This window comes from Poecilia reticulata, linkage group LG6 (genome assembly GCF_000633615.1).
Source record: "Poecilia reticulata strain Guanapo linkage group LG6, Guppy_female_1.0+MT, whole genome shotgun sequence".
In the NCBI taxonomy this organism is placed as follows: Eukaryota; Metazoa; Chordata; class Actinopteri; order Cyprinodontiformes; family Poeciliidae; genus Poecilia; species Poecilia reticulata.
In genome coordinates this window covers 14,601,038-14,672,366 of record NC_024336.1, presented here as the reverse complement: position 1 = coordinate 14,672,366, position 71,329 = coordinate 14,601,038, and the positions used below count along the sequence as shown (strand labels likewise).

Here is a 71,329-nt window from a genome sequence, read left to right as displayed (position 1 = left end):
CCTCATCTCTGACAAACAATACTTTAGATGCTTTACACAAAATATTCAACGTGACATTACACTTACTGGCAACAAAATGCAAGCTCCAAGTTCATCATCCAAGAAGAATGGTCGGATTTAGATGGGATTCAGTTTATAAGCAATGGGCACATCTGGAGAGAAATGAGTGGCAGCATCACAAGAGGAGCGACGAGTTGCAGGCAGTCCCTGGAGGAGCCAAAAGTCTGACAAAAAAGTGAATGAAGAAATAGAGGATGCCACGGACGAGACGCCGGCATCTGTAAGATTGAATTCTCCAGCTGGACAGCAGGTTCTTTACAGTACCATACCAGACAAGATGTTTGTCAGTCCGCTCAAGAAGCCTCTKCTTCAAACATTGACCAGTTCTGACAACGCCGTTCCTGTGTCAATGCTACTCTGGACAAACCCGTACCTYTGYGGCCAGTGCAGATTGAAATGATCTTTAATCAATAATAATTATTTAAACCAATACATAACATGACCATATGAAGTTATTTTTCAAGCCTGTTTCAATGTTTTCTCTTGATTTCAAAAAAATTGCTTGTTTTGATTTGCCTGTATCTCACTCTGGCATTAGTGCGCTCTGCATGTGGCACACATGTCCATCCCGTGTCTTGCAAACTCAAACTAAAACTCCTAACAAACTCTGCAAAGTGCTGGTGCTTTTCAGCTCATGTAAAAAGCCTTCTCTGTGTTTTCTAACCTTCACTGACTGCTTAGACTGACAGTCACATGCTGTGGGACACTGCTTGAACACATCACTTGACTTCTGATGCCTTTGGCTTATGTTCTCTCCTGCCTGTCATTTGAAGATGTTATCATGTCCAGATCCAAGTTGCAAATAAATCACTAAATGAGGGTTCAGTCGTTTTTTTTTCAGTGAGGACATTTCAGCTCACAATGAGGCAGCTTAAGTGTGCAAATGCATGTTTTTAAAATCTCCTTTCTATCTGTGTTTTAACATTTTGTCAGAGATGTTCATTAATGCAAAAGTATATCAACTCTGACTGTCACTCCTAAACATTGCTACGCTTTATGTACCATTTTTATTTATCCCTTTTTTTTTTTTTTTTTTTACAAATAAATGATTTCAAGTAATATCTGGATCAAATTAAACGTGTTATACTGCTCACACTGTTCATCCTCGTTGTTTGCATTCTTTATTGTGATGAACTTTGAGATTCTATTAAATACAACAAACTTACAAATTCTAATTACAGGTAAAAAACAAACCAAAGATTTTATTTTGTATACTTTTTTGTAAGCATGCAAAAAAAAAAAATGATTAGCTGATTTTATACATGCAAGAAAGAGTTTAGATGATAAACTGATCACCTCCACACATGGTGATGTTTCTGAAGTATATTTCCAAAGATAACTAATTTGACACAGAATAATGTATTGCCCAGCTAATGAAGGGTGAGTCTTTTCTGGACAGCTGTCACTCACAAATTTCACAAATGTTCTATAGATTTTGTGTCAGGTAAGTTTACAGACTAACCAAACACGCTGATTAGGTCATTATAGCAGGCCTTTGTACTTTTGACAATGTCTAAAGTCGACAAGAGCTGCTGGAAAATGAAATCAACCTCTTCACAAAGCTTCTCAGCAGAAAGAYGCTTGAAGTGCTCTTAAATCTCCTGGTATGGTGACGTGTGGCTGTGTGCCTCAACCAACCAGGATTATGGGATATTATGCTCTTTTTCCAGACTCTGGGATTTGCTATTACGCCTTCTTTTCCAGTCAGTTTTTTCTTCTACTGAACTTTCCATTAAGTTTGAACAGAGAACCAGCCAGCTTTATTAGCACTGACCTTTGTGGCTTACTGCCATGGTGGTTGGTGTTGGTAACAGCTTGTACTTCTACAGAGTCAGCAGTCTTTCCTATGATTGTAGAGACTGTACCAAAACATTTCTGTATTTAAAATAACTCCCATTGGTATTTTTATTGACTTTGAGCCATAATTATTCAAATAATCAGAAATGGGTTCTTGAAAGTCTTTTTAACTAAATTAACTTTTCAATTATCTTCTAATTTATTAAGATCCACCTGTAAACACCAGAATTATTCAATATCTAATCATGTTTATGATTCATGTCGTTCACGTGACACAACTTGTGTCTAATGTGCTTATTCACAGCTCCCAATGAGGCAGCTTGAGCGCAGATCTAGGTGTACTAGAACAGCACGCACTTTGTGTTGGAGCCTCGGCTTGAGCCACCTTTTAATAAAAAAATTAAGAAAAGCCACTTTTAATCCTAAATATCGCTTCCGGTCTCTGCAGAGAAGCCACCAGCGTTGTTTCTGTAGTTGATCAGCAGTTCGCCGAAAGTGTGTGTCCGCTCGCTGGGTGTATTTCTGTGCTTGAGCCCCTCCTCTGGTCGGTTTGGCCGCTGGAGGTTGATGTCGCTGGCAGAGAGTCTTCAGGACAGGACATAACTAGGTAGAGCTGGCCAGGGAGGAGGAAAAAGAAAAAAGTAGGCGATGTTGCAGCTAGGATCCTGTTTATGGACGCTGCGGGCAGGCTGCTGATAACAGTCCGGTGGCCTTGTAGGTGCTGTCAAGCTGAAAGGTTAAGGTAGTCTCGGAGCCGCAGTAGTATTTTTAGATCTCTTCTTTGAGGTACACAAAAATGTCGTCTCCAAGTCCGGGCAAGAGGCGAATGGACACCGATGTGGTGAAACTGTATCCTTTTCAACCGAATATGGTCAAAYGAAGCCCGACACGTCTCTTGGTGGCAATTGTCAGCTGTTTGGTGGCGATTATTTACATTTGTTTGGTCGGGATGGCAGCTATGTGTTCTGTTTTTAAGTGTTTTACTTTGACGTTCCTGACAAGGGTCTGTGTCTTAACATGAGCTAACTACCACGGAAGGCGAATAAGCTGTTAATTTAGAGCAATGTTTGTTGAAACAATGGCATATATGTTATTGGTATGTTAGCTACAGTCGTTCTGCTTGTTTCCACAGTGAATTAGCAACGGAAACTGTCGCAATACAACGATGGCTGTTAACTCTGTTAGCTTATAACCCTGAAGTTGGTATCCGATTTGTAGCCTCAGTAAAGAGCCAGTCACTGGTTTTAGGAAACCTGGATTCACTTTTAATCAGATATGGCTCAAAATCTAAGTTACTTAAATCAGTCTAAGTTGAACTAATTTGTTCTACCTTTATAACATATTATTATATATATATATAAAGTCTAGACTTTACACTCTTATTTCTACCTATATTTGTGTTTTCATAAATGGGAGAAAGGATTCTCMCATTTATATCTTGTGATATGTGATAAAACATATCACAAGATAATGTTTTACAGTACATATGGGTATAGTTAAACATTTCAGTCCTAGTTTGACTTGTAGAAGTGTTTTTTTCTTTCAAGTTGGACCCATTTTAAGACCGTCTCGTTTCAAACTAAAATATTGAAATGGGAAAAGGTTTAAACADTHCTCTTTTGTTTTTTCTCACAGAATAGAGCTTTCATAAATCCCAAACGGTGTTTTAAAGGGTAGATGTGCTACTCACAGGTTTKACTTGTTTTAAGAATGTCTGTTTTCAAACACATTTAAGTGTACTGTTAGGCTAATGTCATAAAACAGTCCATAAACTATGTTTTAAAGAATATTTTGACAGTTTAGAATAATTCAGTCRAGGTTTGACTTGTTTTAAAACTGCAGTTTTGAAGCAGGACCCATCGGAGGTGCTGTCCATGCAAAAAAGCCCTTATTTGTATTTTTACAGAAAACAAAATGTCCATCAATCATAAGCTGACCTCCACTGAATCTGTAGATTGTATAAAATTATTCAGGCAGGATTTCACCATCCTAAATATTTTGGAYTTTGAATCAGATCATAAGTAGTTGTCTCCTTAAAAATTGTGAAATAGCCCTTTACTCTGTTGCGAATCGGAAGACTCGAATCGTACGCCAACTTCAGCATCCGTATTAGCTCTTAATATTGTTAGCCTCAGCTTTAAAGCGTCAAGTTAACATTTTAWCTAGCATCTTTTCGTTCTCACTAACTGACAACACGTTATAAAGTACGAGCGAGTGATTTCATACATTTTAGAGACACTTCTTTGGGAAGACACGGGTGTTAAATCGTAATTTGTTTTGAACGTTTACGTCGCAGCAGTTAGCTGTAGCGTGCTACCGTAAGAAGAGAACAATCAAACTCGATGAAGAGTCGATTTTGATTCAAATCTTTACGCAGCTGCAGGGCCTGTATTGACTTCTTAAAACACATGACCAGTGCTTTAGAAATGTCTTTTTAAAAAATAATTAAAAAAAAAAAAGGTGATTGGACTCGTATGGTTGATTTTAATTAAAAACAAAGCAGAAATTAATATTATAAATAAGTGAGCGTTGGCGTGTTTACCTTAAATAATTAAGTGAAGGAAAACAAAATCTTCAAAGTTTTATTTTAAGTGTTTATAATAATGGTTAAAAAATGAGCACGACTGTCGTTTTCATAAATATATGAATATTTGTATYCCCCCCCACCCCTGTGGCTTTTATAACCATGTTTTGTAAATAAGCTGTTGAGTATTTATTTATTTTTTTTATTCTGACACGTATTCTGGGTGATCAGCTGAAGTTAATGTGTTCCTCTTTTAAAGGTTTGGTGAAAGCGTGTGCTGAATTGTTTTGTTTTTGTCCTGCAGCTTCATGCTGCTCTCTGACTGGCCAGCTTGTTACCATCCGGAACCCGGTAGAGGGCGGGCCTTCGGCGCACAGCTGATGGGGAACAACAAGCGTGCTGTAGGGGCGCATCATGCGGGGCTGGGGGCTGGGAGAATCCGTCCAGGGCAGGGACAGGACGGGGCTGCACACCCTCGGCAGGATGAGTGCGCTTAGCAAGTTTTTGTTTTAAAACTCTGGATGATGACCAGATAGCTCTATCAATGAAAATGGATTGATTTTCAAATGAAGCTGATACATTCCTTTTAGGGGCGGAGGGGAAAGTTAGGACCCACAAGGAGGAAAATGTGGATTTATTTCAGCTAATATTGTAATGTTTAATAATAATAATATCACCACTATGTTATTTTCTGCTATTTTCTATAGCTTCAGTTGATTTGTACCATCTTTAAGAATATTTTGTAACTGCTTAGAAATGTATAATATAAGAGAATTTTCTACAAACTACTCAAAACTTAGATGGTATTTTGAAAGGTATCTTAAAGATATTTCTTTATTTTTTATACCTTAATTAAAGATGCAACAACAACAAAGATGCTACAGATCATTCTGCTAAATTTTCCTTAACAGTATTTATAGACTGAAATATCATATTTTTTCCACCACATTCATAAAAGTAATCATTAGATCTCAAACAATTTGAGTACTTTGATGCACTTTGTTTTGAGATTTTGATATATTAGATATTTTTATTTGATTAAACTACTACCTCTTTCAAAGAAGCTGCTGCTTGTTTCTGTGAAAAGAAAAATCAGAATCTGCTTTAAATTGCACAACCAGACAGACCTCTTCTTTTTTCCTTTGATTATTTTTATTTGAAGTAAGTGATAATAAAGGATTTTTTATTACATGCACAGAGTTTAACACTACTGTTCCTTTTTTTATTTTTTTAAACAGACACCATCTTGCAGGTGAGGCAGGTTTATTTCTGCATTTTTTTAAGGTGCTTAGGAAAATAAGGAATCTGACCTACTGCAAGTTTCAGTAAAAAAAAAAAAAAAGAAATGCATAAAAATAAGTTAGTAAAATGTAGCAATATAAGCTGAAGGGGAATCTTTCTCTCGGTATCTGATGGATTTTAGACATCGTCACTCCCACACTTGACAGAAACCAAAACACAAAAGAAGGCAGACCTAAAACTGCAACCTTTTACCTGCTTGATTGCTTTCTTTCTTTTAAATGGGATAACTGATGAAACAGACTTGTGTCATTATAATTAGTACTAKAAAAACATGAGATCATTGTATGAGCTAACATGTGGATTTAAAGAGCAGTGTGAGCTTTCAACCCAGCAGGTTTCCTCTTGTGCATCTCCAACTGAAAGAGCTCTGCCTGAGTTTCTACGGGTAACCCTCAGGGGCGAAGAGTACGAGTTGTACATCTCTATCAGGTTTTATTTAAAGGATCCGTTGATCACATTTAGTCTTCCTGTCTGTGGTGTGCTGCCATTTTCTTTAAACCTTTGTCATTCTGTTTTTTTATGCTGATATGAAGTTTGAGCCGTTTGCTCTCCAGCAGGTGAACGRCTGTAGCTGCCACGCCAGCGCCGATCCGATTCGACTGTTGGAATATAAAAATGACTGAAAGTTTCCTGACAGAGTGATGAAATGAGGTGAAAGGCTTACTTCAGAGTCAAGCAGCCGTTGRGATTAAATAYCTCCACCTTGCTGTGTTGTTGTTCGACAGCTGACTCACCCTCATGCTTCTTGCTATCACCACATCCTGTGACTATTAACCATCCGGAAAGTTTGACGTTTTTGTCGAATGAAATGACTCATTATTGCGTCTTTGTGTTTTTGCTTTTACTGTGCAGCTGAAGAGTTTTGTCTTCCATGAGATTGTTTTGTTGTTGAGGTATGTGTTTGCCGGTAGAGTTTATCTGATCGAGGCCTCTGAATTATTGATTTCATTGTTGCAGCTGATGGTACTGACCCAGCGTTTGACCTCTGCCCAGCCAGGTTATGAGACGGTTATGAAGCAGGTTTGACGGGGTTTTAACTTTCCTCCTGAGGTTCTTGATCACTGTAGGATGTCGGAAGCGTGTTTTTCTTTAACCAGGAATCAGCATCGAGAGTAAACACGAGGTCACTATCCTGAGTGGACTGAATGAGTTTGTGGTCAAGTTCCAYGGACCCCCTGGAAGTAAGAGTCTTTACTGTTTGTCTTGAGCAGCATGCCACAGTATTTTACCAGATTTGCATAAAACCTAGTAAGCTTTGACATTTTTAGACTTTATGTAAGCATTTGTTCCTCGAAAAAAAAAAAAAATCACTCCACTTTTTCACATTTTGTTACATCCATCCATTTTCTTTACACCCTTGTGTAAAGAAAATGGATGGACTTAATTTTAGAAAACCGGAGTACCCGGAGAAAACCCACGCATGCACAGGGAGAACATGCAAACTCCATGCAGAAAGACAGGGGCCGGGAATCGAACCCAGAACCTTCTTGCTGCAAGGCATCAGCTCTACCAACTGTGCAGCCCATTTTGTTACATTAAAACTTTAAATTCCTATGTATTTTTATGTGTTAGACCAATCCAACAAATCTCTGGACTTCGACTAGGCCGTTCTAACACATTAACATTCTTTTGCTTTAAGCTGTTATATTGCAGATCTGGCTGCGTGTTTTGGGTCAAACCTCCACCTTAATCTTAAGTGTCCAACTCCATCTAGTCTGACCAGATTTCCCTCCCCAATGGTTGACTAATAGTTAAGATTATTATTATTATTATTATTATTATTATTATTATTATTTACCTCTGCAGCTCCTCTGGAGTTGGCATGTTCCTCTTGGCTGCTTCACTAATTAATGCTCTCCTTTCTCTCAGYCTAGAGTTGTTTTCTTTGTGCTTCATAATGTTTGTGTTGGTTGGCATGAAATACCATAATCCCACACTTAAGYGTTTCTGGTTTGAATGAAGCAAAAGGTGAAAAAGTTTAAGGGGTGTGAATTGTTTTTCAAGACATAATTATTGAAAATGAACACTTATTTGATTWAATTTTTTAGCACCGTATGAAGGAGGCGTGTGGAAGGTTCGGGTGGACCTGCCAGATAAATATCCGTTCAAATCACCGTCAATAGGTACGGATAAGTTTTACTTCTTGTCTTAGCGACAAGTAGGCCAGACGGTTCTTATTTTGTCATGATCAAATCAAAGGAATATGATGGAAACACAAAATGAGAGAATAAATGAGCGATTGTGTGAATCTTAATAAAATCTTCTTTTTTTTCAGGTTTTATGAACAAAATCTTTCATCCCAATATCGATGAAGCGTAAGTTGAGCTAGMTTCTACTTGTTGTGACAGATGTTTGATCAATCTTTTCCGTTTTCATCACTTACTCTGCTGCTGTGTGTGTTTCTCAGGTCAGGAACCGTGTGTTTAGATGTTATCAACCAGACGTGGACGGCTCTCTACGGTAGGTCACAGGGGCGTCGGCCGAAGATCCAAACTTAGCTAAAGTAACAGTCATGGCATAAAAACGACCACAGAGTGGAGCGCTCAAACTGGACCTCTGCTGTAGAGCTTTACGCTGTGTCTCTGTTTAATCAGCTTACACTGCAGTGATAACTGCTGCTTGTATTCAGGTCAAGCATTCAGAGCTGATAGATTAGAAAGTCTTGAAMAAGTGAGGAAGACATGTTTGGGTTTAGGTCATTTTGTCCCTTTGCTGTCTGGTGTCTTTGTAGTTTTTAGTCCAAAACGTCCAGCGTTGACCGTGAGTCAGTTCATAACCCGCTAGGGGGACGGTCCATCATTTCCCCCACCGTTACTCAGTGAGTGTCRGTGTTCCCTCAAGACATCACAGTATGCAGTAACTGTATGTGTTCACTGTCGGTGTCGTTCAGTTTGTTAACTTCCAAAAGCTAGCTTGACAAAAGCTAGACGAAAACGCAAACTTCAGACTCTCATCGATGCTGACGCACGCCGAGTCAGATACGCTTGTGTGTGTGTGTGTGTGTGTGTGTGTGTGTGTGTGTGTGTGAACACGCACTCTTGCCAGCAGACAGACAAAATCTGCTGAGCAAGCAAAGATATCAGTGTTTAATTAAACGTTTCACAGTTCGTTTTGATGGTAGCACTTAATTTCCCGAGTCTTTTAAAATCATGATCGGAGATCAGATACTTTTAGGATAAATGTAAAGAGAGCAAAGTTGTTTTTTCTTTTGCTGTTTCCACAAGAATGTTGCATAGTAAAAACATCTGTTTATTTAAGTTAGCTTAACTTGGAAATTACAAATATGCTACAGCCTTTTAAGCTAAACAAGTAATTTTCTTAAATTTCTTTGCAATAAAGTACAGAATATAAACTTGCACCTCGACTCAGACGGGCGGGAGTTCACCGGGCTGCTCTGTTAGACAGTTTAACCTGCTGGAGAAGTAGATTGTGCGTAGGAGTTTCTGCATGACTGGGTGACGACTGTTGTGGAGACATAAAGACTTTTCTCCGGGTTTYCCATTCGGTTGGACTCTTCTGTGCTCCTGTGTTTAAATAAACTCAAGASAAGCTCGATGAGGTCAGCGTGGTGTTCAGAAACAGCCACAGAAATCGGCCGACGGCTACCGATCAGTTTCATTGTTCTCGTTGTTTCCCGTAATAAGATCAGAGCAGCAGTATTTTGATTCTTTAGGTTTTTATTTATGAATATCAAAATCTGTAGATTTTTCTATTGAATGTTTGCATCTTCCATTTGTGCATGGAGCTTGTTTTGTTTACAGCAGACAGCTAAGTTCATGTTTAACAGATCTCCATTTCTCCTTGATTCACACACTGAGATGGTTTCACATAAACAACATAAACTCTGTTTTTTATATCACGTTCTTACATAAATGCTGATCTGTCATACTAATTAACTGTTGTGTAAAAAAAAACAACTTTAAATAAAATAACACGGCAAGCAAAGACGAGAAGAGCCACAGAGGGAGGAAATATCACTTTGCTGCTGTGCATCTCCAATATAGATTCAGGGAAGAGTGGGATGTGGCGACACCTTCCAGTCAATCTGTCGACTTTTTCTGGAGAGTTTTTACTGGTTCCATTGACATTAGGTACTTCAAACAAGACAAAAAAAATGTGACTTTTGAAAGTTTGATTGATTTTTGTCTGCTGAAATTAATCTTTGGATGTTTAAATAAGTCGGCACCAGAGCTGCTTTGTGACGTTATCCAAGGACAGGACAGCAGCAGAGTCAGAAGAAGCTGTGTTAATAATTACACCGGCTGCTGCTGTGTGTGAATGCACTGCTGTGTGTTTCTACATTGCATCGAGTGAAAGTTACATAGATCTTGCGTATATTGGTGAAATTTTCTTACAGTTATTGTAGCGCACATGTTTATTTGTAACGGCCGAACCTGTTCAAAACTTYGAAACGTTTCAATACGTCTGAGTGCTTTGGCCCTGAAAGATAAATAAAGTATATATTAGGGATTAAATGTTTGAGTTTTATATCCATAAACACGGGACAYTGACTGACAACATAAAAAACAGTGTTTTATGTCTTAACTTCATCGTTGAAAGGTAATATCTTGTAGTAAGCTTGGAGAGTCCAGTACAACCACTAATGACACCAACAGCATGAGATTTGTCCTTCTGGTTGGTTTCCTTTTAGCCGCGGGTGATGAAGCCTCTGACTGCTGTGAAGAAGATGCAGCAAATCCTGCGTCTCCCGTTAGCTTCCTGTCTGCTCTTTCCAACCGGTTCCTCAGCTCTGCTGCACAACAGACAGCGGCGCTAAAACTAACCTGCAACATTTCCCTTAAACACCAGTCAAAGAAAGAGGATTTCTGTCTAGTCTGTGGAGAACCATCCAGAAATGAGCTCAGAAAAGGAGCCGATTGTGTTTTCAAGTTTTTAATAAAAATTATTTTTTTTTAAATCTGAATAACCTAGTTGCAACTGAGAGACCCCTGGTGCCTGACGTTGATGCCGCTCTCACATGTTTCTCCGCTCTTTTCTCAGACCTCACCAACATCTTCGAGTCCTTCCTCCCTCAGCTGCTCGCCTACCCCAACCCCATCGACCCCCTGAACGGGGACGCCGCCGCCATGTACCTGCACCGGCCGGAGGACTACAAACACAAGATCAAAGGTACGACACCAATACCCGAATATGTCTGCAATTGTAGTTTCATACAGCAAAAGTTATGGATCTGATTTTAGCAGTTCTGTTTTAGTTTTTTTGTATGCAATAGATCTTGCATTAACGTATCAGTAATATTTTTTGTCAACATTATGTTTAAGCAGTTTTTTTTTTGTTGTTGTATGTAAATTATTTGCCACAAACATCAACATCCCATTGAAGAAAATGTCTTAATCCTTTTTTGTTGTTTTTGTTTTTATGGTTTTTAAAAACCTAAAAAAACAGAAATAAAATGGCAGTTCTTTCAAAATGTGAACATATGTCCTAATATTTTTACAACGCCTTTCCACAAAAGGTGATGTAACATTTGTGCCTCTAAATGAGTTTTATTTAAACATCTTTGGTTTGGAAAAGTTTCACACCTGATGGACCAAAACAAAGTAGCAGAAAGTTTTGGACGAGAGTTTTTTGCAAGGCAGAGTTTCTTTGAGTCACAGCAGCGTAACGTTCTCCCGCCCGAAGCGCACGAGGTCGTTCTGTTTCTGATAGACGTGAAGCTGCTGCTGTGGACGTCGGTTTGGACTCATTTGTSTGCTCGTCTCTTCCAGAGTACATCCAGAAGTACGCCACAGAGGAGGCTCTAAAGGAGCAGGAGGAGGGCGGAGGCGACTCCTCCTCCGAGAGCTCCATGTCGGACTTTTCCGAGGACGAGGCTCAGGATATGGAGTTGTAGTGAAGGCAGAACCGTCCTTCGCCTCACAACGGACTATCGTTTCCTAAAGAGCAGAAACTCAGTACTATATTCGTATTTAAACAAACGGGACGATTTTTTACAGTAACACAAGGATTTTTATTGCTACACAAGGTTTTGCAGTATGGAAAAACAAAAACGACAATGTCATGTTTAGGAAATCATCACCATCAGCTCTGCGCTCTTCCTCATCATCCGGAGAGATCAGAATGAAGTGTTGCTTTATTTCACCTGATCTCAACCCCAGGATTTTCACGCTGCACTATAAAACCCACACAGGACGGCACTCATCAACACATTTTCACCACCTTTTTACTTTTGCCATCATTTCCTCTTTAAGGCAGAGCTGGATGACTAAAAAACAAAAAAAGGAGATTTAAAAATAAGAACTTGTTCCCCCCCCCCCACTACGAGGAGCTGCAATCATCACAATCACCGCTACGACAGGATTGAAAGGCAGCAGCAGCAGTGGGCTCATGTTTTCGGTGTACAGGCTGCAGACGGTCGTTCCAGGACTGCGGAAAGATGCAGACACATCACACACTTTCTAAACGCATCAGCGTGTGCATGAATCTCATCCTTTGACGCGTTGTGTTGCTCCGATGATACTCAGCAGGAATCAGGGAGAGAGCTCCGTAATCAATATCCTCTGTTTTCTAGCACCCGCCTTCTCCTCCTCCTCCTCCTCCTCATCCTCCTCCTCTCCGTTTTAGGAAAGTGTTTGCCATTCTGAGTATCTTTGTGTGTTGTGGCATGACACAGAAGTACAGTCAAGGGGTCAGTGGGGATTATTGTTGAACTTAACTCTGCCTATTGCTTGTGTTGAACTGTCATAGGTGTCTGACATGCGTAGGGATAGTTAGTTTCTTTGCAGGTGGTGAATCCTATCATGATGTATGGTTTAATACTTGTGTAATGACAAACAAATGCTTTTCCTGTTAAAGATGTGGAGCGTTAAATCATCTTCATCAGCCGAACTAGCACCTCCAAAGAGACGTTGCCCCCACCTGTCCCTCGTGGAGACRTGTCCCGTCGCAGCGCTCTTTGTTTCAGATTGGTCACTTTTACCGTTTCATGCCGTCGGCAGCATGTTTTTTTTTTTATTTCCAAAAATATCGGGACCAAAAAATGTAATTATCTAACGTTCCCCTAAAAGGTCGAACTCTAAAATGAAAAACTTTAAAAGGTCTTGGTTTAGTGCAGCTGAGCTTCATGCATCTGTGGGCGACAGAGCGGTGAAGGTGTTGCTGTTAAATGTGCCGAGCTCTTAATGCACTGCGGATCAGACGGGAAAGCAGGAATGTCTTAACACCAGATCCAGTAAAAAAAAAAAAAAAAAAAAAGGGCCATTCCGTGTTGTTTGAAGGTGATTTAACCAGATCTCGTTAAACTCTCCTCTGGTTAGCCTTTGTACCAAATAGACTGCATGTTGGTGTTAGTCTTAGGACATGATGTCTTCAAATGCAACAGTAACAGAAAAAAAATGGAGAACCACTGTCCAGCCTCCTTGGATGCCATCAGGATTCATTGCTGTGTTTCTTTTTTTTTTTCTATATTTTTTTTTTATTAATGCAACACATGTTTGACGCCTTTAATTTGTCTAAATGTTTTTATTTTGAACTTTTAAGCCAAGATATCCCCCGATTTTTAAATGGCAAAAAAAAGAATCAATAAATGTGCTTCCCTTGTAACTTGAAGAAAGAAATAAACAACAAAAACATACATGTTTCTATCTTTTTTTTTAAATGTGGAAAGAAGTTAATTTGTCACTTATTTTAAAGCTGTTTTCTTCACGTTGGTTAGAAAAATTATGGTAATCCCTGTTTTGTCCACTAGGTGGCAGTGTCTGGATGTTTTTCTTAAGTGTTTTTTTTTTTTTACCTCAGTTTTTTTTAAACTTTTTTAATCTTACAGCTTTCTGTCAGAGGAGAGTAGTAAGAGAAACGTTAAATTAAGTTACTCAGATGTTGACTTCATAAACCCAATCAGACATCAACAGTACTTATGTCTGACAGTCAGACTTTGGTGTAACACCAGCAAAAATAATTTCCCTGCAGGACAAACATTGATGAGTGTAACCTGCGAAGCACCACTGGGATTCTGATTTACTTTTCAGTACCTTCATGAGGTGAGTTTGGTTTAAAACCAATTAAACACTTTGGAAAAGCATCTAATGGCAACTGCTCAGCATGGTGTAGGATCAGTGATGCTGTGGGTCTGTTTCCCTTTCAAAAGCCAGAAACCTTGTTTAAAAGAACTTGATGGATTCTGAAATACCTGGAGATTTCAATTGAAGATCAGAAAACGGAAAATGGGTCTCACCACTCAGTCGTTCAGGACAGGATGTGTATATCCTTACAAAATTACATGACACTATTTGGAAAAAGCAACATAAAACTGGTTCACAAGACACAAAATCGACTCTCTTCCAGGCTTAATTTGAATTGAAAAGCTGAGGAGGGAAAAAAAAAAAATTTCTAGAGAAATTATATAGCTATATAAAAAAATGTCTCGTTCTGTATGCTTCAGCCTCATAGGAGAAGACACGGTTCTGTCCAAATGAGTTCTACAAGCACCAAACGGTCCTTAATGTCATACCCATGTAATTTCTTAATTTAGATGCTCTCGGATTAAAGCAGGAAAATGACCGTTAGCATTTTTGCAAGGAGGCTCAAAGCATGAAGTGTGAACTTTGAGGAAGTGGCCGCTAGATGGCAGTGTAAGGAGCAACACACTTCCATAAAATAACATTCAACGCTTGAAAGGGTTACTGTTTATTTAAACCTTCATAGAGTAAAATGACATAGCGTAAACGTAAATGGCAACATAAATATGCAATATTTATCTTTTGAAGATACATTTTTTTTATCAGGACTACAGAACTTAAGTGATTGATATTGATTTCCTGCTTTATCAAAACCAAAACGTTTTAATGAACAAAACCTTTAACACCAAACACACATATCCAAAAAAAMCCCCCAAAATAAGACAAAAAGATTTTTTTTTAAAGTAAACTTCTATTAATTTATGCAGTTGGGGTTAAAAGTGTAGTAAATAATTTTATAAGGCCATTGCTATTTGTATGTTTGCTCTAAAAAGATCTAGTTGTGAGAGCAAAATTATGGAAACAGAATATTTTTTCTTTTGCTCCAGATTTTCTCCGGCAGCTGTTTTTGTTCAGTTTTGCAATAAAGATCTCCCAAAGAAACAATTTAAGAACAGATTAAAACATTAGTTTTCTTTTCATTAAGCTCATTCTTGGCTTTGCTCATCCGAGTGTGATTATAGACTACTACAATACTGAATGATGCCGTGATGAAGTCCAGACCATGAGTATAATGATCTAATGAAATATTAATTGGTTGTGTGGCCACGCTGCCCCTTTCTGCGCATATTCTGGTTTCCAGTTGCAACATCAGTGTTTAATTTGGCTAGACAGCCACTCTCAGTAATTAGAGCTCATCCCAGAGTGTTTCATTATTTCAGCCTCTCTCTCTATGCAGTTTTTTTTTTTTAAAGTACTTTAAGAGCAAATATGAAAGGGCTGGATTGCTCTTTCAATTTGCGAACTTATTCAAAGGTCTGGATTTAAAATCGTAAAAGGTTATAATATTTGGGTTACGCAATGCAAATGAAAGAAAAGGAAATTAGCCCATTTTGTGAAGAACGGTGGAAATCTTTTATTCGGAAAAGAAAAAAGATCGTATAAACGTCAAGTTTTTTTCCGGAGTAACCCGAGAAGCTGGAGGAGCATCGGAGGGCGCGGAGAGCGATGAGCCTCTGCTGACCGGCTGCGCCTCCTCCATAATGTATGGAGAGGACAAAGGGAGCACGGCTGGATTTCAAACTTAACTTTGAAAGAGCCGTAACCCAAGCCCGGACTATCCGACAACAGCGGATCCGCATCAGCTGAAAGGATGATGCGTCTTTTTCCACATGCAATCTGTCTAATAATCACCGACAGCAGGTAAATGAGCTGTGCACGGAGCTTTGGATGCTCGTATAAAACGCGGCGCACTGGAGGCCTGCGCTTGGAGAAACTTTTTGCGCACGCATCGACGCGAGAGGGGAGGTCCTGCGCAGCCTGGATGCTGGTAAGTCAAAATTCTTTGCCTGCAGCCTGAAGAGCTTTATTGGAAAATACAAGAAAGGTGTCTGTTGTATTGTATATTTACTCGATTTCTCCTGATTAGGTAACTTTTCACATCTATTGAAGAATGAGATATACAAGTTAAAGAGTATAATATATATTTGATAGCCTTCTCTTTAAATTTCTGTTCAGGTTCGCAGCTTACGAACGTTTTGTTAATTTCCATTACCAAAAACGAGAAATTAAAAGTACATAAAGAAAGAAACAGCAATATTTTGCTCTTTTTATTACTTATTTTGTCTTGGATGCTGAATCCGGGCATCGCTGCATGACAAACTGTCAAACAAAGATAAAAGTATGCAAAGTCTCCTGCCTGAATCTGATTTCATTAAGTGAATATCTATATTTAAGCTAATCTAGTGAAGTGGAGGAAGTCAGGATAAATGCCGTCTGAGTTCAGCAGCCTGGAGAACTAGCAAACCGGCACTCTGTGGGGGGATTTAAAAGCGATTCTATTTTGTCTGTAGAAACTTCACCACCATGGGAAATGGTGGTGGTGAGGTATTTAAAAAAACACTAAAAATCCTTAAGGAGTTTGTTGCTATAAATATGGGTTTCAGCCATAAAAAGTACCTTTAAGCTAATGCTAAATGCTCAAACACCATCTGCTGGCAAACATTTTCTCCTTCATTTGGCTCAAAATTTAAGCTCGTCCAGCCAGGTATTTATATAAAGAAAGCATTTCATACCCGATAAACTTTATGTTCACTAACAACAGCCTTGGCCTTCTCAATGGTCTGACTATCAACTCTCTGCCTGATCTGTCTATTTGTGGCACAAACTGTGTAGTTTCTTTATCCGTCACATTTAGTTTGTGTCTCTGAGGTTCCAGTTGTTCCAGCAGAGACTGAACATGAATGGAATCTGTCCTCGACACTTTTTACTTCCACAGAGCTCAGTTGCAAAGAAAACCGCTCACTCTGTCCTTTTTTCTGTCCCAACAACGAGCAGCTGGACATCTATGCTACATGTTGCCTTTGAAAATGTATTTTTGGCAAGAAAAATGTTGGTCTTTCATTATTGAGATAGATGTCCGAATGGCATTGCAGTGCCTTTTTGTTCTGGAGGGCATAGCTCGAAATGCTATTTTAGTTTAGGAAGAATGTTTTTTAAACAATCAGTTTAGGATTCATACTTGTGACATATATTGTCACTCTAAAGGAAGTCCAAAATTTGGAGCTGAAGGCAAGGAATGGTCAAACCTACTAATTATCTATGAGTTTGTGCAGATTTGAGACAAGAAAGAATATATTTTAATAAGGAGCAAACTCTATTTTTTAAAAATATGCATTATTTTGACTTTCAGTGGCTTAGAATCATGGACATAACATTTTAACGGGCTAAAAATGCTCTAACTTATCAAATCAAGTTGTTCAGAAAAATTATGAAAAGACTCCAGATTGTTTTATTGGTGCTAAATGTCGACTGTAGCCAAATGCCTAAATAAACCGACTGTATTGCTGCTGCTGTTGTTGCCCTCCCCATGCGGCTGCCACATAACACACTTTCTGGATGTGCCCCAGTACCTGTCCAGCATCCCTCATCGGCTCCTCAGGAATGCGCGCCCTGTGCGTAAAGTTACACAGCGGAAATGTACTGTCCCACCCAGGTCCGCTCATGGAGGCGGCAGCAGGAGAGGGAGGAGGGCGGCGTGGATTACTATCCTGCCTGTGGGTTAAGATGCTTACCAACTAATTACCTGTCCATGAAAATCCCTCGCCATGCAGCCGGGCAGGCAAGGAAGGACAGTTGGAGATCTGGAGGGAGGATTYGCTGTGGACTGAAGAAATGCAAACATATATCTATTTTCTGATYGTTTGTRGTGTTTTGAAAACTGGTCGGCTGTGCTGTATTGCTGCTGGATACTTTTGTTTTTGACTGCGGGAAGAAGCTCATTTGGTGTAAAGTGTTGACTGGGGGATGTTGGATTATCTCTGTAAGGTAGGAGGCTCTAATCTACAGGAAGTGATGGCCTTGTATAACTTATAAAAAAAACAACTGACAAGGCAACTAAGAATGAGTCATTTGTAATATCAAACCTCCAACACGGATGTATTAAAATGTGTCTTTGCAATCTGCTTGTTTTCAGTAGATGCTAACGACATGGTCAGCAATGAATTTATCTGCTGCTGCTGCCAGATCTGATTATAATTTACCCTCTTTTTCATGACTTCCACTCTCCATCAGCTTTACTGGAGATGTGGGCCTAATAGTCATCACTTACGTGTCCATTATCAGTAATAAGAGCAGCCCAGATATGAGGAGCAACTAAAAACACTCARCTACAACGAAGCACCTTCAGGAGGTTTTGATGGATGCTCAACTTCTTTCTCTGTCTCTCTTTCTTTCTCACGCACACACACGCATACACCCCCCCCCCCCCCCCCCCCCCCCCCCCCCCCACACACACACACACACACATACACGCATGCTTTTTGCTGTATTGATCTTTCCCGGAAAAAGGGTAAGATGAGCCCTGCTTTGAGACCCATTTGGGGCATCTCAAAAATCACTTAGCACATCATTCCCTACAGCCAGAATCAATCCGAGTTGGAGATCTTCTCTCGAGGAGGCTGGGGATGAAAAGAAATGCCAAATACTACAATCTGTAGGTAACATTTAGAGCTGTATTTTGGTCGAAGTAAGATAAGCGGAGCTGCAGGCCTTTTCAGGCTGCAGCAGATGGCACAGGTGGATTTATTCTAAGGTAGAGATGAGGAAAGGACAGCAATGTTTCCACTCTGCATAATCTTGCAAAGACCTCCGGCACAAGCTTTGCTGAACTCAATAGAGGTCATCAGGGGTTAGCAAGTGTCTCCTCTTGGCAGGGTCGGATCCTGGCACCAAGGTGCCCAAAGGGTTTAAGCAGCTATGGAGCCCATCATAAAATACCAGCGGTTCAAAGTCTTTGCAGTAAAACATCAGAGAAAGTGCCAGAGTAATCGGAGTTATCTTACAGGTGCTCCCCTCCACCCACCTGTTTTTTTTTTATTTCTATTTTTTTGTGATTTCAGTGATGAAACATTTTTTTTTTTTTATCTTCATCATACAAGGACCATCTTCCACCTGGACAATAGTAGGCGCCGTTCCACCTGATCTGTGCCTTAGTTTGTTTTTTTAAACTATTAAATAAAGATAAACAGGTACATACAAAGATTAAATACATTTAAAAACGTTTTTGTTACACATTCTGAACTGGATGTCAAATACTCTTTTATGGATTTAAAAACACCAAAGATGAGAAAACAGGCCAAAATGTATTTATGCTGATGATTTGACATTTGTATTTTACATAAGCATGAAAATAAAATCAAGTTAAATTAAATTTACCGGTACTGATTAGATTTTTCTACCACAAAAAAAACAAACAAAAAAAAAACATTACATTTCTACATATATTGAAATATTCTGTATTTTAACACATATATATATTTTACTGGTTTCTGATGAGAAATGTGTCAGTTTCCCAAAAATGACACATTTTGTGTCTTTGAAGCTTTAATTATTTCGTACCGGATTGGTTTTGGGAATGAAATGGAGTATGTGTCAGCTTGTAGCAGCTGGGGAGGCGTTTCATACCCAATGCGACAATCAAAGATTTATATTCATTGTCTATAATCTACTCCCAGTCTGTGGAGAAATGTGATTTTATGACTTCATTTAATAAAACCTGCAGCAGGAAGTCACTCAGAGGGAGTCAGCCTGATTAATTGTCATGACCTTTCATATTTCAGTCACCTGGCCCAAGCAGAAACCACTTCCACAGTAAACGGAAATACGTTCGGACGCAACAAATGACAAAAAGTAAATGATCACCATTTAAACTGTACTTTAGATTTAAAATCATGGATGGCAAGGAGCTTCCTTCTGATAACTTCTAATTAAGCTTTAAGTATTTTAAGCAAATCTCATATTTATTTTTATCAGTTTATTTCTATTTTAGCCATTAGAAGTTTTATTTTTACGTGTTTAGTCAAATTATTTTATTCCTATTGTAGGTATTGAAAACCATAGTACGTAATTATTTATTTTTAGATTAAACAATGTTTTGAGTGTTTTTATTTCTCCTATTGTGTCTTTATAAATCTTATTGTCTCGTGTTTTCTCAATACAGTCGTGTTTCCTCCATTTCTCATCTTCTACGTTTTGTTTATGCATTTTATGTTAATATGTAAGTTTGCTTTCTTAATTTAATTGTGGTCATATTTTGTTATTTTTGTCAGTTTTTCACCTTTTTGTCTCACACCAGAGGGAAAAGTCCTCTGGGTGTGTGACGGATGACTGCGCCTCCATCTCCTCCTGTTCTGTGTATGGCACTGGTAGAATTCACTGTCAGAGCACACAATCAGTGAATTACCATAGGGCCATAAACAGAGTAGAGACAGAACCATGCAGGCCTCGATCTGTTTTTACCCAAACACATCCCATGCTCCTGGCCCGTTTTGGCACTAGCACATTTTTGCTTTGTTCCTTGTTGTTTGAGCAATCATGTGTAGCGCCAATATGGGCTGAGAGAAAGACTCGGCTGCGTGTTTTCCACCAGGACGATGTTAGCGTCTCCTGTGTTTCATCGGACGGACAGGACGAACTATGGATCTCATCGATTGCGGACGTCCTATCAGATGTCCCATGTTGCTATGGTGTCAGAGACGCGGCCCCGTGTAACCCGAGCGTTGGTCGGCACGTAGATCAGGTGGCGGCGACTCTCTCCCACAGTGTTTGGCAATGGTAGAACTCACTCTGGTGGGTTGGAAGGATCCGGTGGTTCTAGACTTGCCAACAACTGACTGAGAGCTTTGAACCTGCTGATCTCCATCAACACATCAGGAGCTACCAGAAGACCAGAGCCTTACACAGACACTCATGATTCCTGAGGTTTAAACGTTGGTTCATGTTACAGCCGTAGGTTTCAGTGTTGGATTTTATGTGATGGACAAAAAAATATATATTTTTAAGAGTGATGTGCATTTATATCCAAGCCCTCCAGAGTCCATCTGTACCTGCTGGTCCCATCACAAGGGAGCTGGAGCGTCTCTACGCCCTTATGGGTCACCAGTCCATCACAGAACAAACACACACTTATACCACAGTCAAGTTTTTGGACTGTGGGAGGAAATTAGAGAATGGGGCAAACATGCAAACTCCATGCAGGCAGGCAGGGATTCAAACTAGGGACCTTCTTGATGCAGGGCATCAATGCCACCAACTGCAGCACCACCGAGTCAGCACTTTATAAAAACATGTTTTGCTGCAATCAGAGCTTTTAGTCTTTTACCAGCTCTTTCGTGTCTACACTCTCTTTGCAAAATAGTTCAAGCTCAGTGAGTTGTGACGGTTTCTTCCCATAGGTTTTCTTCCTGGATTGCCCTGCATGTCATTGTTCCTGAGGAAGGACATCATGATGCTGCTACAACCACTTTACTGKTGAGATATTTTATAGGTTTGTGGGTTTGAGTGCCAGCCTGGCGTCTCTCTGTATGGAGTCTCCCTGTGCATTCATGGGTTTTCCACTCCGGCTTCCTCCCACTGGCCAAAAACACGACTGTCAAGTTATTTGGTCTCTCTAAACATTTCCGTTAGGTGTGTGTGGGTGTGTGTGTGAAAGGTTGTTTGTCCTGTTTGTCTCTGTGCTGTCCTTCACATATTAGATAATGGATGGATGTATGTTTTTTAAGGAGGATTTGTTGTGTTAGTTTTGACTTTTGAATGTCAAAAAGGTTAATTTTGCTCTTATCTGACCACAGATCAGAGCAAATTTGTGCCACGTTCAAGCTTGGGATGTCATTCCTCGATCGTCATGATGCTGTTTGATCATTACTCTTATTTAGCAATCCTCTGAGAACAGCTGTATTAATATTGAGATTAAATTAAACACAGGTAGCCAAATGAGTAACTTCTGAAGGTTGCACTGGGTTTTATTTTTTGGTATCAGAGCGAATTGGGCTCACTACAAATGCACGTCACTCCACAGGCTTTTAAATACATCTTAACAATGTATTGTTTTCCTTCCTGCTCATGTTTACACACTACTTTGTGTTTGTCTATCACATAAAATCCCAATTCATAAATGTTCTAAGCGACGACCGCGGCTGCTGTGGTGGTTTACGAGGAGCGGTCTCTGATGCTGGTCATGTGTGAGAGGCTGCAGGCGGAGCAGCGAGGGGTTCAGGCTCACCATCCCCCCCCTGAGCGTTCTTGCAGTCTCAGAACACCTCAGAGATCCGTTTGGTGGAGGAGAAGGAGCCAAACATGGGAATCCATCACCGGTCCAGTGGTTCTGCTGCTCAGAGTTGCTTTACTCCCCTCACAGATGTGTGGCGACCCTCGGGGGTTTGTCTTCGCCACGGTTTGCTGGTCGTGACATCAAGTCTCTTATGTAATCCTAGACCTAAAACACTGGAGGTATGAACCGAGGCAGACTTTGATTATTGAACCATAAGACATGAAAACACGGCAGAGGCCATTAGGCACACGCTTCTCTGATCAATAAATCAGTGATGTTCAAGAGGAGCTCGGCCAACGGCGAAACTTGATCTGTTTTCTAGCCAAAAATGGTCTGAGCAGAAGATAAATTATTTCAAAGTTATCAATCTTCAGGCTGAAGTTCTCACACCTTCCTCTAGTGTTTCAGGTGAAGCTAACAGTTTATTGTAGCACACAAAGTTTTGTTCCGTGTTTAAAGAAAGCAACGCAGCAAAGATTTAAGCTCTCGAGAATCACAAGAAACATTGAAAACACTTTAACTAAATCATTAATTTGTAACTTTTACATCAAAATGCACCGAAGTGTCTGAGAAAAACTGTAAGTTTGGATGTTTGGATGTTGCCTTTGCTCAACGCTGAGAGCAAATGACATATGCAGTAAAAATGTTAAAAACACGTATTCAGTGTCTTCTACTYATTTGTTTCACTGTAACTTCACTGTAGATTTCAAACGGCTGAGATAAAAGTGAGAATTTTATTTCTGATTAGAGAAATAAAACAAAGCAACAGAGAAACGGATGTTGGAACAAGAGACAAAGATCACTCRAATTATTATTGCAGGCCAACTCCAAGAGTCTTGACAGCAATCATAACATGAAACCAGACACACAGATAATAACGAAAATGAAATATATAAAGAAAACACCACTTGGGAAACCTGTAATGTTGGACCTTAAACATTAGACTAATAATTTAGTCTAATTTAGTCACTAAATTAGACAAAATTATTAGTCTAATTTAGACTAAATTATTTAGTCTAATTTAGTGATTAGACTAAATACAAAGAAATATATGTAAGGAAAAGTAATAACAGATGAAAGGAATAGAAAGTACTACTAAGAAGAGGAATAATTTTGCTTRTCTAACATGAAGTAACAGTAAATACACAGAGGGAAACAATGTAAATATTTGTCTCTAATCAGAATCCTATGTTTATTCCATATTTCTATGATGGTATTTCTCTGTTTTTAACAATTTCTCACTTCATTTTGTCTGGTGCTGCATGTTTTCACTGCCATCTTCGTTACAGGAGACGCCCCTAAAATGATTTTTGTTGCTTAAAGGACCATCCAGCTCCTTTGATCAGAACATCTTTCAAATAAAAACATTCAGACACCAAACTAAAGGAAACAAAAGCTTATTGCCCCATGCAGGTTTCCTGAAGCTTATGTCTCTTCATCATGTTTCACGGCAGACACTCAGAGTCCATTACGTCCGCCTGCAGAGGATGTGGGGTTAAGTGGTGGCAAGCAGAGTGAAGGAGGAGGCGAGGCCTGTTCGCCGACAGCTGGTACGGGTGATTAGACCCTGYCGTGATGCAGGAGAGGCATCAAAGCTCTTTAGGGAGAATCCCCCTAAACAGGAGGAGGCAAGGACACACGCGACATCGACCAAATCCCGATACTTCCTGGTTGCTGAAAATGCCCACAAACCGGGCTTACTGGTGCAGCCGCGTTTCAGGCTGCACWGCGCAGACCATCTGTCTTCCTCAGACTCATCACCAGCCTGTGGATTACCAGTAGCCGACAYCATCACGCTTTTTCTCTCCGAGATGCGGGTAACACTGGAGTTTCATTAGATTAGTCTGGGTGTGGAGGTTAATGGAGCTCCTCATTAATCTCACACACTAATTGCTGTTGTCTCTGCTGTTCTCCTGGCTTGTATGTCATTGTATCTGTCACATTACAGGGCAATTACGCTAATTTCAGCTCGACGGTAAGTATCAGATGTTTCATAGGTTTTAAATCAGCACAAGAAGGTGATAAAGGAGAAGCGTTTGAAGGCGGAGCTGTCAATTTGTGAGCATCAGTCAGAAAGATGAGATTCTGGAGATTAACTTTTTTTAATTTTTTTTTTAGGATTATCAAAAAGCAAAAAAGGAGAGAAAAAATATAAGACAAAAKGGGCTTTTTTTGCAGATGCTTTATTTCTGTACCCTTGCTGTGGCCAAAAATTAACCAACTCACCCAAATTAGAGGTGGTGCTTCAGTGTGTTTACACRCACACCAACGCACGTATCCCGTCCCTGGATTACAGTAATCCAGGGGGTATTTTTAGGACTTCATGAGCACAGGCAGACTATCAAGGAAAACAGATAGCTGTCATATGACCAGCTGGATTTTACAGGAATACAGTTAATTATGTCGCGACCTGCATGAGTCCAAGCTGATGCAGAGAGCCGGTTCTGGACGCAAAGGCAGATCAGATATCTGGGAGTTCACGGGAAACCCAATCTGAGTCACTGGGTTACAAATCCAACTTCTATCTGTTGTTATGCATTTCCAAACACATCTAAATCTGGAAATTCATTAGTAACCTTTTATTGAAATTACTGATTCAGTTTACACAGGTTACAGGTAAAAAATATAGATATATTAGGCTCAACTGGAGCACAAATAATTTAATTTTGGGTTAAAAATATATCAAAAATGTATATAAATAATTATGTCAGGTTGTGGTTTCTTTAATCAGAAGCAGGTGTTGTAGAAATGCTGGTCTTTTTTTGTTTTTTAATAACCTTAAAGTGGGAATAAATGTAAACATAAAGCCGATCTGATTAGCATCTTACACCCACACACTTTAATATCTGCTAAAAACAAAATAAAAACTTTTACTAAAACTACAATTTAAATAAAACAGAGCACTTGAAGGGAGGTGTAAGCAAGAGAAATCAAATTTGAGTCACTTAAAGGGCAGGATGAGTTTGTAAAATAGAAAGTCAGACATTATTGAACAGCAAGAAGTGAATGAAATCCAGTATTTAGCAGGAAAACAGTATTTGAAAAGTGTTAATATTTTATGCACTGTCATTTATTYAAATTGAGCAGATCTAATGGTATTGTTGCATCATGCGCATTTTTAGTAATTTCAGGTTTTAAATTGAYAAATATGAACTTAAAAATGTTTGATTAATGCCATGGTWTCACAAATTTTAATTTAGGTGTGCATGTTTCTGCCAAAGAGTTTCAAGAAAACGTTAAACCACTTCTRTTGTTTAGTATTTGTTGAATTCAAGAAGAGGGGTTTAACAAGACGGTCTTTCAGTGATTTTTCTCACTAAATTAGAGATTGTTTTGTTGGGAATTGGACCAAAATATTAATGTAAAAAGTCTGGTTGACTGTATTTTATTTTGAAGGTGTAGAGAAAATAAATACATAACCCAGAAACCAAAACGCATCGTCTGAACTTTTTGTTTGACTTTGAAACAAAACACAGGATGGATTTTAATATGAATATAATAAATATTGTAGGATAACAAGGATTTTTACAGTCATTTAGGATGCAAAACAAATGTAAATCAGACACTCATATTTARGTTACATGTTTYTACATCTCTGCTCAGTGAGCCAGGAGTTTTTTATTCATTCCTCCACTTTATTAATTCTTATTTTTCTCATCTTTGCTGGTTTTATCATTATTTTTTGTTCAACACTTGAGTCTGTGGCAGTTGTTTTCATATGTGCTTCATCAATTAACTGATGAAAATATAAATCATAGCTCAGTATTCAAGCGGCATCTCCGCAGATCAGCCAAACTGACCCGCTCTCTCCACACAGGTAGGTTCCCATCGCTTTACAGGTGATTATACTGGTTTATTTGGTTGTTAGAAAATTATATTATGGAGATTTTTTGTCTTGAAATTCAACTCATGTCTCCAGAGTTTGAATATGTGTTTATATAGTTGACATTTTCAGAAAGTGAGCAACAAAAGCAGATTKTGACAGACAAACACAATGAAACATTTTAAGTGCATCTTTGATTTCACCAAAAACAACACTTTGTCCCCTCCTAGTGGCTAAAAGTTGATTAAAACAGTCCAGTCTTTTTGAAAAAGTTTGAACAAATGTCTATTTATTTTAATAATTAATTCAAAATTTAGTGGATAATGTATTCTGGACACAGAAATGTGACTAAAAAAAACCCCCAACAAAAACTAAAAAATAAGATAAAATATAAATGTGCTGCCACAAYAGCAGTAYAGCGCATGTGACTGCAGGGGGCGCCAGTGYCTCATGGTAGGAGGTGCTGAGTGGATTTTCAAGCCAAATCTTCTCTGTGATTAATATCTATTGGGAAGAAAAATCCAAGTCAAACATTACCTTATGTTTTCTATTTTCAAAGTGTGGGGRTGAATATTACCTGTAATAATTGGGTTTGAAGGGTCCGTGTTTGCTGATGCCAAGGTACTGGGCCTGCCCCTCGGTCAGCTCTGTTACATGAGCGTCAAACATCGGCAGATGCAGACTGGCTACATATTCATCTGGAAGTACAAACGACCAAGTTGGCATTTAGRTCTTAGATTAAATGTTGAGCAGACCTGACATACGTAGGTCCAGCATGAAAGATAAAACTTGCCCATCTTCTTTGGCAGCAGGTAAACGTCCTGTTTGTACCGTCCTGCAGGTGCGTTGTACAGCTCTATTAGAGCCAAAGCCTGAAACACACCAGCGGGAAGATGAAGGCAAAGTTAGGCAAAAAAAATAAAAAATTAAACAGCAGGTGATATACCTGAGTAGAAGCTGTGACGGAGAGGACAAATGATGGCACCGTGGAGCAGCTCAGGTTCAGCAGTCGACCCTGAGGGAAAAGCAAAAAACACAAAAGAATAAAATTATCACAAAAAATTTGAAATATGAAATAGAAACCATGTCAGATGCTAACAATACTATTCATGATGATAACAATAACAACAATAATAAGAAAGTGAAGCAAAACTGAGTACACAGTGCTGTGCAGAAGTGTTTCCACGTCTTGTGCCTTCAAGCTTTTTGTCATCTAATCTATATACAGGTCTGGAAAAAAAAATTAAAAACCACTTAAAATGATCAGTTTCTCTCATTTTACTTTTCATCTGTATATGTTTGAGTAAAATGAACATTGCTCTTTTATTCTATTAACTACTGACAACATGTCTCCCAGATTCCAAGCAGAAATGTAGTATTTATTTKCAGAAAATGAGAAATGGCCAAAGTAACGAAAAAGATGCAGTGCTTTCAGATGTCAAATAATGCAAAGAAACAATTTTGTATTCATTTAGAAATAACGATAATAATCTAACTCAGGAAGAGTTCAGAAATACATTTTTGGTGGAATAACCAGGAGGTTTTCAATGGGGTTCAGGGCAGTGGACTCTTCATTTTTTCAGAGCTRCATGTGTTTGCATGGGTGACTGTGGCTCTCATGTAAAGCACAGTGAGTCAGTCCATTTATCATCAGTTATTCAACATGTTTAAGCTGAACTGGGTTAAGGAACTCCACTTTCTGATCGCACCGTTAAAGTTTGACGGTTTATGGTACCATAAACTTTATGGATAAAGAAAACTGTAATTCTCCATAGTTAATGTTTACAAGTTATCAAAATCCTGTCCTCAGAAAATTGAAGGTGCAACATTTCCTTCAGCTCTATCTCCCACTGTGGGGTCAGAGGTGAATCCTTGTCTGAACCTCTGATGAAGCCAGAGTCCAGCCACATGGGCAGCATCTCTGGTTGCCGTCTCATTACTGCAGGTTCCTCCCTCCTGATCAAATCACATCTGATCCGCCTGCTTCAAAACGGTTAACGGTCTCCGCATGCTCAACGCGGCCTCTGTCAAACTCATAAATACGAGAGACCCATCACCGCACGCAGACAGGCTGCRCTAGCGGTGAATAATCGTCGTCATCGGGTGGTAAAAACAGCTTCGTCACCTCAGCCAGGAGGACGACCCGCTTGCCGTCGGGCCAGATGATGTGGTCCACTTGAGGCCTGACTCGATGCCACTTCAGCTCTCTGGTTCGCAGACTTGCCTGAGAAGAGGAAACCTTGCATTCAAACACTCGAATGCTCACAAACACATGATTTAGAYTCAGACAGTTTTTACCAAATCTATCTCAGTGTTAGAGTGTCCCATGTTGCAGACGATGCAGCCACTCCTCATTCTGTCAAAGTGTTCCCGAGTTACCACGTTCTTGTTGCCTTGAAGGAAACGAAAAGACGCACTGTCTTGCAAAAGTATTTATATTTCTTGAAGTTTTTCATATCCGACACAAACTTTTATGCATTTCATTAGGAATTACAGGTATGTTTTTGGACTGTGAAAGTACCTGCAACTTCTATAAAAAAAGTCCCCAGGATTTAAGCCCTATGACACAGGTGTCAAACTCAAGGCTTGGGGGCCAAATCTGGCCCGCCAAAGCTTTTTTGTTATTACCATCAAAAAGATAAAGGTGTGCATAAACATTATTTTATCAATCAAATCAAAGCAGTTTTTATCTGTTAACTGAAAATTTACATCAATCAGTCCCTCCACTTTTCTGTGAATTATTGTGGAAAATTCACGTAAAATCAACAAATCCCTGCATTTTTTCGCACTAAAACAAAGATGTGAGTTTATTGTGGATTTTTGGCAAAAATTTTGAAAAATGTTGGATCCAAGTGATTGTTTACTCCAACCTGCAGGTGGATGTAAAACATCTGCCTGACCTTTACTTGATTTATAATCCATAACAATACAGAGAGTAATAAAAAGTCCTATTTCCCATCATACAAAAGTGCAAATATTTCAAAATTAGTATCACAAACACCTTGAATCACAAAAACAATTAGAAAAATCCTGGAGTGACTGAAAAGATCTTCAATATTATTTAATTTTAAGAATTTATTTAGATTTCAACAGTTCGTTAACTGGGTTTTAGCAATAGATTCTGGCACAACCTGCCCTTTAAGAACATTCCTGATCTTGATTTGGCTCAAAATTAAATTGAGTTTGACACCCCGGCCCTACGAGAATGAGAAAATGTTCATTTATGAACTCCTAATGTCATTTTTACATTAAAATATTAAGAGGTCAGTAATACCTGTGCAGGTGATCACCATGTCTGCATGTCTGATCCCTTCACTCAGTGTAATCACTCTGAGGCCATCCATGCTGGGAAGAGGAGGACGACAGGTTAGTTTTAAACACTCGTTCATTACGTATAAGAGGGCGGGAGATTTCCCGTCATGGCTCATAAAAGCTCCCTCTTGTCATACCAGGCCTGAAGGGCACAGATAGGATCCACTTCTGTCACGTAAATGACGGCGCCCAGGCCTTTCAGAGCGGCGCAGCAGCCTTTGCCGACCTGCGAGGAAACAGACCAGCAAAAAAGGTTGGCAGAGCAGCTGAAAGATTTCGAGTTTTTATCCAAAAATCCAGCACTGACCTCGCCGTATCCACACACCACCACCTGCTTTCCTCCAAACATGACATCAATCGTTCGCTTCAACCTGGAAGAGTTCAGCTGGGGTCATTGCGGTTCAAGTCGCCCCACCTGTTTGTGGTCACAACACAACTCCTTACCCGTCCAGTATGGACTCCTTGCAGCAGTAGAGGTTGTCAAACTTCTGCTTGGTCACGGAGTCGTTCACGTTCATGGCAGGGACGCACAGTTTGCCGGCTTTGGACAGCAGGTACAACCTGAAACACCCACAGAAACATGTGCTTTGGACTGGAGTTCAGATTAGTTGATCCGTGGTGCGTGGAGAAACTAACCGATAGATGCCCGTCACGCTCTCCTCCACGATGCCTTTGAGCTTTTTGAACAGGCTCGGATGCTTCTTGTAGATCCACTGGGTCAAATCACCGCCATCGTCCAGAATCTGGAAGGAAAAACGTTCAAAATTATCAGCCTGGGGAAACATTAATAAAGACCACAAAAATAATAATGCAGGGAAGTCTGGCTGTTGAAAGCTTAAAGCTAAAGAAGCGAGGGAAGAGTTCAACCATTTTTATGTCCTGAAGTTGTTGCCACATCATCATAACGTCCTACGATGTGATCTGACAATTACTCTGTATTGTTGTCTGTTTAGTGAGTTACAATATGACACCTCAAGGTACTCGGCCAGTATTTCCTGTTGAATGTGAGCTTTCATCCTGGCGTAGTGGAAAACACTCTAATGTCTCAAACTAGCTAATGATCTGATCAAATTACAAACAGCAGTTTTTGAGTAAGTTTCAGAGCTGTGAAGAAAAAGACCTGGTTGTGTTGAGCTTGAAGTCACAAACTGATGAAAGGGATATTCTCTTTTAACAATTAATATTAAGAGGTATGATTMATTAAAATCAGAAATGTAATTAACCCCATTAAGCATTTTCAACAGCACTGTAAAACATTTCAAGGTGGTTTAACTTGAAAATGAAAGTCCATCTGCTGCCTTGAAAATGCAATTCAAGTCAACAAGAAAATTATTTTTGTTTTGGAAATTAAAGCTTATGTAGTTAATTTAACAACAAGAGACAAGTTGTCTAAACATTGTTTCATAAGTTCATTAATCTTAAATTGTTTGTTTTAACTTACTGCTGTGATTTAAACCAAAAAATTCTTTCACAATATGCAAAAAAAAAAACCTGCCTTGACCTCGTTAAAGAGCACACATTTCTCTATTATTTTCATTCACAATATCAAGTTAAAATAACTRGTTATTTTACATCAGAACAATGTAAATCCTTGTTTCAAGTTCCATGAACAAAATTTCTGATCTGATAATGAATTGTATTAAACATTACAATGAATTCTGATCAAAAACATTTAGTGTGAACAGAACATTATTATCCTCAAGTTTTGTAATCTGGAAATTGCATTAAAATAATGCAATTTTAATGCAATTCAAAATTGCATTAAAATAAACTTTTGCCTTAATAACGCAAAARAATGTAACATACAAAACATGCCGCTAAGCACTCTGGGAAATACTTCTGTCTTAAGTGTTAACCTAAAAACTCTCATTTATTCAACTCTTGGAGGTTTGACAAAATTAATCAAAAGTTAACACAACTTACGTTTATCAACGTATGTTTCTCTGTCACAAACTCACACATTTAGGTTCGAAAATTAAAGCTCGCTAAATGTATTTGACTTAAAGAGTAGAAGATCGTAGACTCAACTAAATGAGGCTCAAATGTTTCACAGTGAGTCAACATACCAAGTTAGGCTCCCAGGAGTCAGCGGCCACGCATCGGTCTATACACCACCAGAAGTCATCCTCCGACTCTCCTTTCCAGGCAAACACCGAGATTCCTGATGAACACCGAGCCACAAAGAGGGTGAGGTCATTAAATGACAAAACAGAGGGAAACRACCGTGTGGGGTTGATGTAGCTGGGGTTCACCTCCTTCAGCCAGAGCAGCAGCCACCGCATTCTGAGTGGAGAAGATGTTGCAAGCGGCCCATCGACACTGAGCCCCCAACGCTGCCAGAGTCTCAATTAACACCTAAGCAACGACACACCGACGTRGTTAGTGCATATTTACTGGATTCAATCATTTAAATGCTCTTTTAACCCTACATGTCCTAAAWWTAAAATGACAAACTGGATATTTTTGCTTATTTTAATTCTTTAAATATCCGGTTGGTAAATATATTTGCYTATTTATCCATACCAACTGGAACTTTCAATATCTAGCAGTTATTTTTGCAATGTACCGTCTATTAAAATAGTGCCCCTCAGATTAATTTCGCTCCCTGCAACGGCAGGGTTGAAGTTACCGTAATAACCCGATATTGGCTGGAATGCACAACGTCTCCCCCTTTCAGAAACCGTTGGAATTTTTCAGATAGCAAAGTGTGGCGGAATTACGGTAATGCAAATTTGGCTAGATCGATGGTGTTTATGACTTATTAAATGTTTTAAATGAATGTACTGATTTAAGCTTGAATAATAAGACACAAAATGATTTCTTTCTGTTTTAACACATTAAATCTAGGAGTAATTCCAATGTGTGCGTTCATTTAAATAAAATTTGATTTGATATGATTTAACACAAAATATGTTTGATACAAAAATGTATCCAAATCAACCTGGTTCTATGAATTATTGTTTCATTATCAAATAATAAAATAGCACATACACCACAGACGTTGAGCTCAACTTAACTAGTTTTAACCAAAGTTTGATTACTGCCTGGCTTGTAGAATTAAAAAAATCACCTAGTTATAACAGTCCAACAGCAGGAAGTAAGATAAAAACAAATTAAAGAAAGTAAAGAACAGAAAAACAATTTTACTTTTTGTGCATACAATATGTAGTCACCTCACTTTCTAACAAAAACAATTCAAGGATGAAGCATTCAATCAGATGAAGGTTTTCTGTTCACCAAAGAATCATCTTTGCACTGCAGAAGTACTGATTTATGTTGTTAAACTCACAGGAATAAAGTCTGAAGGGCTAAAAAGCAACAGGTCAGAATAACTAAATTCTCTTCAAAATTACAATTTTCCAAAATTTCAGTATAAACTCTAGCAATTTTATACTTGCAAATTCTGCCTGCTGTGGGATTTTCTGAACAGATGTAAAAGTTTTACTGGACTAAATGAAATCTCCTAAAGCAGCTGAACAACTAAGTCAGTTGCAGTTTGTGCAGAACTGACCGCTGTCTGTGCAGTGATGTGTGTGCATCCCACGACTTTGGCTCCAGCCAGAGGTTTCTCTCCACCCGCTCTTTTCCTCAGGATCATCAGAGCCGGCATTCCTGAAGTTCGGGATACATAGATATTCATAAAGAACTCTGTTCCCTCTTTCCATTTGAGTAGCTTTTCCTGAAATGATGAATGAGGGCTGCATGACATGTATTTGTTGCACCTTGCTGAGCGATGTCTATTTCTTTGCGCCCAAAAGGAGCCTGCTTGATGTTTTTGATGCAGAAGTCCGTCAGGCCCTGGGAGGTCTTCTGCAGCTTCTCTTGGGGAGGGCATTCATCCTCAGAGCTTACGCTGCCCACTGCATCGCAGAAATAAGACAAAACACTCTAAAAGAGTCGTCTCAACACTGACACACAAGGTTTACTCAGGACTTGATTTCCCTTAGATTATATCTTCTTAATCTGACCTCAGCCTTTGAAGTCTATACAAATCCTGGCAGTGACTGACACATCTGAGAACGGTGATAAGTGGCAAACTGGAGGGATTCATTTTAACAAACGATCTTTTCTTTTAAAATTAATCTGAAGGAGAAGCTAATCCTCGGAGCATCGGTTTCCAAGTGAAGGATGTGGGGTCAGACCTGAACTGAAGCTGTCTGCAGACGACTGGGAGACAGAGTGAGACAGAGGCCGAGGTCCGGCCTTGGTGGGAGGCTTGTTGAATTCCTCTTGCTGGTCACTGACCTGAATTTTCTGCAATTCAAGAGAACAAACGACACAGGCAAATGAAATAATCTAGGGTTTAAAAAGACATAAAAACATCCACAGGCCACGTAAGGACTGTAATCAGTAAATTAGCACAACCTCATTAACATTAGTTGTTTCTGCTCACCATCCACTGTGCATGCTCAAATGCTGAGCTGCTCTCACATGAGTCCCACCTGGCCATGTCCTCTCTCTGCCTGATCCTGAAGCTCAAACATTTACTATTCCTCTCCTTACTTCCCCTCGTTCCAGTATTCACCTCGCCTCGCTGTGCAGACTTTTATGCACTCTTCATCACAGACACACCCACCTTCAAAAACTAAATCGGGGTCACATGTTTTAGAGGATTACAGCTGGAAACTCTGCAGTCAGAAGGAATTTGCATTTTCTCTCGGTGACAAAGCGAAATACGTCAGAAATTACGTAAAAAAACAACAGTGTTCGACTTAAAAAAATCAACTCGAAAGTAACACGAGTTAAGGATTCACACTGTACCAAGAGAAGACTGAAGCAGAGAGAAAACCTGCTTCAAAAACAAGACCTGAGCAGCTACAGTGCAAATCTGTGATGTGAGTTTTCCTTACATTTTGTTTCGTGCAGTCTGAAGTCTTTCTGATCTCGCTCCTCTTACTCATCTTACTCCTCTGTATTGTTTGCTTTTTCCCCACATTCTCTTTGTGATACTTGTGAACCCTTCCCACCTTCTGCATTATTACAAATTACTGTATGCTGCTTGTGATTCTTAGAACCTCTTTATGATATCTCATCATCTGGCTTCCCTGTATTTTATTCTCAGTTTGCCTCGTTGTACCTGAACACTCCTCCAAGAGCATTAATCCGTGTCTGCTCATAAAATTTGAGATCTTTGACTTCATGCCCTGCAGCTAGGTCAATTTTTGAGAAAACCTCGTAAAATTTTAAATAATTTTCATTGTGACATCTCAGTTTGGAAAATAGTGTCGGAGAAGCATCTAAAAGCTTCACCAAATATTTGGTTCAGGTCTAAACCTAAAATAGTGAAGTGACAAAACCATGGAAACATGAGTAATATTCAAAGTTTGAATACATTTTCTCATGTCTGCAATTGAAGCAAAGCAAAAGACAGACAAGACTGGATGATTTTAACTCCCAAAACATCCCCTGCAAGAGAACCAGGGCTGTCAATAAACGTGCCTGGTGATGATCTGCTTTTAACATGTTTAATCACTGTCAAAATGATTTTAAATATAAAACCATGGTTTACCCTCTTCTGATGTTGTCCTCAAATAAAAAAACAAAACACACACAGCAGTTACAAAATTCACCCATGCATGAATGAAAATGATTTATTCTCTCTTCTAAAACTTGAATTAAACTTCTTCGCTGCGGCGTTAAAATCAAAGTTAAAGAGAGTTCCTTAGACATGCTGCAGGAAGACACATGTTCTCCTGAATATTTCCCTCATTAATAAGATGACTCTAGTTGAGCTACCGCTTAATCTTTAGCACAGGAAGACATTAAGCTGTGACTTGGAGCAGCTTGAAAGTTAACTTAATGATCCAGAAATAAATACTTGAATCCAGGCCAGCTATTGTAAAAGAACTGGAGATTCTTTAACCCAAATTAACTCAAAATACCTCAAAATGAAACAATAATTTTACATGAATCCCTTTCAGACACTCAACAATAACTGACGTGTTTTTATATGAACAAACAAACACTCAAACAGCTTATGAATCTGTCCTATTTGAAGCCCTGACCCTCCGTGAGAAGAAGAATAAGAAGCTGTGGTACCGTGATACAGATGGAATGCACCGTCTCCTGCTCCTTTGCTTTGGAAACGTTCGCCAGGTTGTACACTTTCTTCATGTTGTGCCGAGCGCTCCCACCGTGACACTGAACAGCCACACAGAGCTGCAATCTGACACTGCGAAACTTTTCACTGAGCCAAAACATTACGTCACGCCCACGCCCAACAGGTGACAGAGGACAGAGGGAATAAATAATGAACTCTTTGTGGACTCAAAGCAGAAGAAGCTCAGGAAAAGATGACGGGTAGAGTTAGCGTGAATAAGATTATGTTGCTCGGAGAGAACTCTGCTCTCGGCGGACAAAGAGACGGCAGAAAGATGGACGTGGACAGGGTGGGACAGTAAGGCTGAGAGAAGCGGGACAAAGTGAAAAAACAAACAAAAAACACACAAACTGTTGTTGCATTCAGAAGAATACCTGCTACTTTATTTATTTACTCTAAATGAGACCGAAGAGCTTAAATTGTTTTCTACCACATGTTTGAAGCTGTTGTGGATCTTAAATGGTATTGATGAAGAACGTAGATTTGAATTTTTGTTGTTGAGATTTTTTAGGTCATTTTACTTTCATTTCCTTATTGTTTAGTAGAAAGGTCTTTAAACTGTATGACTTTGTTATCCTTCAACAAGCCTCTCACAATAATTTTATGGAGATTTGCTCCGTTCCTCCTGACAGAGCAGGTTTGTAGGCCATCTTGCTCACATGCATTTTCTACTTTGGCAAGCCACCCTCACTAGAGCTGTGAAACATTTGGTTTAGTCTGAATAACCCACAGGGGGATAAAGAATAGTGTTTCTCCCTTTTTTAATGTAAAATCTTCACATGTTGTTCATTGCGATCTAAGGGCATTCCCTTAGATGCCCTTAGATGTACATAAAATTCCAATTTTAATGTGCCACTTGTTTTTTGTTCTATGCCATTTTTTAAACACCAAATCATATTTATCTCAGGCTCACAAAACGCTTCTCTTTCCTGAACTGCACGATGGTTAGATTTTCCCATGTTGGTGTAATACGTAAACTTCATTTGAGTATAATACAAAAAAAAGCGCTGAGTTTAAGGTGTTGCCATAAAAATGCATTCTCAGGATTACCTCCATTCACAATTAAAATATTGTGAATTGACCTATAAGAAGCAGACATGATCAAGAACATCATAATCTGTTATTTTGTAGTTTTTTTAATGTGTCTAAACCTCTAAATTTGCAAAATGTAGTATTCAGATTTAATATCACACATTAATGAAAGGTTATCCATCTTTTTGTTGGCATAGGAACTCTTGTAGCCCCATCATGACAAGATCCAAACACTTTTGTCTTTTTTTTTTCTACAAAAGCATTAAAAATCATTTATTTCATTTGATTTGTACTCTCAACACCTGTGAGAGTCCTTTCTTATCAGAGAGCGAGTGACGCATGTGGTGAAACATTTCTAGAGGCCTGCAGCATGCGTCTGAAATCATTAACCGCCTGAGTAGATGCAGATCCACAGATGTGATTACAGGAGCTCGTTATGTTCTACGCTACTGTATTATAAGCAGGCAATAAAAAAAAGAAAGCTCTTTGCTCACCATGTTTGTCTTCAACGCCTCGGCCTCGGTGGCTTTCAGCCCCAGTTCGGACAGTTCTGCCTTGTCTCTGAAATGAGGCGTCCATCTGCTCTCTGCTGCCTTCAGCATCCTCAGCAGAGTTGGGCTGCATTTTACTGCTCTGTCTTTGGCAGCTTCTTCTGTGTCCTCCTCTTCCTCTTCAGCTCTCTCCTCTGTGTACGGTTCTGGAAAGTCTTCGGGTAATGCCAGATCCATCCAGGAGCCGCCTTTCTGGTTCTTGTCCTTCGCCATTACCCCTGTGCTCTGCTGGAATGAAGTGATTTCGGTTTGCTCGCCCTCCGTCCTTTACCCACATCATATTTCCCCCTGCGAGACATGTGTTAACCCCAAACAGCAGCACTGTCTGGTCACTTTGACAAACTACAGAGCAGGTAATTGGTCCTTGATGCAGTGTGTACAGGGTTAATACTGATCTGTGTCCTCTTACAGAAAAGTATAACTTTCATTAGTATAATCGTGTCTTACTCATAACAAAACTAAGCTGTTAGACGCAGCGATCTGCCCACCGTTAATGGTTCTGTCCACATTTGAACCGACAGATCTTTGGTTGTGCTCTCTCTGGACTTGCAGAGTTACTTCTTGCTCCAGTGTTGACGTTGATAACATTGGCACAAAACCCAATAAGAGTGGTAAGACTGGAGCCCCATTGACAGAGGGAGACATCTTAAACAAACAGGTATGGTGACTCTTTTGCTTACAATAAACCCCAAAAGCATCAATAGAGGTCCCATGTTGATCGACTGTCACACTAACACCAAGATGGAAAGATTAGACTGTGCTGGCTCAACATGCACTGATTAATATGACAGTCTTAAGCTGACACATAACATTTAATATGATAATATTAAACTTCGGAGCTTTTGTCAGTAAAAGTATGTCTTGTAGCTCATGCAAAGCTATGCAAAAGTATCCAGAGCCCTTAAACTTCACATTAGTCTTAATCCAACCATGAACTTGAATTCTTTTCACTGGAAAGGTGATTGACCAACAGTAGGTGGCGCTCATCTGTGAAGTGGTTCTGGTTGCATGTTTTGGGTTGTTGTTTATCTTATAAACCAAGTTTGAAGTCTTCACCAACTTCTAACAGGTTTTCTTTGAGGATTACGTCATTAACGTCATGTGAAAAGTGTGCATGTAAAAATTTAAACTGTGGCTTCATTGACCAGAGCTCCTCCAGTCAGATGTTTGCCGTCTTTCCTGTGTGGCTTGTGACAAACTTCTAAAACAACTTTCTTTCAATTTTGGCTGTTTTTCTCACCACTCCTCTATGTAGTCCACATTTTTTAATACATCTTGTGTCAGCACAGATTCCACTTGAGCTTTAAATATGTGTTGAGGAATTTTTTTGATTCAAATTGACATCCCTTATTTTTAGTGCTGCAACACGACAAAGCAGCCCAAAGTTTAATTTTCAGGCCTTCATTATTTAGCTTCTGAGGGCAAAATATCAATGACACACAGCTTCAAATCCACTAGAGGGCACAACAGTTTTTTTTTTCCACCGTTTACCTCCAGAGCTAAAACTCGGAAGATTATGAAACTGCTTATGATGTTGAACCAGATCAGCTCACTTGCATTTCTAAATAAAATAGAGGTCACAAGACTCATATGTATATAGTTAGTGTACACATTTAAACATTTACAACATTACAATCAATGGACTCCAGAGGTGAACAGGGACAAAATAAGACTTTCACAATAAGACTCCGCAGAGCTAAAAAATCTTTTGGGAATTAAAAACAGTAGCAGGTTTTTGTTAAAGTATAATAAAGTACACAGACAATTTTCCATACTTTAAAAGAAGGTGCGCAGGAACCAACAGAATCCATTTTTGGCTGTTTCAGCTTTTACCTTTATTTTCATTAAGGGAATCTGTGAGCTTCAGCTCCGTTCTAGGCGTGCAACGATTGTCCCCGAATGTTCTTGTACTGGCACAGGAGCAGTTGCTTGAAGGTGATCTTGAAGGTGTCGTTGCAGAGAGCGTAGCAGGCGGGGTTGACGGTGCTGTTGAAGTAGCAGAGCCAGTACGTTGCGCCCCACACTGTATCTGGGACGCAGGCGTTGCAGAGTGTGAAGAGAATGACCACCACGTGGTAAGGCGTCCATGAGATGATAAAAGCAATCATGACGGCCATGATGGTGCGCGTCACTTTTTTCTCCCTGCTAGTACTGTACCTCTTTCTCCACTTATCAATAATTTGTATGTTCGTATTACGACAAGAAACCTGAGGGACGAGAGGAGAAGATGAAGGTTTCCATGTTGACTATTTTTAGGTTCCAAAGTTGTGTTTGTTTCTTGTTTACTGCATTATGAATAATAATTATTCCTCTTCAAACAAATGTCAAGTATTTACAAATTAAGAATCTTAAAAAAGGTTTAAAGGCTACTACAAAACGGAGTAAATTACTTACTGTATGAGATTTTAACTAATTTCTTTTACTGCAGATTTTAACTTGAATAGGTAAACACATACTACAATTTTAGAAATTATTTTATAGTCATAACTTGGCAGTGTAAACTGAGCAAAACCAACTATAGTAGGCTCTATAGGGTCTGACTCTCCATACCCACTTTAACATAAAGCTGTCGTACTGCTACAGGGACTGTCGAGGCGCCAAGGCATTCTACCAACAACCCACCGTGTTTTTGTTGATGTTGACAGGAAATGTAAAAATATTACTGGGTTGTTATGTTACTGGAAGACATTGTCGACAATATGTAAACCCACAAAAATAGTCTTAAAAACAACAAATCAGAAAATATAAATTATTTACACTTCTGTTATATCCAAATAAAGTCAGCAGCTCCTTAAGGCCCCTAAGACCTGCAGGGGCCCCATAAATGCTAATATTATAACAGAGCACTAATTTAGAAATTTAACATTTGTTTATTCAGAATGACAATGACTAAGTGTTTTTAGCAGATAAATTCAAGGATTTTAAATTGTTTTAACATTTAAGTTTAAGATTTTAAGGAGCTGGTGCAAAGAACAATCTTCATAGTTAGACTGCTTTGTTACGACAGCTACTATGTGATGCTATGAATTTAATTTTTGAGTCTGAGTTCTGCTGGTTCACAAACTCAGTTAGCTACAATTACAACTGAGTGCTTCTAAGGTTGGCCACTTAAACTACACTTCCTGTCTCAGATTTCTCTAAATCGGTAGCTGAATCCTGTGAAGATGGTGCCTGTGTTGGAATTTTACTCACAGTTGAACTATTCTTTAATGTGTTAGATCCTTTGGAAGTCGAAGCACTGACAGTCTTCGATGAAGTGTCCGTCTGGTCTACCTGCAATTCTCTGAAGACTACACTGTGCTGCTGCAACATTTCCTTCTCCTCCGCAGCTGCATCCTCCTCCTCCTCCTCCTCCTCCTCATCCTCCTCCTCCTCCTCTTCTTGTTTGGTTGTGATGTTTGGGAGGTAGACAATATCTGATAAACTTCCACTTGATGGTCTCCTGCTGTTCCTCCTCGAGCTGTCATAGCTGGTCTTCACGATCCGCCAGTACAAGTAGGCCATGACGCACAACGGCAGAAAGAAAAATAAGATGGAAGTCACGAACGTCGCCCATGGGTTGAAGATGAACTGGCAGTAGCAGTAATTAGGGGGCACAGGTTTCCGTTCTTCAAAGAAGTCCCAGAACAAGATTAAGGGAGTCCATATAAGGAAGGACAGGGTCCAGGCCGCAGTGATCAACATCACGGCCATTGTGGTGCTACGATGTGCTGGGTAGGTCATGGGTTTGGTGATACAGAAGTACCGGTCAAAGCTTATGAGGAGCAGGTGCAAGACTGAGGCGTGGCCGACAGCATAATCAACAGTCAACCAAATGTCACACCCCAACGTATCCCCAGGCCAGTAGCCAATTGAAATGTAAATGGCATAAATGTTTATGGAGAAGACCCCGGTAAAGAGGTCCGTACAGGCCAAACTGAACAGGAAGTAGTTGCCGACGGTCTTCAGGTTCTTGTTTACCTTTAAAGCAATGACACGGAGCAGGCTGTCAGATCCTAATCTTTTTTGTGCAGTATAATGTATGTTCTCTCTATTAGATTATCCTGCACAGAAGAACACACGCTGTATTCTTATCTCTAAGTCTGGTTATGTTTTCAAAGTGTGCAGGAATGGATGGTTGAGTCAGACTCATTAATTATGAAAGATTAAAAAAAGGAAGACCCCAACCTTTATGGAGAGCATAATCAGGACGTTCCCGGTGATAGTGACAATACTAAGAGCTACACCTCCCATCAGGATGAACACTATATCCACTTCATTGTATGGGCTCCTTGAAAAGAGGCCGGTGCGTCTGCTGCCAGTCACGTTAACGATGGAAGACGCATTCACAGTCTCCATCCTGGCTGATGTCGCACTCAGAGTCTTCAGGCTTCAGTCATTTCTGCACAATTCCTGATAATGACAGAGATTGTAAGGGAAATAAATCATTGCGTTTAGCTGTGTTTTCCTTCATGTTCTGTCATGTTTGTTTTCACAGATCATTATGTGCTACACTCGGGTTATAAACAATGTGCAGGCTGTGGGAGTGTTTCAACAAGCAAGGCCCACATAAGCAGAACACACAGGTGTGACAGGAATAAAGGCTGCAACCGGAGTGTTTACTAGGCAGCACTTACATAAGGCACACCAAAATGAAACTAGGTTAAAAAAACAGGATACTGTGAAACAAGCTGTTTTAATTGAGTTATGAAAGACTATGTCATGCGGCGCACAAACATATTTCCACTGGGGCGATCCACATGTAACATCAAGGCACTCATGGTGTTGTTTGGTAACATGCATAAAAGCTTCTGCATAAAAAATAGAGATGCTTCCATAATACATTTCTACAGGACTGATTTAACCGTTTTAAATCAACAAAAAATAATGAGCTCTCTTCTACTCTGTGAACTATCACTACAGTTGTTGTTGAGCTGGAAAAAACAGCAAGAATAGAGATGCAGCCTATAAACAATACGATTATGTTTTGTATGCTGATCAGTTGCTTACTGCTAAAACCTTGTAAGTGACTCCTTTAGGCCTCATGAGAACATCGTACTGTACCTGAGAGACGTTTTCTTCCTGCTCTTACAGCAACATGAAACTTCATTACAGGGTCTCTAACTTCATCACACACTGATCAAAGATCGGTTCTGGGACGATTCTGTCACAGATAAAATTAGATGTTTATATAACAGGACAGAGAAATATTTTGGGAATTTAGTGCTTTGGAGTCTGGAGTTGTACTGTACATGTACATACATAATCTGCTTATGGATGCACTAAGCTGATTCTAAAGTTTGAAAACTAATAAAGCTAAACCAAACAGACATTATAATTTATTTGAGTGAAATAGTCACATTAAGGCAAACCATAATAGCAGGGTAAAGATCTGGGGAATTAAGGCAATTCAGAGTAATTGACTCCCACACATTGGCAGGCACAATTAGCAGTTCTTTTGCACAAAAGCAGAAGCTATGAATGAGGCACGATTTATAAAAGTACAAAGTTTCAAAAGCACCTCTTGTTCTAAATAATCTTTAATTTTCTTAGGAAAGAAAAATCTCGATTGATTTTTTTTTTGTTGCTTTTTTAAAATGTATTAATTTCATGTGCACAAGTGATGTAATGTCAATTTACCATCTACACATACATTTATTTTAATAAATGTATATTTTGCAAACATTGTACTTTATATAAGTCATAGGTGCACATCAAGTGAATTCAGGGGCGGATCTAGAAAAATATGTATGGGGTGGCAAGAGGGTGGCAGGGACTTTTTCAGGGGTGGCAGCATATATATATATATTTTAATATTTTGTATTAAAAACAATACGAAATATTGTTTTTAACTTGCATTGTTTCAAAATGAGCTTCATGTAGGAACACTGAGGCTTAAATACAATTTAATGTAGTATAGTTAATTATTTTCACATCTTTCGTACTCCTGCTAATTGATATGCATTACTGATATGCATATCAATTGACATGCATTGTGTCCAGAAAACTATTTTATCCCAATACAGGACAAGGAGAAATCTGTCACAAAAATATTAGTAGCACCATCATTTGGTGCACAGCTTCAGTTATTACAACTAAAAACCAGCGATCAGGCCCGAAACCTGGGAGTAGTGATGGACTCTGACCTGAACGTTCAGAACCTCATTAAGACAGTCATAAAGTCGGCCTTCTATCACCTGAAGAACATCTCTAGGATTAGAGGACTTATGTCTCAGCGCGATCTAGAGAATCTCATCTTTAGCCGCATTGATTACTGCAACAGCGTCTTCACAGGTCTGACTAATAAATCAATCAAACAGCTGCAGCTGATCCAGAATGCTGCTGCTCGGGTTCTCACTAAAACCAGGAAGATAGAGCACATAACACCAGTTTTAAAGTCCCTACACTGGCTCCCTGTAGCTCAGAGAATAGACTTTAAAATACTGATGTTAGTTTATAAATCACTGAACGGTTTAGCACCACAATACCTTAAAGATCTGTTATTACTGTACCAACCGTCTAGACCCCTCAGATCTTCTGGTTCTGGTCTGCTCTGCATCCCCAGAACCAGAACCAGACGAGGAGAAGCAGCATTYAGTTTCTATGCACCACAGATTTGGAACAAACTTCCAGAAAACTGTAAAACAGCTGAAACASTGGGTGCTTTTAAATCTCAACTHAAAAYYCACCTGTTTAGAGTTGCTTATRGCTAAATTAGGGTTAGAGTGCGGGTTTTGATGTCTTCCATGTTTTTATGTCTTTAATGTTTTTAATTTCTTCTTCTTTCTTTTTTTTTTAATCTCTCTTTCTCACTGATTATTTCTGTTTTTATTTTAATTATGTAAAGCACTTTGAAATGCCTTGCTGCTGAAATGTGCTATACAAATAAAATTTGATTGATTGATTGATTTGCTATTCGATATATCTATTAATAAAGATTAGAAAACTGATGTTTGATAAATTCTCCATGATATAAATCTATAAACAGTTTAGTTTATGTTAGTTCTGTCAAGATACAAGAAAGGGTGAATATCTACTTATATTGGTCAATCGTTTTATTTTAAATATGCTGTAGGAGCCRTAGTTTGAYRACTGTTATAAATATCACCATGTTTTTAGAACACAGGGGATTAGCTCAGTTTTTGTCTCTTGTTTTAGGAATTGCAGTGGCTGCAGTGAGCCACAATAAAGGTACAATAAAGCTGATAAACAGGTGAAAAACCAAACAGAACCACTTCTGACTGTTCGCAAAGCCAAACATCCAATAAAAGTTCCACCAAGCCTCTACTAAGGCGCTGGGGTCAAGATTCTAGACACAGGCAAAAGAATCAATCAATGTTCAGACATATTGATTGTTCTTGATGATTTATTTTCCTCTTTCACCAAACAATTACAGACATCAAACTTTCATTTGTTCTCATGCTACCACTCTTAAAAACCATCGGCCCCAAACCCAAATGCCTACTGGTCCTTCTCCAGGCCCCTGCACTTATCTATGTGGACTGACCCACATTACTTCCTGTCTAAATTTAAAAAATAAATAAGAAAATAATAAAACAAAAAAAATCTAATTAACAATTATCAACCTACAAATAAACTCTGTAAATAATACAAAAAATAGAAATTTAAGAATAAAGTAACAAAATTCAAATGGATAATAAAATAAAGAAAAAATAGCTCCAACAACTTTTATTCTGCCTTTTCTCGCTCTGTGTGTCGGCTTTACGCGGACCCGTTGCCATGGCAACCAACAGATAACAGCTCAACGAGCACCTAGAGCAGAAATAACCGCCTGAACACAGCGGCGGTTGATTAGCTGATTTAAACAGCTGCTCTACTGATGACGTAGTGGGCGGGTTGACCCGTTTTAGTGCTAACGGAACCAAAACACACTGAACTGCGCAGCACATGTTAAGGTTATCAAAGTCAGTAGCAGGCTAACAGTTAGGCTAGTATAACTGACCCACTGCTCACTTGTTCAATCTTTTCTTTAAATTAAAAGTTTTCCTCACTTGTGAAATCTGAAGCCCTTATTACCATTATCTATGGTTGAATTAACTGCTAAGCATCGCGTCCGTTGTTCTGATTCTTTGCGTGATTGTGGTAGTTTCCTTACCACCAATATTCCTGACTCAATGGACAGCAATGGCGCATGTCCAGTCCAGTAACATATACATCTATCAATGCTGCTGCCTCGCGCTCTGTCCTTCTCTCGCACTTCCCGCTACTTAGCAGTGGGTGTCAGGTTACATTGTGTTGCATTCATTGTTGTCGGGGAAAAAAAGAGTTTCATGCGCTTAATGTCCGATTTGCCGTAACTATTTATTGAATTCATTGTCGCTAGCTGGGGTGGTGATATGTTGGGATTTTTAAGAATAAACACAATTATAAAGAATTTGAAAATAATAAAGTTATGGTATTTTTTGGTGTGGAGGTTAACATGGAGCTACAAGCTAAATTCTGACACCAGACAACAAAGGCCTTGCTACTTAAAATAACTAACACACTGATATCGCATAAAATAATCACGGCGCTAAACAAACCGCACAGCATTCTGGGGGATGTAGGCAGAGGAAAGACTTGAGCCACTCAACCATGTCTCTGCGCTCTACCTCTCAAGGCTAGTGAAGCAAAATTGGTGACATGAACTCATACACATGAATACGTATGTCTATGACATCAACTACTCACTCTCTCTTTGGTTACCTAGCAACAACCTGTTGAATAACTTGCTTAAAAATAAACTGTTGTGTGGAGTGAAAACTGTGGACAGAATCGGAAAGTCACGCCATTAATTTGTCAATATTTCAGATATTTGAAACAAACAGAAAAAAACACCGAATCAATAATTATTAATGTCGACTGACATGAAACGATTATATCTTGACACGTTTTTTCAGCCATGTTGTCCAGCATTACAAGCGCAACATTATTATTAACAATTAAGAAAATACATTTATCCAGAGCACCATTAACACAATGCTAACCAGAGCTACCGTAAATAAGCATGATGTAAAACAAAAGAACCGGTGGCAAATAATGAACAGAAAAAGTAAACAACAAAAAAGACCAATATGGAAGTTCAAACTAATAAAACAGAAACTGTAGCTCACCCGTCATCTGTAAAATCATCCGCAATGTCATGCAAGATGAAAAATTCAGTCACGTTTCCTCTTCTCTGTCGTAGTCCTTATCAACTTTATCACCATAGTCACCTAAAACTGTCACGCACTGTGGCAGGCGGCAAAATTCTGAGTGCCCCAAAGTCATTAAATTAAGCGATGCTGATTGGCCAAATATTTATTATTTTCTCCTAGCAACTACGCGTGATTGGCTAGTTAGTTTCAATTCTCGGGGAGCTATCAGAAGTGCCCCAGGAGTAAAAGGCAAGCGTCTGAAACCTTCACGAGCCACTTTACCCCTTCTTCATCCAAAGAAAAATAATCTGGAGCCGCAAAACATCACACAGCTTATAAAGATGGACAAGTTTTATTCATTTTCTATTTCAACCTGTTATATTATGACAGGTTAGAGATCAGAGACATCAGATAATGTCCATGTGTCGTTGTGATATCTTGTATTAAAGATAAGGTGTCACTTCTAGGTAGTTTTCATGGAGGTGTCAATGTCAGTGAGAAATTTAACATCAGGCTGAAATGCAGCCTCTTTCAGAGGTGTAAGTAACATGAAACAAGTTTGTGCATCCACAACTAAAGAGGAATAAAGACATAGTATTATAGTATTAACATGGAAACTATTTATATAAAGAAAGGGAACACATTTGGTAAAAATATTAGATTTTTTTTTTGTGCAGGCAGTTAAGAGCTCTGTGTTCTTTACTAAAGTGTAATCAAGTTAATGAAGACATACTCCCTGGAATCAGGAAAATTGGGGCATCCAGACTCTGGCTATGTTCCTGGTGGTATGCTGAAACAATTTAGTTCACTGCAGAAAACAAGATCTAAAACATTTAGTTTTGCTTTCATGTACCAGATTTCCTAAATTAAAATGTTTTCATTCAAGCAAATACTATAACTATATGACAAAAATCTAACATTTTTTAAAACCGCTAATTTTCAATGGTCTTATCTTATTTTTGCAAGCAGACAGCAAAATATGTCTAATTTGTTGTATGATAAGTTTGCAAAATGTTTACAGTGATTGCTCTTACCTGCAAGACCGTGACAAAAATCTGTGAGGATTCACCTCGTCCACAGGGAATCACTGAGATGAGCTGCTTTAGTTTTGTTCCTTCGTGCTGTAAATGATGTAGACAGAGCAGCAGAAAGTACCCTGCATGTGGATGATACTCCTCCTCTGGAAGGGTCCAGTGTGTGCTAAAGAGAGTGACAGTTCAAATAGGGAGGGGTCATGTTGTTCTGAATCCCTCAAGCCAGGGCTGCATGTTTAAATTAACAAGAGACCAGGACATAATGGGAGAAATGTCTGAGAGCTCTGGCCTCTGCAGCACAAAAACACAATAATCTCTCGTTTCCAAAGTTCTAGGCAATCAGGAGGAAAAAGCATCAATGAACGTAGAATATAATGAAATGGTAAAGTTCTACTGAAGAGGACAACAGAAGAGGGCCACCCTGTTTCTCTGCTGCTGCAGGACTTTAACCTTTAAGACTAAAAGTCTTAAAGGTTAAAGCCAAATGCCGACTGCCCTGGTCGGTGGATAGTCTTACTTTGATGGAGTTACCACTAAAGATAATTTCCACACAAAACCATTTCATGATTTGAAAACCAGAAATATTTCATTAAAAAAATTTAACCAGTCAATCAACACAGATCAAGCAAATAAAGCAAAAAAAAAGAAAAGAAAAGAAAAAGGAACATAAACCATAAACATTTCTTATCTTTAATTTATCTCATCATTAGAAATGGTGATTGATATTTCAAATACCTCTAGTCACTAAAAAGCAGCTAAAAAAAAGAAAAATATGCATATTGAATATAAAATGCATAGATGTTTCAGGTCCCCTCAGACAAACATATTTTTGTTGTAGATAGGATCTCTGGATCCTGAGAATACATGTTTGTCTTCTTTCAGATTAAAATGTAATTTGAGGTATTCCAGATTTCACATTTTTCACTCACAAATCTCAACCTGACCAACATAAATTCAGAAAAAATCTTAAAGCCCCTTGAGGCTTGGCAAAAAATTGCAAACAAGAGACAATTTTAGTGATTCTCAGAAAAACCCAGATTTCCTGGAGATGCATGTTGATTGTTGTTTCATGACTCTGCTGCCATCTAGAGGACGGATCTCTCTCTGCGCATTCACACGTACCTTACTTAAAGGCTCAATAAAACACATTTTATTGTCAGGGATTGCGCGTTGAAATGTGGGTGGATTAAACTGATAATAAATCATTCTGTAATATTTTACAAAGCCTTGTTTTAATTAACATTTAAACATAAACTTGTACTGTTGGGTCATGCTGATTTTTTTTGCCTTTCTTTTGGTTGGTATCACAATCACAATCTTTCATTTCTGAAAATAACCCAAAATCTTCACGAGGCCTTTGTGGCAGATGGAGGTGATATGTTACCATGGAGATGGCAGCGCTGTCATTGTGTGACGTATGTATAAGGCTTAATTACTGTGGCCAAAGAGAGGGAGGAAATGACGGGTCTGGATGGTTTTATTGAAAGGATCATGGCTCGGATCAAGAATTATCTGTGAATCCCTTCCTGCTGAGTTTGATGACTTTGAAACATTCTCCGAGTTCAGACATCGCTTCCTGTTTCAAGGCTGTCCGCTTTTGATAGTTGTTATTAGTAAAGTCATTTCGGTATTTGGTATTCAGAGCACAGCAATTTAGCTGTCTCATTCAAAATAACATAATTCATTATTCATTAAAATAAGGATGCTCAAGTCCAGTCCTGGAGAGCTACTATTATGCAGACTTTAGCTGCACCCCTGCTCCAACACACCTGAATAAAATGGCTGAATTGTCGGTCTGCAAAGACCAGGTGACGACCCTCTGATTTGATCCAGGTGTGTTGGAGCAGGTCTGTACCTTAATCCTTGATTTAAATATCAAGTGTAATCAGTAATAATATTAATCAGATTTATAAAATAGATAAAGTGATCAGAATAAAGAATTTTCACTTAAAATATTACTTGTTTAATGTTCTATGTTGGGATTATTCATTAATACACAATCCAGCCAATTTCCAGTCCAGCAGTTTCAAAAGTGAAAAAAAAAATGAACTGACTAGTTTGTATTAAGGTAATAATAACACTAAACAATAAAATTGACACATTATTTGTTGACCCCTGAGGACACTTTACCATTGTACAGTAACAAGAAGGAAATATAAACAAAAACACTTAAACACACACTACTGAGATAGATCTTATAACAAACAAAAATCAACAAAAACACATTTACATAAAGTAGTAAGTAAGCATTTTAAAACAAACATTTTTAAAAGCTGTTTGAAATGAATTTAAAAACGGGTAATAAAAGCATAAAACAATAAATGCATTAGTGCAGTTGAGAATATTATGTGCAAGAGATGGGGCAAAAGATGTCAAAATTTACATAATTTACACTAGCTGACTTTTAATTCTTCATCCTGCAGCACAGTGGATGATAAACACACACTAATGAGTCTCACTCTGTGTCCCTGATCTCCAGGAAGCAACTGGATCACTAGTTTGCTGATGAGCTGTTCCGTCATTGCACCATTTATCTCTCGCTATTAAAAAAGTCAAAACATTTCCTGTTGCCTGGGGGTACACCGACATGGCTGTGCCATGGCAGCAACAATACACCCTCTACCCCCCCATTCAGAGAAAAACAAATCCGCACACGAGCCTTTGGTGCTCCTGACTGGTGTCACGCTGATGATTAATAAAAAGGATCAGATATACTGACTACGCTTGCGCCGTGCATGCAAAGACAAATCTTTCCATGTTCATTTCGAGTGGAAAAATGATGGCACTAGTTTGCATGATGTTGAGGTCATCTGCAAAGAAAATCATATGTAAAGTGAGGAGATGAATTCTGACCACATGTCAACCCCTTTCCATCCTGTGTGTACACAAGTAATAGGAGGACACAAACTTTAATTTGAGATCAAACTGAGTTTGATCCTGAAATGAGAAAACATGGAGAGCAGGATTTTTTTTTCTTTCACTTTTTGTGAAACAGCTCGCGCTCAGTCATTCAAACAAATGACCCATAAAATAAACTAACACATGCTCAGTCATATAATTTAAAAACAATATTTTACTACCTCTTTGTTTACTTTGGCTGGGCAGATTTCTACTGCTTTAGAGCCGGGGCTAATTTGAATTCATGGATGTGGTCACCACAAAGCTCAACCACAGGGTGTAACCCTCATTTGGGAGCTTATCCCTTCACCTCCTGACAGCGGCACGGCAGGCCTTTCCTATCAGAGCAACCCCCATTTGGCTCGTACCTTCTCTAAATAATTAAAAAGAAATTCCGAGCCCTAAATCAGATTTGGGTTCCGCTTTTTGTTTCCCTCTTTGGTTCTTCACACATGGAAGTACTTCCACACTTATGGAAGTACTCATATCCCTTGAATTTTTCCTCATTTTGTTTCTGATTAAAACCACATATTTGAATATATTTGATTGGGATTTCTAATGATGGACCAATACAAAGCAGTGCATAATTTGAAATGGGAGTAAAATGAAAGATGTCCTTTTAAAGGGTTTTAAAATACAAAGGATGAAAACTGTGGTCTGCATTCAGTTTTGATTCCTTTGAGTCAGATAGTCCTAAATAAAATCCAGAGCAACCAATTTTCTTCAAAGTCAACATCTGTAAAACATATTCCAATATTTTAAACCTGGATCCTCTAAAAGATATTACACCCTTAAAGGGTAAGTAGAAAAATAAAACAAGCTAAAAGCAAAGAGAAAACCTTAGAACTGAGTTGGTTTCATTGATAATGATCTGTGTCTGCCATTTTCTCACAAAGCATACAAATAAAACGTCAGTGGAGCTGATTTGCCTAAGTTGTCATGATGTTGCCTGCACAACCAAAGTGTTTACAGCTCCCCTCAGCTGCAGCAACAAGTTTCAAAAGCTGAAACACATTTTGGAATTTAAAAAGCTACTAAATGTGGGGGCAAAAAAAATAAAAACGTTTTTAGACGTGTTAAAAATGTATTTCTGCAAACACCAAAAGCACAATTTTATAAAATGAATTCTGATTAATTAAAATTGGAATAAATACAAGGTCCCTTCATTCAATCAATCAACTGCACCATTTTTAGAGTTCCTTGTTTTTCTGAGTAAATGTTAATCTATCAGCCTGTCTCTGGTGGTCATTCAGAGGTGGGGAAACCCCTGGAAAGGTCGCCAGTCCATCACACATCACACAGAGACACACATTAACGTGCTTTTTTCCTCATAAAAACATACTAATGAACATGAGCAAATAAAATTACGTTTTAGCAGTTTTAGCTTAGAGATGTGGCACAAACCCATGTTATGGAAACAAATATGCTGTGACCACATAAGCAAGAAAAAGCAATAATGTGATTCTGACTTGCTGGTTAACAATTATCAAGATTTGTCTGCAATCGTTTCTCTCGGTTTTACTATAATAAACTATAAGTATTTATTAGTAAAATAAAATTTAATTTGTAGTTCTCTTTTGAGTACTGTCTTGCAGAAAGCCACCATATGTTGAGACGTCCCACTTTGCTGGCCCCCGTTGGTGACCTTAGGCAAGTTTTTCATCACCTCTGATTCCTTGTCATTTTTTGTGTGTGTAATTTTTCTTTTAAAACCAAAAGCACTAACCATTTAACTAGTGTAAAAATCATATTCTTCTTAGCAAAATAATTGTCTCAGGTGAAAAAAATGGTGAGATTAAATCACTGTAGGCAGCAAGTTTCCTCGGATGGTTTGAGTTGAGCTTACCAGGTTTTAGGGAGTTTGGGGCAGAATCTGTGGTGTGTGTTGTCAAGATCAGAGTTCTGTGAAGGAATCCATGCAAGGAGAAAAATTAAACACCACAATTTGAAATGTGTGATCCCTGAACAATCAAACTTAAAGCCTTTTTGCAAATTGTAAAAAGGTCAGCCATCAACATTCAGCCTATGCGGTCATGGCTGAATGGATTAGGGATTTTATGAATAACTTAAACATCCTATAATAGAACAGATAATGATTACAGGTATATAAAGTCACTGGACCAACATTCTGAGACTTAGAAAGAGTTATTTTTGGAGGAAAAAGGGCAAGTTTTTTTTCAAAATATTGTCACTAGCTTTGTTTCTAATCTGTAAAACATTGGCAAAAATATTTCAAGTGAAATGTTACAAGATATTTAAGCGTGAGCTGATTCTTTGTTACATGGAGTGGATTGCTGTCTAAAACTCTGAAATAGCAGGAACATTGTAAAAACAAGTTGACCAGAACAAAAGTTGGTAAAAGTTTGCAGTTCTTTTATTCACTTGTTAGAAGGAAGATATTAAACCATAATTTTCACAGTTCACAGTTGTCCATAATTTTCTTGCATGGTTTTTATCATTCAAATGTCACTGTTCTTTATGAGGATTTGATGTTTGTTGCTCAGCTTTCTGTTCCTCCCACACAGTGAAAACCTCAAGGTCAGTACAACATAAAAGAAAGTGGTATAACTCAAGCTTCCTGTCTGATTCTTTTACCTGTGCCATGGCTGAATTAGTGTTTACACATTAAATTATGTCAGCTTAGGGAATATATATGGTTGTATTTCAGCTTTTTTTTGACAAAAAAAAATGTTAGAGGAAGGTTGGAAAGCCCTTTGACAATACATCAACTACTCTTCCCAATTATGCCCACAATAAAATCAGAAAAAGACTGGAGAGGGTGCAGACTAAAAAAGCTCTTGTTCATAAATTGAAATCTTCAAGCTTGACTGAAATAGCAAAATAGTTGCAGTACAGAAAACACCGAAGGTCGGATGAAACAAAGATTGAACTATTTGACAAAAATGACCAGAAGAATGCATGAAGGACCTGAGACAGATGAATCAACTGCATGGCATGGTGGAGGTAGCATCATACTGACGGTGGGTCTGTATCACTGTCAGTGGTACTAGTAGATCCCTGATTTCCTACTTCACCCTAACAGCAAGTATAAACTTATCTTTGCTTTACAACCGATGATGAAAACATATCCTTTCACAGGTTGTGTTTAGTTTGTCCTTTTATGTTTTTTTAAGGCAAATTATTTATTTTATTGAAATTTTTGGATGTCCTTTAGATCATGGTTAGATATTATTGTTATTTATTCCCTGAATTATAAATGCACATTCATGAGGTAAATGAACCTCCTATGGAAATGTTTCTTTGGCTGTTGTACATTTACATCAAACTACGAACTGAATGTTGACTAACGTATGTTGTCCCTTAAAAAAATTAGACACTTTGAATTAAATATGCAGAGTCAAAACTACTATATTTTTTCAAATTAAAAATGTAAACCTCAGAAAAAGATGAATGAATCCCCGCCTCTAACAACTTTTTTCTTTCCACCGTTCTGTGAAAGCCTGTTGCACTGCCACGCATGCGCAGTTCAGCGGTATGCGAGCCGAAGAGGAAACGAACATTTTTGCAGCTCCGTCATCGATGCAACAATTTGTTCCCGTCTCGGTTCTCCGGGAATAACTGGATACATCTGACTGGTTTAACTCTGGGACGCAAATAGAAGAGGTAATTACCCCACAGCCCCTCACTTTAAGTCTCAACTCCGGGATTTTGGCCTTAAAATCGGGGAACTGAGAACGAGGTCTGGGCGTGTTTGAATCTCGAGTGTTGTAGAGACAGGCTGCCTCCTCCTCCTCTTCCTCGCCAATCTGGATGCTAGCTTCGGTAGCCTCTGCATGCTGTTGCTGCTGCCGTAGTTATTGAAGTTGTGCTCCAGTAAGTGGTAATCTGATTTATTTTGAAGACCAGGTGAGAAGAAGAAGATGGGGTGTACTCTGAGCACGGACGACAAGGCGGCGCAGGAGCGGAGCAAGATGATCGACAGAAACCTGCGGGACGACGGAGAAAAGGCTGCCCGGGAGGTCAAGCTGCTTCTGCTGGGTAAGAAAAAGATGGATGGACGGAGTGGACTGGGTGTGTTAACCGTAGATGGACGTTACTGTTAGCTTGTGCATGTCGGGGGGTTTTTTATCTAATGTTCCCAAATGACACTTTTATTCGCGAATCTATCGAAACTGGAGGCGTTTCTTGTTTTTTTTTTTTTTATTACATGAGTGGAACTGCGGTTCTTCTGTTAGCTAAACTTTAGGTTCTCCCCATTGTGTCGTCCATCCTCAACACATTTAAATCAACTCTCAGTCACCAATAGCGTGTTTATTCTGGCTCAGGGCGCTTTTATCCTCCAGTAAGTCCGTAAGCTAATTTAACTGTAAGATAATGAGCTGCTTTAGCGGCTCGGTGATAGCACGGATTAGTTAGCCAGCAGGACGCGGACAGGGTCGGATCTGCTGTCCAGAACCGCTTTGTGAGGGATCTGCACCGCTGTTTGATCACATTCAGTAACATACATGCCGCTCAACCTCCTTCAAACCCACAGCAGCCTCGTTGATGTCCAGATGCCCTTCTAGAGTACATGCGTGGCTCCTGAAAGTGAAGGTTTGAAAAAGATAGTAGTTATCCCAGTTATGCTGCTCAACCAGTCTGAATACATTCCAGCTTCAAAATGTGGTTAAAAACAAACAATACAAATGCGTCAAAACAATCCATTTCACCAGAAAGGGCAACAAATATACACTGAAGCCCGTTGAAAAATGTGAAAAATGCTTTTATTTAAAATAAATAAATAAATAAATAAATCTTTGCATGATTGCCAAAAAAGTCAGTTTTCCAGCAAAGGAACATATGTAGGAAAACAGAAAGTCTTTGGAACCACTTTAAATATGTTTACCATAATGTTAGCTGTTCTTTCTTCATTATTTCATAAAATCCCAACATTTTAGCAACAACTATTTTCAAAATAAGATGTCCCATTGTCCTTGACGCTTSATGGACAAATTTTACCCAACGACACAGCAGATAAACACGGTGAATCAGGAGATTTTTAGACCACTAATGTGTTGAGGAAACGGCAGGAAGAGGTTAATACCTTTAATCTTTATTTTATTTTATTACTTATGCTCTTTAAGGCCAGTTGGAGTTTATATAACTAAAGCCTGATTGCTGTGGAAATATTTTACACAGACTGAAATTACACATCTATAATTACATGTTTAAAAGGTGCCATAAATTGATCTATAAAACTCAAGTATGGAGAAATTAAATAAACAGAAAAAACTCTATTTACAATATTTGTCATGGGAAGATTTTATATTTTCAAAATTCTGAAATTATAATAACATGATTTGTGTGCGGTGGTGAAACACTGAGTGTCGGCCTTGATGAAATGATCTCCAGAAATCCTTTTTCAGATTTATAGCTTCTTGCTTAAAGCACATTTCTGCCATTGTAGTCACACAGGACTAAAACAGTTTTTATAAATAAATATTCAGGATGTCAAACTCCTGAAACATTACAACAACGCTCTGATGTGTCACTGGCTCAAAACACTGAAAACAAATGCCTGCGTCATCTCCTCAATCAACTTCTACTGATAACGCCTAAAAGCTGCATTACATCAACTTTTGAGGACTTCATAGCGTATTTATGTCCAAGTGTAATGGACATAAAAATCTAGTGATATTTGAAATGTTCAAGAACAGATGGTTTAGAGGCATCAGCTCTTTGCCAAAAGTATTGTTAGAAGTAAAAGCTGAAAAGTTAAAGTCTCAGCTCTGACACGATGATGGATTAACTGTAGGGCTGTATGATTTCATTATTATTATTATTATTATTATTATTGTTAAATCATTAGGACACTGTTAAAAACGATTTCCACATTTTCCTCATTCCTCTCCAGCTGTCATCATGGTGCCTGCAGCTCTGTATGTGAATTGCAGCATCATGTGTGGGCAACCACAAATAGGCAAAATATATTATTAGCATGCAAAGCATCAATCCTTGATCCATGTGCGATAGTAGCCAATAGGAGTTTATTACAACTCTCCATGTTGCACACACCAGTATTGCGATAGTGATTCTTACAATGTATTGCGCAGATCCAATAGATGGATGTACTTTGTTAAGCCAAGCTCTTGACATCTCTTGAAATAAAACTGAGATGGTAAAGTAAAATATTATTAGCCTCAAGAAAAGCATGCAAAGTATGTGTGAAAGAAAAATCGACAAAAGACTGTTTTTGGTCTCATGTTTTATCTGAGTTTGAAGGACTAAAATTACGCTCTATATAACCTGTTGGATGTAAGTTTAGTTTCCTTTATAGGTAAATATTTTGATAAATCATGAAGATGCATATCCTTAAAAATAGTGTATGATTTAATTGTATATATGAATTAGTAACAACATATTTTGCAATAGATACGTGATCAATATCAGTAGGTAAAACGTCTGATAGAATATTCAATAATTTCACTGAACTCYGATTCAGAACTGCACAGCATTATGGGGGATGTAGGCAGAGGAGAAACCTTAGCTCCTTAACCTCTCATTGGTTTAAGCATCAAGGTTGGTGGCATCAGCTAACTCACTCGCTCTTTGGTTACCTAGCAACTTACTCACTCTTTGGTTACCTAGCAACAACATATTGAGTAACTTAAGCAGCAGCAGTTTAAGGTTTTTATTCTTTATGTTCTTTATTTAAAAGTAAAGGACATGGTCATGCTACCAGTATGGCAGTATTTCAGATATTTTAAGCAAAAAAATGAATGAATAATTATTGACAATTATTGATAGCATCTGATGTGAAACGTTTATGTCGTGATAAACTTTTCAGCTGTATCGGCCAATCTTATATATTTTGAAATGTTTCCATCATATCCAGGATTCTTTTTTTTTTGTATGTGATCCTTGTAAGTAATAGAGTATGTGGAAAGTAAAAACCAGTAGTTTCTAGAATGAGTACAGGACTTCCACAAAGCAGTTATAAATTTTCATGTTGTCGTTATGAAATGCTCTGGTGACGAACACTTTTATGCTATTTTGTCAAAGTTTAGCAGCTTGCAAACAACAATAAATACTTCATACCAGTTATGAAACCTCTTATTTTGCAGGCTCATTGTGTCTGAAGGCTAAAAACATAAATGCTCATCTGGATTCTCTCAGATCAGAACTGTTTGTAAATTAGTATTATTATTATTTTAAGGAATGCTGCCACACCTTTCCCCACTGCTCTGCCCCTGCATCGGTTGAATAGATGGATTGGATGGGGCACAGGTTGCATAGCAACGTTGGTGTTCTGGCTGACAGCAGTATGCATCTGTCACAACTTAAATTACACGACAGAGACAGCAAAGTGCACGTTTGAACCCTGTAATATGCTGCACTGTTGTTTTGCATTATCGGTGGCATTTATCGTGATTAATCTCTGCTTTTCAGTTATGGCTGGTGCCACTTTTTTCCCCCTGTTGCCTAATGCAGTACACTGTTGACCTGCTGATGGCTTATGTAAGTGTGCGTGCCTCATTTGCGATGCTGATTTGAATTTTAATGCTGGTGGTGTGTAAAAAAATTTTTTGTTTTTTTTCCCTCTCCAGGATTCCCACAATTACCAGCACCAGAATGAGTTTCTATTGTGCGTTTACTATTTGTCATTTTACAAGTCGATGTGTTTCATCGCACATCTAGTTGTTCATTTATTTCAAGTCACGTACAAATTTCCCAATCTAAAGTATGTTGCAATGTCTTTGCAAAAGACAGCTCAGCCCAGAAGAGGCAGAGTTGTTGTTTTTCCTTCAAAAATAAATCTGCGCTGGAACCCTGTGGCACTTTTGAGTCCTTCAACAAGCATAAAACATTAGATTCCTCTGCCTTTTCCAATAATTGGCTTCTGAAGTGTCCTTGAAATCTAAACGGCAGCAGTGCACTTCGAATTTGTGATTTCAAATTAATATTTTTTTCCTTTGGTAATAATAACTCTGTTGCATGATCGCTGTTTATCATGTCGGACAGTGAATTGCAAAACATTGCAGCTCACCTGGGAGCAGAGAGTCCCTGCAGAGACGGTATAATTAAAATGTTGTGTGCTCAGCTTAAAACACTTCTGTATCTCAGAGGGACTCTGTACAAAACACTTTAATGGCAAATTCGAAAGCATACCGAAGAGCACTGATTACGTTTCCTGTTTTTAATAATATCATCCAAGCACAAAATTGTACAAGCAGTTTGGAGGAGTTTTATGGTTCAATATTGGATGTATCCGAGTCGCTGCAGTGCGATCAGATGGGAGGCTGTAACCCAGATAAATGTAAGCTGTGTGTAATCTTGTTGACAGGATGATCGAGATGATTAATCCAATTGCTCAAAGATCGCTCTAAACTGGCCCTAAACAGCTTCCATGCTGCTCTATATAATAAAGTGCTGCTAAGATTGACATTTTAAGCAGAGTTTGGAAATTTCTCTCATTCTGAACATCAAGCTGCTTCTCTCTATAAATTTTTATCTCAGCTGTAGGATTGTGCAGTAAATGAAGGTATTTTTAGGATTATCTAGTTTGTGACTTTTAGGAATTATTTTTTCCAATGGGGCGGATTTGTGCAGCAAAGTGACCTGTTTTGTGAAGGGGAGCTCTACCACCTGAAGGTAATGGAAATGAGTACAGCGATGCAGAGTGTTGTACAAATATGCGGGCATGATTTTACTGCAGGCTGCTGGATGCAAATTCTGGTCGCTACGCACATTAAATTTGTGGGTAGATGTTCATGTTTCAGTTGAAGGGTTTTGTTTTAGTGAAGTAAGTTACTTTGTGCAGTTTGGTTTTGTGTGTTTGGAGTTCATTCTCTCACTTTCAACATTATGCTGCACATCACCTGGGATAGCGTCGTTCGCCAGATGTCACATTTTAAGTCACTCTGGTGGTGATTATTCAGTCACTCGGGTTTTTCAGGGCTTCAGGTTTGCTCTGCCTACTGTAGAAAACGTTTCATTTGGGTTTTTTTAATTGTTGTTTTTGCTGCGGGGTCTTTATGTGCTGATTTAGAGGCTATTGTAAAGCATAGTGGTGCTTTTGTAAGGGCATAGGATTCTCATAGTCATAATAAATATTGTATTGTTACTGTATTTATGCAAAGAATTGAATTAATGCAAAACATGAGCGTAGTTTTTAATTTAAAACAAAGTGAACAATTTCTGTTGCTGAAAATATGGTATAATATAAATATGTAACACCTGCTTAAGTCAAAGGCTGWTTTTGATCATACAGTCATATTTAATAAATTAGAATATGGGTACCAATGAGGCTTGTTTGTAAGATTAAAAGCACCTATTGGAAAAAAAACAATATTTTTATTGGATGCATTTATTCATTAAATTTTTTTTGTTTTTTTATTATTGTCAGCTACTGAAAATATCAATTTCATTAGCTGTAAGCCATCTTTTTAACTAACATTTCTTTTTTGTAATGCTTAACATCATGTTTTAATGTTGTTCTCTCATCAAAATTGTCCCTGGAGCACTGCCTTGATTCTTTCATGCATGTTTGAGAAATTCTATAATCTCCATGGCAACCATTGGGTGGACCTGGAGTCTGCTTCTAGACGCAGCTTCTTGGAGTCAAAGAGTTTCTACCTCGCAGACCGGCCCTTTTCCTCTCGGCTCCTTCAGACTAGCCAGCATCAATTAGCAAACACCTAGTGGAACTGTGCATCTGCTGAGCTCATTTTACGAGCTACTTCTCAGTTCAACGCTGGTAAAAACATTGTTAAATGAGAACTTCTTGTAGGCGGGGTTTCAGAAAGAGCTTCTTAAAGAGACAGAGGCCCAATTTCAAGGAGTTAAATTACAAGGTCAAATATCCTTTAAGTCAAATTTGATATATACAGCATTTTTATAACAACTGATGACAGTTACTTGATTGTGCTATTCAATCGATCAAGTTTATTTATGTAGCACATTTCAGAATCAACGCAGTTCAAAAGTGCTTTACGTCTTAAAAACACAAACATAAGTCATACAAAAAAAACACCAGAAACAAATGTTATATTTTGGTGAGTGCCATCCTCAAAATGATCAAATATGTTGGTCAATGTTCCATTTATTTTGTCTAACTCAAGATTTTTAGCCTCAATTTAAAGAAACTGTGTTTCAGCTGTTGTGCAGTTTTCTGGAAGTTGACACTGTGCTTGGAAAATGCATAATATTGTCCCTTTAGCTCTCTCACTTTATCTAGGACCTTTAATAAAAGGTGTCAGTTGTTGGTATCTTTTTTTTTTTATGTCTTACCTCTGCACCAATCATAACGTACCTTTTGGTTTCTATTTCAGGCGCTGGAGAGTCTGGGAAAAGCACAATTGTCAAACAGATGAAGTAAGTCTGAAAATCCAAACATGCAGTTTCTATTGTTTCAGAAACAACCAAATCGGCATGTAATAACACAATGTGAATAATCCCAGAAGTAGACAGACTTTAATGTACAAGAGGTCACATGAGATTATTCAATCCCACATCATTGTTCTTCTGCAGAGCAGACGTCCATTAGTTCACTGTAAGGAACTGGATTGAGCTCCTCATTGTGACACACGCTGATCAACCTACGTCATCGCTGGCAGTTTTTATGGAGCTGTAATTTTCTTCCTTTAAAGGCGACGTTGTTTTGTTTGACTGTCAGCCAAAAGCGCCTCTTGTTGTTGGCTGCTTGTTGAAAACATGCATCTTCATGTAAACTGGGCCCTAAGAATGACACAATTAATGTTGTTCTAATTGCAGTGGTGTCTGACAAACATTTTTAGAGTAAAGACTTGATTCAGATGCATCTTGTCAACAAAATGAAACCTTATGAAACAATTAAACACAGCAAAATAATTAATTTGGTCGTATTAATGCTCAATTATGTGCATTGTGTTCTCTGAGATTTCTACTCATGTTACAGGGAAATCAAATTAGAAAAAGTTAATTATTTCAAAATTATTACAGGATAAATGTGAAATTTAGTTTTGTATTTGAACCATAAATGTACCAAGCTTATAGGTGTATTGATGAATACTGATTAATTGGTTAAATGGGCATCAGCTCAGTCTAATTTGATCCTCATTGCTCACTGTACTCACATTTGATGCTCTGCTGCAATCAGTTGATGTTCCAGATACAAAACACATGGCCTAATGTATTGATTAGTCTATATTTCTTGTCAAGCATAACATTTAACTCTATCTCAGATTAATTAAGCTGAAAGGTACATTTAATTTTTATGTTTTGTTTTTCTTTTTTTTTTTTTAAATCTAAATCAGTAATTTGATAACGGTTTTGGGAGTGTTTGAAGGGGTTAAATTAGATTAACTTTATAATTTGGTTTTGCTGCCTGCAAGTGGCCAATAATGTTTCTGCTTTAAATGCCTCCAGCTTAAATATTTAAAACCTCAGTTGTTTTATTTTTAATCTTTTGTGTTTATTTAAAGTGATATAAACGCTACAGCAGGTAATTGAAGGTTTCCTCTGCCTGTTCTTCAGGATCATCCATGAGGCCGGCTACTCGGAGGAGGAGTGTAAGCAGTACAAGGCCGTGGTCTTCAGCAACACCATCCAGTCCATGATGGCCATCATCAGAGCCATGGGACGCCTGAAGATTGAATTTGCTGAATCAGCCAGAGCAGTGAGTCCAAGAAAAGAGTTTATTTTAAAGTATTTTTGTTTTCCTGTTTTATCAGGATGGGGAATCTCTTCAGTTTCCTGTTCAGTTTTCATATTGAGCAGATTCACTCGTACACGACATCGCGTGCTCTTAGATCGGCACATCTGAGCATGTTGATCTTCCTCCAAACACTTTATGAATTCAGTGAAGTTTTAGCTCTTGAAAAGCGGAATAAGCCGCCGCTGGAGGCCAGCCAGACTGTTTGTAAAAACCTCTCTAAAAACACATTTTTTCCTTCTTTTATCAACTGTGTTGTAATCTTTTTTCCTTTGTACACACCTAGAGTATTTGTGTTTTTATTTGGCTCCTGTGTACTAATTAACCACTTCTATTCCTCTTCTCTCTCTGTTGTTGTTTTTTATAGAAATAAAGTGGTAGAGTAATAGTAACAGGTTATTTATCCTCAGTCCTCTGGTGCCTTTTCTCCTCAGTGTCTCATTGAGCAACATTAGAGGAAGTGGGTTTGATTGTAAATGTCACAAACAAAGATGTTGACCTTGGATGAGACATTTACATATCCATTAATCAGTGATAAAAATATAAGTCATGAAACAATAACATTCAGGCTTGTTTTTTTTAATCTAACTGGGCTTTTTCTTTCCTTGCAGAAGAAAGACTTATTCATTTGCTCAGCATGACTAATTTCATTTTGTAATCATCAGCATCTTAAAGTCCAGATGCTTTTCTTTAGTGATTTTCATGCTTTTGCAAACAGTGTTTTGCTGTTTACCTCAGAACTCTTCATTCTTTAAGCTCAAACTTTATTGAGACAAGAAAAGATTTAGATGGAAACTTTTAAAGTTTTTTTTTTATATCATGACTCTGATAAGGAGATCTTTAGAGAACTTGGTGTATGAATACTGACACCATTTTAAAGTTTTAATTCTTTTATCTAATATTTCCTTTGTAAAATATTCTCTGTAATTCTGTTTTTGTTGAAAAGAAATAGTTGATATATTCCTATTTGCTTTTCTAAACCCAACAGAGTCTCTAAAATTAAAAAAATGTCATAAAGTCTGGATAAATTGTAAAAAACAAAACGGCAAATACTTGAATATGAAAAATATTTGTGTTTCTTATTCTATTACAAACTGATAAATAAAGGACCTTGTTTTTTATTTAGATATTTGGTTAAAACATTAATTGTGAAAGTGTTGCTGGAAATTGCAATAGCTTCTCTTTTCATTTCTTCAAAGCAGTTTCTCTGCTATTGCGATATTGCAAGCAAATATTGCTAAAGCAAATGTGATTTTAACATCTTTTGAGCAGCTCTAATCTTAAATGCTCTTTCTCTTTGCTTTTCCCAATGAGCTTTTTGAGTTTTTGTCCACTTTCACCCACTATTTCTGAGTTGGTGACAGAAACCCTGAGCTCCAAGATCTCCACTTTATCACGAATGAGRATTTTAGTCTGAACTTGATTCTGGTTTAAATGTTCAACCATACGGAGTGTAAACTCTTCTAAGTTTCTTTCTTCACAAGTAAGGAAAGTACATGGTGGATCATAAATTGTGACYCGTTCAGTGGAGAATAGTCCTGTATTAATACGTTTTAAAAATGAAACAGAGTTGAGTGAAAACTGTCCAGATATCAAACATATCCGTAAGCTGGGAAGGTCTTAACCCACACTGCAGAACCAGAAGCTCTGTTCTTACTGTGGCTCGTTTCATGATTTATTCATTTGAGAATTGTTTTTATACTAGAGTAGCTTAAGAAATCTATTGAGCTTTGATAACTATGTAATTCTGTTTTTTGTTTTTTTTGTTCTTTAGGACGATGCCCGGCAGCTGTTTGCCCTTGCGAGTACAGCAGAAGAGGGCGTCATGACGCCTGAGCTGGCCGACGCCATCCAGCGGCTCTGGAAGGACGGAGGCATTCAGGAATGCTTCGGCCGTTCCCGGGAATACCAGCTCAACGACTCGGCATCATAGTGAGAGAATCCCAACTGTACTGGGACGCATTTATGACCTGGTTGATTTTCTATCAGCTAACTTTGTCCYGCCTRTAACTGTTGTTAGCTACTTGAACGATCTGGAAAGGCTATCTGCGCCTTCCTACGTCCCAACGCAGCAGGACGTGCTGCGGACCAGAGTCAAAACCACCGGCATTGTGGAAACACACTTCACCTTTAAGGACCTGCACTTCAAGTAAGTAAAAGTTTAACAAGGGATTATTTCGTTAGTTTTTTTACTACCTGTCCTTTTGAGGCTAAACCTCTGCAAAGTTTCAACCGCTGATGGATGAAGTTGAAGTTAGTCGTCTTTTTTGCAGCGTCGCTYTCAGTTTGTGCAACGTTCCAGAATCGCATGAAGCTGCCACCAATACTTGACCATTTGGAGAAAATCTGCACTAAATTCAAACTTGTTCACCCAGTTCTTGTTTTTTTTTTTTTTTCAAATTCAGGCTTACTATGTGTCTTGGAAAAGTATGGGACTTAATTTCTTTCTTTTTTTTATCTAAGTAAGTGTAGAGAAATAAAATAAAAAAATAAAAAATTACACCAAAATAGACATTTTTGCTAAATAAAAGTATTTTCACTCTGATTTATTTTTCCTTTCTGGTGCATCTACATYACAATGGAGATTTTTATTCAGCTCATTTTTGGAAAAGACATTTTTCAAGAACTTTTCAAGAAAAGTTCAGATAAGGAGATCTTTAGAGAACTTGGTGTATGAATACTGACACCATTTTAAAGTTTTAATTMTTTTATCTAATATTTCCTTTGTAAAATATTCTCTGTAATTCTGTTTGTTGAAAAGAAATAGTTGATATATTCCTATTTGCTTTTCTAAACCCAACAGAGTCTCTAAAATTAGAGACACTTTCAAGAACTTTTCTTTTCAAGAAAAGTTCTTGAAAGTGCGGCTTCATAATGTCTTTTTGGTAACTCCACAACTGATAGTTTGTGGCGTTAAAAAGTTAAATAACTCTTCAGTCTTCGGCTGAATCAGAACGGACAACTGACTTTACACCTATTTGAATATTTTGCACTCACTTGTGTACAATAGTAAAATAAAAAAATTTGCGTTTTATTTGCAAATGAGAAAATTTTGATAGAAACTAGAAACATATTTGTATGTTGTATTTTTATTCCAGTTTATGAAAAAAGGTTGAAATGTTTTAAAGCCCCAACTTAATAAAACATTCATGTTTACTGTGAGTGAATGWAGCTTTCTKCACACTGCTGTATGTCACAGCATGGATGGAGGCTGACCTGGTTCATCACTCTGAGGCRACGCCGGCCTGAACTTTAAATCCTCACTCAGAACCAATAACTGGTTTATAACTGGTTAATTCCCGCTCCAGCTTTGATCCGTGTGTTTCCGTGACATCAGGATGTTTGACGTCGGTGGACAGAGGTCCGAGAGGAAGAAGTGGATTCACTGTTTTGAGGGAGTGACCGCCATCATCTTCTGCGTGGCGCTGAGCGACTACGACCTGATGCTGGCGGAAGACGAGGAGATGGTAAGACTTCCCGGCCTGGGTGTGCTCCACCTGCCGCCGTGCGCTGAACCTCTCTCCTCCCCGTCAGAACCGAATGCATGAGAGCATGAAGCTGTTCGACTCCATCTGCAACAACAAGTGGTTCACGGAGACCTCCATCATCCTCTTCCTCAACAAGAAAGATTTGTTTGAGGACAAGATCGCCAAGAGTCCTCTGACCATCTGCTTCCCTGACTATGAAGGTGAGTCGCAGCAGCAGCAGGTCTTCMCGCTTCTTCAGCTCCGGTTTAACCTCTGACCCTGCATGTGGAGCTGATGAAAGGACAAAATGTACAATTTGTTTTAATAATTTTTAACTTTTCTGTATGTGTGTCCATATACCCTGACAGAAGGCATGGATTAATTACTACTGAAGGAGACTCAGTCAGTTTATAATGGAATAAAGTCGTATATATGACACTAATCTAATTCATCTAGTAAAAAAATAAATGAACTAAGTGACTGATTAATGCAACATCMATTTTTCATATAACATAGAAAAATAAGTTATGGCATCAAGAACCAAATTGCATCCAGATCAGTAATTTGTTGTTTCTTTGGTTGAATTTTAACAAAGAAAAAACATTTTTCATAAATATGCAATTTACATGTCAATTCCCCACTTGGCTTCACAGGGTTCAGTCGTGTCCCGCACCATCTTTTTCTCATTTCTACGCTCACTCAAGCTTGTAAAAAAAAATTTAATGTCAATAAAAATAAAGAAAAATATTAAATGAGTAAAAAAAATAAAATTACAGCACATGAAAAGCACATGAAAGAGTTGATGAAATTAAGTCAAATCAAATTAAATAAATGAAAACATTATTGTTGGTGTCTTGGCCAGGTCCAGTTTGTAAAATAAAACTGGTCCTCAAACATTTTACCTGGTAAAATAAAGTAGAACTATAAGTAATAAAACAAGAATTCATCACTCTTTACCTGAAAATAAAAGTTTACTGAAAAGGAACTCRATGTAGAATATGACTTCTATACTGTCASACATGAACTTACAAACTCATGCAGATATTAGTTTAAATAATGGCTTCATCCCTTTTTTTTTTYWAAATGATCTTAAAAACATGCATCTTTAWTTTTTGTTATGTTAAATCAAAACCAGAACGTTTCAGTTGTTGAACAACAGCGTCGTGTCGGATTGATATATGTGTCTGTAAAAAGTAAAACTGACTGAATATCCTGCAATAATAGCGATCCCATTTTCTTGACGCAGTGCTRTGAGATGCGACAGGAGAAAAGATAAATGGTTAAATAACTTAATGGGTCTTTTTAAATCAATTCCCATCAGATCTGTCAGGTTAACAGCGTCTCCTCAGTCAGTGCATCAAATTAAAACAAAGCAGCTCAAATTTGAGACTTATTGAATTTCATCGGATTCAAATCTTAAAAAAATAAAAGGAAGTAATCAATTAAAAACAGCACTCGAGTATTGATTTATTATTTTGTTGTTCTGATAATTGAGGTGGCATTTGGCTACAAAAAAAAAATGCTTCATAACTCTGAACCGTAACTTCAGGTCCCAACACCTACGATGACGGCGCGACCTACATCCAGTTCCGGTTCGAGGACCTGAACAAGAGGAGGGATGTCAAGGAGGTCTACACCCATTTCACCTGCGCCACCGACACCAAGAACGTGCAGTTTGTGTTCGACGCYGTCACAGACGTCATCATCAAGACCAACCTGAAGGACTGCGGCCTTTTCTAAAGGTACCGCCGCCGGCTCGTTTGTGACTCGGGCACCGCTGCTCTTCCTCTCTAATCAGACGCTTTTCTTTCTATTCAGGCAGAGAGTCGGCCTACCAAGTGACTTAGATCAACCCAGAGTCAGCGTGCTGGACGGGCCCTGACGAGAATGTCACTTTTAACCTCTTATTAACTTATGTTCATCTCTAAAAGTTTGAAAGAYGGTGTGTAGAGAAAATCTTTTCTGTAAAATATTTGTACAACAGTCTATGGCCATGGATTTTTAGAAGTTTTAAATTGTGTTTTACTTGTTTTTATTTTTTTATATAAAGAAGGGGAGTCATTTGCCAGTTTGGGGGTCCAAAAATGAACTTTGTTGTTGTTTTTTGCCCTATTACCTTAGTTACAGCGTGTGCTCTTATTTTAAAGTCAGTGTAGCTTTGGCCATTTAACTCTTCACTCAGTCACCTGAATTACTCTCTGGGCATTTTCAGCCTCAGTTTTTGCATAATTTCATCTCTCCATATTAAAAAACTCTGCAGACCAGTTCACTCTGATGCTGACAAACTGTGAGTGAGTGCGTGTGTGTGTGTGTGTGTGTGTCTGTGTGTGTGTGTGTGTCTGTGTGTGTGTGTGTGTGTGTGTGTGTGTGTGTGTGTGTGTGTGTGCTGTGAGTTGATAGCTTTGTGTGGATTGAAGCTAGATGCCCGTTTGAGTGACTGTCTCTGTCTGTGTGAATGAATGTGTGCACGATATAAACAAAGGGACTTTTATTCCTCTACTTGTCATCCTCTTTCAAAGTTGTATTTTTCTAAGCGACCAAAAAAAGAAGCTACTCTCATTAATTAGTCCAAGTTGTTGATGTGCTCCTGCAAACATTCCCGGAGAATCGTGAGGGTAAAGAGGACGGCAGAGGTGGCCTTGTAGCAGATTTGGGTTCCGGTGCAGATCTGTGTTCAGTGTAAAGACAAACCTGGATGGGTTCATGTGATGGTTTCAAGTTGCATATCTCCCCCCTTTGACCCCCTTTGTTTCCATTGGATATATGGACATTAGCGGACTAATCTCCATGATTTTGCTAATAAAAGAGCTGTTCTGGTGAAACCAGGACAACTTGTGCAACAGATGTGTACGTGTTCATCCTTTTCTTCTTTTGTTTTTTTTTTCTTCCAAGGAAAATGGTGAAATTGTGTCAATACATGTAGAAGTGGATGAAGCGTTTTACAATATTCTGTCAATGATCCTCTGGGTTTTTTTATGACGCTGTATTGTAGATGGAAAAAAAACTTGTAAATTTCCACAAAAAATAAAACATTTCTAGAGAAAACATGGACATTTCTGAGTTTGAAAAGTTGCACATTTGCTTGAAAAAAACTTTCAAAAGTCAAAAATGTTAACATTTTGGAACAACTTTCCAAGACTTAATATTTTATAGAGGTAAGCCCATCTTCTAAAGAGTTTTCAGCTGTTCAGGATTTTTTTTGTGCTAGTTTTAGTAAGGGCAGCAAAAAAAGCAAAGCAATAAAATAGATTTAAATTTCTAATTATAATTTATGCAAAGTGGTTTGACGTAATTCCTGTGGAATCAAGGAGCCGCTCATCTCTGGCTTCTTGAGAAAAGTATTAAGGATGATCTGAACTGGATTATACTAACCAAGGTTTCTGAAAAACAAATTTTCCTGGAGAATCTCGTAACTTCGAATTGCTGTTTTATAAAAGAAGGTTGTTATAAAAAGAAACTATCTGTTCAAACTCTGTAGAGTGAAACCGTCGCCTTCTTTGCATCATTAAAAGTATTCATATCACTGATCTTTACTGACTGCAGCGACATTCCCATAATGGGTTTGGTTTTTGTCAATCATTGTCTTGAAATAAAAATAAATCATCTTCATGGTCTGTGCAGCTGAGAAGTTCTGGGTTTCTTCACAGCAAGTGACCTTATCCTCATTTTTCTGACATTACGCTGAAGGAAGTTTCTGTTGCGCCATGTGATAAAATCTGTCACAACTGTCCCATGATTTACTTCTCCCTGCTGCTGCAGACTGACCCTAACTGTGTCGTCAACAAACTTCAGGAAATGCCTGTCAGTGTGGCGACACTTCCAGCCATTAGTAAATACCATGAACAGAGGTGGAGACAGAGCGGCCTTTCTGAGAGTTAATGGACGACTGACAGGGGGCCTGTATGTAAGACAATCCTTCATATGCTTCACCATTCAAATGCTAAGATTAGCATGAAATATGCGGCTGAACTGCATTCAAAACTGAGAAATAATCTGTGATTAAAAGCCTTTGCTTTCAAGTCATCAAAATGTTTATGTTAAAGATTGAAATTCAGTTCCTTGAAAACTTCATTTGATAGAGCAACACAAAGTGGTGCATAATTGTGACCTGGAAGCAAATATGGTTTTCAAAAATAATTAACAGTTTGTTTATGGTCGTCGTCCTACAGGCAGACAAACTTTCATTTGATTCCCAAGTATTTTGCAATGTTTAACCAGCATTTTTCCAGGGATGTCTGAAAATAACAGCATCTATTTCCCTACAAACTCTGTCCTCACTTCAAAACAAAACAAACAAAAAAAACATCCTCATAGTGTGATGATGTCTCCAACATGTTTCACTTTGGCAGTGGTGTGTTCACTGTGCAGTGTTACTTTTCCACCACATTTGAGTGAAAACATTCAACATTGGTCTTATCTGACCAGATAATCTTCCTCATTGTGCTTTCTCTGTTCCCTACATGGATTGTGACAAAAAGCAGAGATCTCTTACAAATTACCCTCTTTTACCATAAAGTCCACTTTTGTGAAATACACATCCAGCACTTGTGTTAACTGWAGAATAAGAAAAAATGGGGCAATTGCATGCTTCACTTTTAAGTGTTCATATTTGAAAAAACAAAAACAAAAAACGGTGTGTATTGCTTTCTTTTCTCTTCAGTTTGGCACATCCTTGCATTGAGTTCATTTGAGTTCGTGTCATAATTTTAGACCATTTTCCAAGTGTTCATGCAGGGAAGTGGTGAATGTTGACCTCTAGTGGGAGGTTTACGTAACTGCATGCAAAGATCAAAACTGACTACGACTTAAYGTTCATAAAGATGACAGATAATGGAGATTGAATCACCAGTTTGGTAAATAATCACACACATTGCTTCTCATAAACTTGTCATGTGAAATATATAGATACGCGTGAAAATAAGATGTCCTTGTTTTAATAAGAAATTGAATCTCTCAATAAAGACAGACGGTTCCATCCCTCATGAACTGATTGAAAAGAAGTAGTCAGGAAAAACTTGGAGTTACAGAACAGCCGTCTTAAAACAGGCTTTGTTGGTTATATATATATATATATATTTTAAAGACACTGAAATGATTGCAGCTAATTTCATCTTTCAGACAACTGCCCAAGCACAACGAGGAGAGAACACTATTTTTGGTGAGGCATTGTGTGATTAAAAAGCTAATTGCAGAGTCATTTAGTTAATCCCCAAAGCCCTTCCAGTGAGATCAAATGGTGTGAATCCGAAGCCTCTTTAAAATGAAGGTGCGAGTTTGAGGAAAGAGCGATAAAGAGAGGATAATGGTGAAATTAGTGATTGTGATCCAAAAAGTGTGTCATTTCAGGCAGCTTTCTTCAAAAGAGAAGAAAGCTGGACCTAATCTCTGAAGGGACTTTTTGACCTCGAGAGATTAATGCATTTTAAGAGTCACTTATTCTAAGGATCCTCTGAGGACGGCTTTGTGTGTCTTTACTCGCAAGACGCATAATATCTTAATGTAGTAAGAGCGGTATGCAGTAAAAACATTTGCAAGAATAATGAATAATGCAGATTTGAATTGTTACTAAATCTCAGGTTTAACTCCAAGAAATTATTCCTAATTTTTGTGCAACAGACTTGGTAATTGGAAATTTAAAATGGTTCATGTTTTGTTGCGGAGYACCAAAACATGAACTCACACATGCACAGAGAGAACATGCAGAAAAACCCTAGGTCTGGATTCAAACCCAGGACCTTCTCGCTGCAGAGCAACAGTAAAACCAACCATGCAAGGAGAAATGTGAAGTRAAATAGAAATTGAAAAAGCAAAATTGTACATAGTAAATTAATTTTAATAACTATAGTTGAAATGAAAAAACATATCAAATTAGAGAAAATAAACAGCTCTAATCATTAGCTAAGAGTTAGGCTGAAGAGATGCAGCTCTGGAGAAAATTGAGAGACCACATAAAATGATCAGATTTTCTGATTTTACTTTTTATAGGTACCGTATATGTTTGAGTAAAATGAACTTTGTTCTTTTATTCCATGAACTACTGACAACATGTCTCCAAAAATCCSAGCAAAAATGTAGTATCTGCAGAAAACGAGAAATGGTCAAAATAAGGAAAAATATACTTTCAGACCTCAAATAATGTAAAGAAAACAAGTTCATGTTCATTTAGAAACAACAAAACTAATGTTTTAACCCATAATTCAGAAATCAATATTTATTGGAATAACCAGGAGTTTTTCAATGGGGCTCTTAATTTTTTCCAGWGGAGTATGTGCCTTTCTAGTTTCCTTTCAAAAACATCTAAACTCTTAGTTGACTCATGTCTTCAGAAAGTCTGTTTGCAGCTGAGAGCTGGTTAAAAATAGACAGCATGTTTTAGGTTCCAGTCTAACTACCAACAAAAGATTGTTTCCAGGATCCAGGGTCGTGCAGAAGCTGT

At 38.3% G+C, this 71,329-nt stretch overlaps 4 protein-coding genes across 10 annotated transcripts; 2 read left to right on the top strand and 2 right to left on the bottom strand.

Annotated features, from left to right (window-relative positions):
- Window positions 1-2,250: 2,250 nt before the first annotated feature.
- LOC103466080 (ubiquitin-conjugating enzyme E2 H-like) lies at window positions 2,251-13,277 on the top strand. Its single transcript, XM_008411434.2, has 7 exons — window positions 2,251-2,706; window positions 6,788-6,864; window positions 7,732-7,806; window positions 7,959-7,998; window positions 8,091-8,143; window positions 10,685-10,813; window positions 11,413-13,277. The coding sequence occupies exons 1-7, from the start codon at window positions 2,654-2,656 to the stop codon at window positions 11,535-11,537; spliced, it is 552 nt and encodes a 183-aa protein (XP_008409656.1). The 5' UTR covers window positions 2,251-2,653; the 3' UTR covers window positions 11,538-13,277.
- Window positions 13,278-22,208: 8,931 nt separating this feature from the next.
- LOC103466078 (adenosylhomocysteinase 2-like) lies at window positions 22,209-37,212 on the bottom strand. 5 transcript variants are annotated; one of them, XM_017305056.1, is made up of 17 exons: window positions 36,690-37,212; window positions 33,206-33,317; window positions 32,786-32,923; window positions 32,575-32,675; window positions 31,316-31,418; window positions 31,130-31,224; window positions 29,700-29,806; window positions 29,508-29,624; window positions 29,371-29,434; window positions 29,201-29,289; window positions 29,026-29,096; window positions 28,050-28,144; window positions 27,877-27,975; window positions 26,698-26,766; window positions 26,545-26,623; window positions 26,329-26,449; window positions 22,209-26,255 (listed from the first exon to the last, which is right to left on the bottom strand). In XM_017305056.1, the coding sequence occupies exons 1-17, from the start codon at window positions 36,957-36,959 to the stop codon at window positions 26,249-26,251; spliced, it is 1,737 nt and encodes a 578-aa protein (XP_017160545.1). In that variant the 5' UTR covers window positions 36,960-37,212; the 3' UTR covers window positions 22,209-26,248. The 5 variants fall into 5 exon arrangements, with proteins under 5 accessions (XP_017160545.1, XP_017160546.1, XP_017160547.1 ...); XM_017305057.1 differs by lacking the exon at window positions 36,690-37,212 and adding an exon at window positions 35,103-35,207; XM_017305058.1 differs by lacking the exon at window positions 36,690-37,212 and adding an exon at window positions 33,457-34,005.
- A 1,340-nt stretch (window positions 37,213-38,552) lies between these two features.
- LOC103466077 (muscarinic acetylcholine receptor M2-like) lies at window positions 38,553-45,984 on the bottom strand. Of its 2 annotated transcripts, XM_008411426.2 has the most exons (5): window positions 45,839-45,984; window positions 41,790-41,889; window positions 40,914-41,138; window positions 39,939-40,706; window positions 38,553-38,953 (listed from the first exon to the last, which is right to left on the bottom strand). In XM_008411426.2, exons 3-5 carry the CDS (start codon window positions 41,082-41,084, stop codon window positions 38,621-38,623), a joined length of 1,272 nt encoding a protein of 423 aa, XP_008409648.1. In that variant the 5' UTR covers window positions 41,085-41,138; window positions 41,790-41,889; window positions 45,839-45,984; the 3' UTR covers window positions 38,553-38,620. The 2 variants fall into 2 exon arrangements, with proteins under 2 accessions (XP_008409648.1, XP_008409647.1); XM_008411425.2 differs by lacking the exon at window positions 41,790-41,889.
- A 7,286-nt stretch (window positions 45,985-53,270) lies between these two features.
- On the top strand, window positions 53,271-67,737 carry LOC103466076 (guanine nucleotide-binding protein G(i) subunit alpha-1). Of its 2 annotated transcripts, none has more exons than XM_008411424.2 (10): window positions 53,271-53,418; window positions 53,662-53,793; window positions 60,066-60,108; window positions 61,249-61,390; window positions 63,201-63,358; window positions 63,447-63,575; window positions 64,764-64,893; window positions 64,961-65,114; window positions 66,443-66,635; window positions 66,712-67,737. In XM_008411424.2, exons 2-9 carry the CDS (start codon window positions 53,676-53,678, stop codon window positions 66,631-66,633), a joined length of 1,065 nt encoding a protein of 354 aa, XP_008409646.1. In that variant the 5' UTR covers window positions 53,271-53,418; window positions 53,662-53,675; the 3' UTR covers window positions 66,634-66,635; window positions 66,712-67,737. The 2 variants fall into 2 exon arrangements, with proteins under 2 accessions (XP_008409646.1, XP_008409645.1); XM_008411423.2 differs by having other exon boundaries at window positions 53,657-53,793.
- Window positions 67,738-71,329: the final 3,592 nt, after the last annotated feature.

Coding starts and splice junctions, on each gene's coding strand:
- LOC103466078 (XM_017305056.1), bottom strand. CDS start 36,959: ATGGCGAAGGACAAGAACCAGAAAGGCGGCTCCTGGATGGATCTGGCA. Junction 33,318..36,689: donor AGGCGTTGAAGACAAACATG/GTGAGCAAAGAG, acceptor CTTGAATTGCAG/AAAATTCAGGTCAGTGACCA. Junction 27,976..28,049: donor CTAACACTGAGATAGATTTG/GTAAAAACTGTC, acceptor TCCTCTTCTCAG/GCAAGTCTGCGAACCAGAGA.
- LOC103466077 (XM_008411426.2), bottom strand. CDS start 41,084: ATGGAGACTGTGAATGCGTCTTCCATCGTTAACGTGACTGGCAGCAGA. Junction 40,707..40,913: donor TGATTATGCTCTCCATAAAG/GTTGGGGTCTTC, acceptor ATTGCTTTAAAG/GTAAACAAGAACCTGAAGAC. Junction 38,954..39,938: donor CATTAAAGAATAGTTCAACT/GTGAGTAAAATT, acceptor CTCGTCCCTCAG/GTTTCTTGTCGTAATACGAA.